We start from the raw sequence: 72,089 nt of genomic DNA, 5'->3' as shown, positions 1-72,089 counted from the left end.
CAGGCTGGAGAGGGGGACCTGGGGACAAGTCCGGGAGCTCCCAACGGGGGGCTCGGTCAACAAGGTTCCGGGGAGCAAGGCAGCACAGTCGATTCTCGAGAACCCAAGCCAGGGTGCTCTGGTGCAGCGGAGTTAGATTGGCTGGGCTGGTGCTTTGCAGGTCCTTGTGGTTGTCGGTCTCGCTGGTTGAGTATGCAAAAATGAGGACAGGTGACCCACTCTGGAAGTGGGTCTCTCCAATGCTGACGTCCCTTGATGGATACTCGGTCTCGGTGTTGCTGGAGTTCGGATTGGACTCAAACAGGCTTTGGCTGCTGCAAGGGGTCCAGTACCCTGGATATTGGTGCTGATAGGCTCCGGTTAGTCCTGGTGTCTTCTCACTTGGTGGAGGAGACAGAGCTGACACTCTGGAGCACAGTGACCTCTTCCTGGGTGGCTGCTGCTTCGGTATGACTGGAAGGGGAGTAGTTCCTCTACTCCTAGGAAGATTGCTGCCAATTTGTGAAGGGCTAACAAAGCAAAAACCAAATGAAATGATGGACGGAGTGTTGAACATTGCAAGCACTCACCCCCAGTCAACTGATCTGGGTTTAATCCACCACCGTTCTTTAGCCCACTCTGCCACCCCAGTTCAGACATGGCCATATGCAAATCAGTCTGACCCTATGCCGCATGGGAACAATCCAGCCCGAACTGCCAAGCCATGTCTTCCCTGGACCGGAAACAAGCTTCCTAGGACCGGTTTCTGGCATTTCAGCCGTCTTCAGCCAGGCTTGCTTGAATCCAGTGGCAAATTGAGCAAGGGACTCACATCTGAGCATACCCTGCCAACTTATGGCGAACAAAGCAAAAACCAAAGGAAATGATGGACGGAGTGTTGAACATTGCAAGCACTCACCCCCAGTCAACTGATCTGGGTATAATCCATCACCATTCTTTAGCCCACTCTGCCACCCCAGTTCAGACATGGCCATATGCAAATAAGTCTGACCCTGTGCCTCATGGGAACAGTCCAGCCCGAACTGCCAAGCCATGTCTTCCCTGGACCGGAAACAAGCTTCCTAGGACCGGTTTCTGGCATTTCAGCCGTCTTCAGCCAGGCTTGCTTGAATCCAGTGGCAAAGTGAGCAAGGGACTCACGTCTGAGCATACCCTGCCAACTTATGGCGAACAAAGCAAAAACCAAAGGAAATGATGGACGGAGTGTTGAACATTGCAAGCACTCACCCCCAGTCAACTGATCTGGGTTTAATCCATCACCGTTCTTTAGCCCACTCTGCCACCCCAGTTCAGACATGGCCATATGCAAATCAGTCTGACCCTGTGCCTCATGGGAATTGTCCAGCCCGAACTGCCAAGCCATATCTTCCCTGGACCGGAAACAAGCTTCCTGGGACCGGTTTCTGGCATTTCAGCGGTCTTCAATTTGTGAAGGGCTGACAGTTTACGAGGATTTGGCACTAAAAAGTCCACAGCTAGTCTTCAGTTCTCATTTCCGTGACTCTTCTTTGCCTTCTTTTTCTGAGTCCATCAAATCTGAGTTCCTGGCATCAGGAGTGCCCCCTAAATACTCAATGACAGGTGGTTGCCAATGGATTACTCACCTTTAGGGTGACTACACCCCCTATATGACCACTTCCTGTGGGAAGTGGGCATAACCCTGACTCAGTGACCCTAATTCCACCAAAAACCAAGTTGGTGGAATTCTAGTTTCCATGTCCAAATCAGGTACCTAACCTTAGGGGTGGAACTGGCATGATAGTGAACATGCCTCCTAATTAGCTATTTTTCCTGCCTAATGGGCCCGGGACAGGGGGTGGCATTTCCCCTGTCTGGGAGAATCCTGGGTCGTATATCAAATGCGGCAGTTGCCTTTGAAGCCTCCTGCTTTGATATGCTGATTAATAGCCATCCTGCTTGGAGGAGGTGACAAAGCCTCCGGCCGGAGCAGGCATTGTTTCTGCCCTAAGAGAGTGTGGGCTCTCACCTGCAGGGGGTCAGCAACATGTCTGTGGAGGCAGGCTGGTCTACACCAGTTAGCTAGTAGTCTAGAGTTTGGTAGGTTTTCAGATGTACCTCTAAGGTACACTCTGAATGCATGTATTAATAAATACATCACTGGAATCAGTGTTTGTTTATTGATACAAGGTGTTTGATACCAAACATCTTTGGTTTCCGTGTAGCCATCATGTAGCTGGGGAACTTGTACTCATCAGTGCCCAGTACATATACTCAAAATGGCTTCCCTGTTCACTGGCAATATCCAATAATCGACTTGGACATTACAGGGGCATATCTGCTCATGCAGATATGTCCTCACATGCAGTATAATGCATCCTGCCTTAGGGGTGTAAGGCCTGCTGTATGGGTGACTTACATGTGTTACATGCAGTGTCAGAAGGCATGGCATACAGGAGATGTGCCATGTTGTGTCTTTACTCTTGTCAACACTATATCATGCAGCCCGCAATTGCAGTTTGCATGAGTGTGGTGAGGGGTCCCTTAGGGTGGCACAATACAAGCTGCAGCCCTTAGGGACCCTCTTTTGCATCCATGCCCTAGGTACCAGGGGTACCATTGACAAGGGGCTTACAGGGGTGCTAAAGGTATTGCCAATTGGGGTAACAATTGTATAGTTAGGGGAAGAGATCTGGCACTGGGGTCCTGGATAGCAGGAACCGAGTGCACTTCTGTCAAAATTGCATAATTTACCAGGCAAGAAATGAGGGTGACCATGTCAAAAAGGTTCACTTTCCTGTAAGGTCAGACTGGCCTATAAGGCAATTGGGAAGTGCCCAACGGGCTGGTCGGAGAGGTCAGTGTGTGGGACAGTTTGTTGACTGCTTGTGTGCCTCTTTTATAGTATCTGAGATAGCTTTTACTGTTAATTTCACTGATTGTTAAGCAAACATTCCCAGTATCAAGTTCAAATTCATGCAGTCGTCCATACCTTGTAAAACACTTATACAGCATGTCTTTACATGTTCAAAACTGACTTGCAAACTATGGTGCTGGAAAAGTTTCCAGAGTGGGGGTGCTACCATTAAAGTTATATACCGAAAGTCATCGGGATTGTGGAAAATCCAAGTGTCCCACAAAAATAACAAGTGTAGCAAATGTGCCACGTCAATTCTGCTGGATAGTAGTAAGATGTGGTATATAGCTGGTGGTGCATTTTGGAGTAATGGTGTAGTAGTGCACAGTCATTTACAGATAGCATATTTTCAGTTGTAATGGCCACTACGTTGTTGTGTCTTGTGTTTGTATATATGAGGCCTCTAGTGGTCCTCGACTGACTCCTTACAAGTATGACGTAAATGGTTGGGTGTGACTGACTCCTTACAAGTATGACGTAAATGGTTGGGTGTGGCTGGGTGTGGTTAATAAAGGTGGTGACACAGTACGTTCAGTTAACATTTGCATGCTGAAGAATAAAGACATGCAAACCATAACTCTGTGTGTGGTGTGGTCTGTCAGCTGCTCTTGAGTTGGTGTGCACGCTACAACTGGCGATGAGATTCATAACCTCAAGTATACAAGACTGCTTTCCCTGAGAGATTTGCCATGGTCTAGCAAACTGCTCATGTGTGCCATGTGTGCCCCAAGAAGCGGTCTACAATCGTATGTGGAGTCAAAGCACAACTGCAGCTTTTGAGAGGCCCTAGAAGAAGGTGAAGGCCCTACAGAGGAGCACAGTCAGTAAGCCTGCCAGAAGTTGACTAGTAAGGCCGATGGAAGAGATACTGCTCCACAACATAACACAGAGACCACATCGATATGAAGGTCGTGAGAGCCAGGTATAATGCATTAAGTCGAGAGCGGAGTAGTGTACGTACAAGAAATGAAATCACTACTCACCATGAAGAAGGAAGATGGTGTTCGTCGACCTCAGCTCGGGAGCGACGACCCGAGCACCAGTGAGCAGGCCGAAGCTTGCAAAGGTGCCATCAAGCCACGAGAGGCTGAAGGCCAAATGCTGCCTGCACAGCATATACTCTCAATGTCATCAGGAAACAGCACAATATTCAATGCCACAGTGTTCGTGAAACCACCACCTCCATTAGATACTGCCAAACAGCACAATATTGGCACCTATGGACTACCCGGATCGAAACATTCGATGACTTAACAGATGCTATTGAAGAAGCAGATGACAAAAAGATTATCAAATACTTATTGAACCTGGCAGGTGAAGGAGTAAAAGAAGGGATAAAGAAAATATCACAAGCTAATGAAGTATCATACTGTCAAATCAAGAAGACGATGGAAGCCAAGTTTAATCCAATGCCAAATGTCGACTATGAGAGGTACACCTTTAACCAAGCAAGACAATAACCTGGTGAGATGATGGATGGATTTTCTGACAGACTTGATACGCTCATAAAGCACTGCAAGTTCAGTGAATTCAATGATGAAGAAGCTATGAGTCTAAAAGTCATCGATGGTTACCTCTCCAACTTGTTTGTCACTGCATGCTGCGAAACTCTCAGTTTGGAGAAAGTGCTTATGGCTGCAGGAGCAGAGGAATGTGCTGATCAACAGGCTGCTGATATGGAAGTTTGACCAACCCAAAATGAATCAGCATTGAGTATGAAAAGTAAGCAGAAACACAAGCTGGATGCTCACAGGGTGATGTCTCCAAAAAAAAAAGGAAACTGTGTTTCTGTTGTGGAAACTCTTATAAACATGAAGTTAAATGTCCAGACATCGGACAGCTATGCAAAGGCTGCGGGAAAGTAAACTATTTTATATTGGTTTGTAAAGCAAAAGAGAAAAAAAGTGTGTCACAGAGAGATGAGAAGATGGACGGCAGAAAGTTCCAGAAACACTCTATCACTCCCACAAGGCCAAACAGCAACATCGATTAAGGCAAGTGGAAACGAAACGAAGTTGATCGTCCTCAAAGTCATCTTCCAAAGGTCTACTAATGTCGTCATCGAATGACAGTGAGGAGGATCGATGTGCGATGATGGTGGCAGTCACAGACTGACGAGTAGGGTTGGCCACTTGCAAAGAAGAACACAAATATAAAAGGAATCGGAACAAGAATCAACAAAGGCCATTTGGACATTATCCTAAAATCATGCTCAAGGGGATGGTTGTCCTACGACTTTTATTAAAGAAAGCGGTGCGTCAATAGACATCATGCTGGCAGAAAAGTACAACGAACAGTCTCCGGCAACATGTCTCACACCATTGAGAACCAAGGTGTACACATGGGCAGCCTCTACACCTTTGCAGAGTCTAGGATCCTATGTAGTGACCATGCAGCACAAAAAAAACGACAGTGTAAGCGACAATTCATGTCCTCCAGGGTACGTCGTCAAGTGCATGTTTGCTAAGTTTCGATACTGCTGCTGACATGGAACTGATTTCTATTAATACAGCTTGAATACTCATTCTGAAAAAGTGAGTCCGTTCCCCACATTGTTTCATGGACTTGGGAAACTTAAGACAATGAAGGTGCAGCTTCACGTTAATAATGACATTTGCCCTGTTGCCCAGCGACACTGTAGAATTGCTTTTGACTTACAGGAAGCTGTTGAGAAAGAACTAGAGACACGGTTAAAGCATAACATCACTGAGCGCTCTAGTAGTCTGAGGTGGTGTGCTTCACCCATTGTGGTGGTGCCAAATGAGGACAGTGGAGGTTCAGTGCGCATTTGTGTTGATATGTGACAGGCCAACAAAGCAATAGAAACAGAAGGACATCTAGGTCCATACATTGCAGGCATGATTACGCAGCTGAATGGTGCCAAAGTTTTCTCCTGCCTTGATTTGAACAAAGGATACGATGAACTTGAACTGGAAAAAAACAGTCAGTACATTACTACTTTTTCAACACATGTTGGTTTGTTCAGATATAAAAGACTCCGTTTTGGTGTGTAATCAGCTGCAGAAATCTTTCAAGATGCAATTGATTTGAGAATTTAACCTGACACATGCTTTTAGCTACAGTGATATGTTGGTGTTTCGGGCTATACGAAAAGAGCATTACAGCCCCTAAAAGTGCCCTCAGGGATTGAGTGTGGTTCCTGCACCATAATGAACGAGTGTAAGAAAGTGCCCTCTTTATGCATGGTTGCCCCACTTTTTGCTAAACTGCTGATGTACTTTGACTGAGTGTGCCCTGGCTTCCTGCCAAACAGGTACCCAGGGCCTATGTTCTTTCCCTAAACTGCGTTAAAAACAAAACCCAAGTGGCACTCTTTGGCCAAAGGTCAGTTCCTTGTAAATGGTACCACAGGTACCAAGGGCACTGTGGCCAGGGAAGGCCTCTAAGAGCTGCAGCACTTATTGTGCTACCCTTGGGGGCCCTGTACCTTTACACACACACACACTGCCATTGCAGGCTGTGTGTTTTGGCGCAGAAAAAAGTGAAGAGTTGACATGGCACATGTGTGCCATGCCACAACTTGGCATAGATCAGCCACCCCTCTAGCTGGGTACACTTACTTGTGGTGAGGGTACAGGTGCAAGAGCCCTGTACCCCTACAGTGTTTAAGCCAATTTGTAGACATTGTAAGTGCAGTAATGCCATTAAGAGTATATGGTGCTGGGAGTTTGTCATTACGAGCTCCACAGAATCATAATGGCTTTACTGAAAACTGGGAAGTTTTGTATCAAACTTCTCAGCACATTAAACCCACACTGATGCCAGTGTGGGATCTAATGAAAAGTGCACTCGGAGGGCATCTAGACATGCCCCCTGAAAAACGACCTAACACTAGTGTCCAGGCTTAGTGACTCCTCACCAGCTGCCACCACCAACATGTTTCTGGACCCCTGTGTCGAGAGCCTGCTGCTCTCAGGGATCTGAAACAATGCACATCCTGGGACGAGGTGCCAAGCCTCCTTCCCCAGAATGGACAGGGTCTACGAAGGGGAAGCATCAAAGTTTTGCTGCCTTTGTGAGCTACCCCAGGCCTTTGCTCTTCCAGCAACTGGCCCCCACCAGTTCTGACCCCCACTTTGGGTGGGAGAATCGTCTGGAAAACCAAGTGAGGAAGGGAGGTGTGCCCACCTTTATCAACCCCACCCCTCAAGTGGGGGTGACGAGATGAAGCACAACTCTCTGTCCCCTCCATCTTGCAGATGGGGGACTTAGCCAACCAGAGTGAGGCAGATGCCCCCCTCCCACTGAAGGGTTGCATAATAGGGGGTGTACCCCCCCAGGAAGGGACCCATTGGTCCCAACATTTACTTATGTGTAACACCCCTAAATAAAGTGGCAGATTTATGTTGCACTTGCGCCACTTTTGCGCCGCCGTTGCGTCACTTTTGTGACGCAGCAGCGGCGCAAATCCTGCGCCATGGTGCAGGGTATTTACAACGTGACGCATCTGGGAGATGCGTCACGTTGTAAAGCCCTGCGCCACATGTAGGCGTTCCAGGGCAGGTGGGGGCGTTCCGGCGCAGGAACGCCTCCTAAAAGTGGCTGAGTGAAATCTACAAGATTTCACTCAGTCACTTTTAGGCCCATGCTGCGTCAAAACCCTGCGCCTGCTTGAAGCAGGCGTAAGGATTGACGCAGCATTGTAAAGATAGGGCCCCCCAGAACATTGCTGGAGCTGCGTCGCGCTTGCGACGCAACTCCAGCAATGCGCCACGTTTTTGCCCCATGGTGCGCCGCATTATAAATGCGGCGCATCCATGGTGGCGCAGCTGTGGCACATAATAATTGGCGCATCCCTGCTGATATGCAGGGATGCGCCAGTTAACATAAATCTGCCCCCTAGTCTTTAGGGGCAACCCTGAACCTTGCCTTGGTTAATTGATTGATGGTAGTTGTCGATGAGTACTCGTGTTTTCCTCTAGTGGAGGACTTGTCATCAACCACACTTGACAAAATCATTGAGAGGATGGATGACATTTTTGCAGCCTGGGGTGTTCCTTCCATTCTCAAATCTGACAATGGTCCACCTTTCAATAGCAGAGAGTTTAAGTACTTTCTTAATAGTTTGAATGTCAAACATACACAAAATAAACCTCTCTGCAACAGGCAAATTCATGAGTGCATTGAAAAGGGTGGTTCAGCATGCTGTGCTGGAAGGAATCGACCTCAAGTCAGCTTTACGTCCAGCCCGTCATGCCTACCATTCCACAACAGGAGAAAACCTTTCTACCTTGCTGTTCGGGAGAGCTCCTGGAATGAAGATACCACAATGGACCACCAGTCGGTCAGTAGACCCTGGCGAAATTCATGTCAGTGACACCTCTCACAAGTGCAAAATGAAGGCTTATGCCGATAAGCGCCGAGGTGCTTGAAACATGGTCTTCGAGGGAGACTGAGTTATTGTCAAGCAAAAGCAGACATGCAGGACTGACACTGGAATCAAGCTATCCTGGCTGAACAGGGTTGAAGCCTCGAAACCGGTCCTAGGATGCTTGTTTCCAGTCCAGGGAGGACCTGGCTTGGCAGTTCGGGCTGGACTGTACCCATGAGGCACAGAGTCATGACTGATTTGCATATGGCTGGGTTCAAACTGGAACAGCATGGTGAGCAACAAAAACGATGGATTTAGGCCCAGATCTCTGTACTGGGGTGAACATATGACATTGTTGTGCATTCTGTCCATCAACTGTTGTTTTTGCATTTGTCACTCCGAGTGGGAAGGGTATGCCCAGACTTGGGTCCGTGCTCTCCATGCCACTGGAATCAAGCTATCCTGGCTGAAGAGGGGTGAAGCCCCGAAACCGGTCCTAGGATGCTTGTTTCCAGTCCAGGGAGGACCTGGCTTGGCAGTTCGGACTGGACTGTACCCATGAGGCACAGGGTCAAGACTGATTTGCATATGGCTGGGTTCAAACTGGAACGGCATGGTGAGCAAAAAAACGATGGATTTAGGCCCAGATCTCTGTACTGGGGTGAATGTATGACATTGTTCTGAATTCTGTCCATCAACTGTTGTTTTTGCAATTGCCTACATTAGTAGCACTCTACACCGTGTGGGCAGAAGGATTTTGTTTTTCTTTCGATCCTGTGTGGGAAGTCTTTCCTTGTCATGCTGATTGTCATTGAGGTGCAGTTTTCCCGTTATGGGACAGAGCACTTAGAAGTGTGATGGATGAAGTAGTGTGAGAAACATGCACCATGCACAAAGTTTATGGTTTTTAGTAAGCTAGCAGTTTTTAGCAGCTGTACAGTTCCCTTGTGGTATATCTTATTTCCATAGTTCATACCGCTGTGGGGGGGGGGGGGGGGTGTCTTTGGAAGCTTTTTGTTTATTTTTTAGATTATCATCTCCCCTCACACACTACCTCTTGCTTCCTCCCTCCGACTCAACCCACCCTCCTCTGCCGCATCCCCACGATCTTTTATTCATTTATTTAGGAGAGCGTGGTAGCAATTGCCAACAGCTGCTCAACATTATTAAAAGCACTACAGGGAATTTCATTTCTTTTTATTGTCCATTTTATTTATTTACTTTTTTATTCCACCCGTTTATCTTTTCTGCCTTCTCACTTCGGACGATTGCTCAGTGGGTTAAATGCCCTTTGCGGAGTTTGGAACCTGGAATCCCCTAAAATTGTCATCCTTCCCATGTGGATGAAATAGCACCAGTAGAAAACGCTACTGCTTGCCTAGTACACATCCCTTAACGGTACCCGTACAGACAGCACTGCAGCCCAGAATAGTGCTCTCATGGGGTGCACCGGGATGGCGTCGCTGACCCTCGAAATACTTGGAGTGTATTGTAGCTCCCAGAAGCACTCTTTGTAGATGCAAATTTTGCTTGACGGTATGGCAATGTCTCCGGTCATAATGTGCACATCTTTGATGCCGCTAGTCCAGATCAAGACGAGAAGATACATTACAGTACATCTGCGAAAATGTGCAACTGATTCACAAAGGAAAATAGATTACTAATCTACTATTAACCTCTAATCTTGGGATCCGAAGTAGCTTGCTACCCATAACAAAGTGCTTCACCTCGTCAGGAGTAGTAAGCGCTATAAAAATACAATTTACAATATGTCAATTAAGCATATTTTTCTGTGGGATGAAAGGCAGCCCTCAGTCTTATTTACGTTTTCACATTTTTTACAACTGCTTTAGTGGTATCTGAAAGGCAATGTGGCTTTTAAGTTCATTTGATGCCACATAGCAACAATACACATAAATACACTCCACATCATACCATATAATTCTAATCCGCATAATTTTACTCAATGCCACACAGTTCCACGCAACACAATTCCACTCCAAACATTATCATTCCACTCCATTCCATAACACATGGGTAAAAAACGTTGTCATTTACAGCGCCAACAGCTCTAACTCTTGCAAATGTGAGACCCACTGGCATTGCCAATGTTTGTTTTTTCATTGCTGTTCTTTTTGACAGTTTTATATATTGTGAATTCAACCCAAGGCAAAGGCTATTTGAGTGCTATTCATGGGCACCAAGTACAGTACACAAGATCAGATTTTGTATTTAAGGGCCTGGGAGATTAAGTGATTTACCCAGAATAACAGGATGTTGAGAGCAGACGCAGAGACTCGAACCTGATCCCCATTCTCTGCATCTTTGACCTTCAGGCCACATATGCCTATGTACACGCAAGGCATGAAAGTGAGAGGATATTGTTCTTGGGAAGGACAATGGGGCCAAGGTAACAATGGCCTACAGCATGAACAATGGAACAGCAACAAGGCCCCTTCCCTTTCTAAATTACTCAAACTCTCTCCAGCCCTCCATTGCCTGAGCAACGGAGCTGCCAGGCCCCTTCATTACAAAATTACACAAGCCCTCCCCAGCCCTCTACTGCCTAAGGGCAATGGCCTTGCTGGGGAGGGGATTAAGCATAAAACACCTCTGCTGGGCCATCCTTAGGGGCGGGGGCTGAGTGAGGTGAAGATGGCCCAAGTCCACAACATTACCTGGTCCCCACAGTGAGGCCCCAACACAAACCCACTCTCCCCCGCCCCCCCCGTTTCCTGAATGAGAAGGCCCATGCGTGAGGTGTCAGATAAAAACACCTTTTCTAGGCTGCGTGGCCCCAGGGGGGCCGTGGTAAGAATGGCTCAATGGCCTGAGCAACACCTGGCTCCAGGGAGGCCGATTCTCACAGACAATCACCCGCTCCTCAGCTCACCATCAGGATGAAAGTTTGGCAAGGCAGGGGGTCAAAGAGAGACCACAACTAATCATCGCCCAACAGCCTATCACACGGCCCCTCAGCTAGGCTGCTTTACTTTCCCTGTCCAGTGCCCTCAGTGGGCTGGGAAAGAAGAACAAGCATTGACAAAGCCAATAGGTCTCGCCTTTGGGATCTTATAAGTGTTTAGCCAGAGCTATTGGCTTTGCTAATGTGTTTAAGCTATATTGTGGAGTATTGTGGCTTATGTTCAGCATGTTGCAAAGTTTTAATATAAAAAGCTGGAGGTGAGTGGCCCTGCAGAAAAAGTAATGTGAGAAGGATGCTGCTGCAGGAGAATGTGTATTATGTGGATTTTCTCATAGGATGATGTTCATTTAGGATAAATTGTCTTATGGGTGTTGTAGGCATAGAAGGACTGTTTGAGGGTGGTGTGATTCTAAGAGGGTCAATTCTATATGGAGCTTAGTTTTATAGGGCACGATGTTCTAACTGTAGTGTGCTTTTCAGTGAATGTTGGTGGAAGTGTTTTAAAAGGGGAATCTTTCCCATACGAAAAATAGTTCGAGGGTGGGGGGTTGGAGGAGATTGTTAATGTGAAGATAAATTTGAAGAGAGAAGCAGCAAAACATGAAATGTGAACTTTATTGGCTGCAATATCGGAAAACTTACCCTAAAAATGTAAGTTTGCATTCACAGTGAAGGGTGAATTAGGAGGGTTATTGGGCGCTGTACTGATGTTAATTTAGGGTGGAGTGGCTTGGTCGCTTGTTTACTAGCTCTGCCGCCAAAAAAGGAGGAGGCGGGAAGGAGCCGGGGGAGGAAAGGAAGGGGTAGGGGAGGTGTTTTCCAGCTTTAACAAGTCCGTGAAACTGAAAGCAACATTTGTAACATGACCCACGCAGATGGCACCCTGCGAGTCTGCAGTGGTACAATAAAAAGAAATGTCGCCCCCTGGTAAAGATCGTTATTATTGGTAGGAGCTGTAATGTGGCTTTCATAAAGTTGTACATATGGATGCTGTTTAAACAGCAAGCTGGCAAGTTTCTTACTGAGATGAGAATGTTGTTCGAAAGTTTCCATTCCGTTTGCGCTGTAACAGTTTCACTTAAAAAGTTAAACAAATGACTCTACCCAACACTGCTTATTTTTTCAGACCCACTCTTTAAACATCCATGCTGACATTTAGACAAAGTCCCTCGGCCAGTTGTGATAAAATAGGTGATATCAGCACCTTGTATTCTTTGGCGACGCTTAGAAGCAACCGCGTTAATTTAAAATATGAAACCGGGCGCAGTGGTGGGCTGCAATAACACAAAGAGAACAAGCAGGAAGTTGTATATGGGAGGGGTAGGGGAGAGAGGCACGCAGGCTGGCAAATGGTGAGCCCTTTCGCGGCCGCTTTGATGTTCTCAGTGGCCGCACGGCTCACTGTGAACATCAAAGCGGCCGCGAAATGATCACGCAGGCTGCCAAATGGTACGCGCGCCCGGTGCACATGCACTGTATTTGGAGGCCTGAAAGCACTAGTTTGCACTTCCAAATCCCCCGTTTACTAAAGCTCTTGCCAGAGCAGCGCTAAAGCGCTGGCTCAGGCGAGACCTAAAAAAATACGACCCATAGAGGGCACTGAAACACCGGCCCTTCGGCCAATGCCCAACTGCCCGCTATGTCAATCTGTCCCTGTCAGGCGACCCTCCAGCCACGCAGCCTGGGTGCCATTTTGCTAACAGGCCACGGTGCTGTCTTCACCGCCTTTAGCTCACAAACATCCGCCTCTAAACTCATGTCGCTTTTCACAAGCCGGACATGTGTTGTGTTCTTATTGATCTATATGGTGGCCTAAAAATACAGAATGTTTACTGATTATGGGTGAAATGCAGAAAAGTTGGGGCATGTCCTGTCCCACTCTATAGTATGCTGGGAGCATAGCATGTCTCACCATCGGATGTTGGTCACGCCACCACCAGGAAGTTATTAATTATTTTTTGTGTCTTGTATGTGGCTTTCGCGTAGCAGGGTTTCATATGCAACATGGTACTACACTTAGTACATTATTCATGTATTGGAGGATGGCAGGAAAGACACGGCATGTGCTTAAAAATATACAATTAATAAATAAATAAGTACACCTAATAAATAAAATTCAGGAAACTCAGGCCATCATTTATGGGGATTTGGGATAGGGCAGCGTAGCAAGTCAGCTTGCTGCGCCGCTGTCCTACCCCAAAGTGAAAGGGCAGGAATGCATCGTATTTATACAATAAGGTGCATGCCCGTCATTTCACCCTGAGCTGGCTCCATTTCAGTAGCCTAGCGCCAAAGTAAGCACCCTTTCACCATGGTGTTGTCGTCAGGATTGTTTTTGTGCAGGAAGGGGCACCTACCTGAATAGAAACATTCTTAAGAGGCTTTTTCCTCTCTCTATGCGGCATACATAGGAAGAGGTAAAAAACTAGGAAAAATAAAGTTATTGCACCTTGTTACGCCTCACCTTGGGAGGGATAACATTTTGAGCTTCCCCAGATTTACATGCCCTCGTAAATATCCGGAAGTGTCAAAATCCATGGGTGTTGTGGGAAAACCCGCTGCAGCCAATGGAACACCTCCCGAGGGCAGAGTACGGCAACTCAGCGATTTACGCTGCCTGGCCTTGCTCCATATCTATGAGGCCATTCAAAGCCACGCATAGCGGCTTTGCGTGGAAACATAGATATGATTTTGGGATTTGCGCCACTGGGGTGTCACAAAAAGTGAGGGGCTCATAAAGAGGCGCCTCAGTTGCAAATTTATTCTTTTTTGGTTTCATAAAAAAGCTTAAAAATTGGAGTAACATAAATCCACAGATCCTCGACGCACTTCGTGAAAGTAAAGAAAAAAAACTTTTCTCTAGCAAATTAAATTTGCTAGAGAAAAGTGATTTCTTTACTTTCCTGGCTACATTAACAGCGCAGCTCTGTGAGGGCCCTGTTCTTTTACTGCCCCAGATGCTATGTGTATATGCAGGAAAGCGCTTTGAATTGCTTGTCGTCATGGAAACCATCACACAAACATAACTTTTAGAATGCTTTACATGTTTGTATGTGCTTCGTGTTCTCGAAAATCATGTTATATTTTACAGTTTTTGCTACTGTTTGATGCGACCAATTTATGTCACTTGCAATGCCACGTGATATTAAGGAATTTGCTCCAATGCCATTCTAAGCATATTAGGTGAAATATTTGAGATACGGATTAATAATGATTCGGTTTCTAATACGGAAACTTTGTTACAATAAAAAGCAATGGCGCCTCCTTGTGGATTTCGGTATACTTGTATGTCCGGCTGTTTAAGTACAGGGCGGCGATTCTGCGTGCCCCCAACTGAATCACTTTAGATTCATGGGGAACTCACTGAATCATTATTCAAAACCTGTGTCTCCCGGAAGAAGCAATTTCTGTGATTATACTTCAAAACAAAAATACAAAAGCAATTATACATCAAACGAATGCTGAAATATTGGAATATTTTGTTTAATTCACAATCAAATATAGAAAACGTTTTAACATTTTCAATTTTGCCTATTTGTTTATACTTTAACATATATATCTTTAAACCATAACAGAATGATGAACATTAGTGACAACTATTAGTTGGGCCTCCCCCAGTTCCAAATTGTTCTGAAATCCATTCTCTCCTATGATCCACATGTGTGCCACTCCAAACTCTCTGTGATGTTCCAATTATACAGCGATGACCTAGTAACCATGTTAGAGTGGTAAATAAACTTTAGTTCTCAAATGCGATTAATTTTATTACTAGTATGGGATGACACCGAAAAAACTACTGCTGCTTATTTTACGTTGATTTACCCCTATGTCCCATGGAATTGATACACTCTTACAAAAGTGTAACAATTGTTATAAAAATATAATGGTTTCTCAAGGCAGAGAATTGTACATATTCAGTAGTTTCTATTCAAAATAAAATTCATCAGTAACTAATAATTAAGGGGCATATTAGCAAGGCTAAGTGAAAATTATCGCTAAGCGCGGTTAGCGCTGTATTTTGTATCGCCGGCTATCGCTGGTTTACATCGCAGAGATAACGCGTTATTATCAACGTTTATCTCCAAGGCAAAAATAAACCAGCGATAGCGGCGAATCTCCAGCAATAACTCCAGCGATGAATTTCCATCTCTAAGGAAAAGGTAGCTAATTGGCAGGGGAAGATTCTGCTGTAGAATCCACCTCCCATAGAAAACAATGGCTAAGTCAGGATTGTAGCAGGTGTTAAAATCCAGCGACAATCGCGGTTAGCGCGAGTATTTTTATCACTTCGTGGGCATTGCTAATAGGAAGAAGTTGTGTTAGCGACTTCTTCCTATTACTTTTAGTGAGGAATGCCTACTTTGCATGTCATTAGCGATAAATATCGCTGACATGCAAAGCGGTAAAAAGCGGCCGCTATCGCCATTAAGCTGTCGCTAACAGCTGTTAGCGACAGCTTGCTAATAGGGCGATAAAAATATTGCTGCTTTATCGGCAAAAAGTGCAGCTAAAGCGGCGATACTGCCCTTGGTAATATGCCTCTTTGTTTTATATGGAAGCACAGGGACTCAACTTCATTAACACTTTCCTTTCTTTGTCCTGCAGTAACATACAAGGTGGAAAACATACACAGCACTGCCGTTACCCGAAAACAAGCCTTTTAAGAGCCACCATTTTGTAATAAAAGGATGTGTTTCCTTTATTCAGCGCATTCAGATTATTTTCTAAAACATGCCTTCAGTTTCCTCTGTGTTCACAGTGTAGGGCCTTTGGAAGCACAACTGTCTATTGAAAATACCATTCTGCATAATATTATACTATATTTCATATTCATTATATATATGTATCACTAAAAAAAAGAGTTGCAACATGTTTGTGATTTTTCTTAAGTCTGAATAGCTTGCGTGCCCCTAATAAAATATCTGCTGCTTTGTGGTGTGAACACAAATTCTTGTGAAAAGTGTGAAAAAAATCCAGACAAGGAAGAATTTATTTCCATCATGTTTGAATTACATTTACATATGTAAGGATTCTAGTTCCTGTTAACAATAATAATAACACTCCCCCAGTCCATAAAATGAGGATTTGTACACTATCTGAGCAGCAGTGTAATGTCTTTAAATAGCTAAAAACAGCCATCAAAAGATGAAGGTGATCAATTAACATTTGCAGTGACCAAAGCACCCCTAAAGCACTTTGTTAAAATCTGCAAATCATACAAGGTATGATGTAATAAGTGATGAATGCAGCAAATACAAGTTTATGTACAAAACACAGTGGTCCTATGACCTGGAGCAGTACACCAGATGTGCCCTTATTGTATGATATTAAGCAGTGGTTGCAGCCTACAGTGGTTTGTAAATTTGTTTGACTAGACCCTCTTTCTCTGTGTCAGTGAGAGCTCATGTGTATGTGAGTGAGTTTCTGTGTGTGCTTGTGTAGCACATGTGTGGTTGTAAGACTTGTGTGTACGTGACCAAGAAGCGAAGGCTTCGAAACACGTCAGGATTTTTTCTTTTGCTGCTTGAAAAGAAAATAAACACGCTGATGTTAATTGCGCCCTGGCTGTCTTTTCATCTGGGATATGTATATATCACTTTCAATCCCTTCACATGACTTTCCCACCGGACGTATATATATATATATGTAACCTACTGGCGATCATCGGTAGGTAGTTATAGTTAGGACCTAGTTTACATAGGAAAAGTGTTTTCTGATTTGCCAATAACTTTGATGCCATTTAACGAATCTTCACAACATTTTCAAAACTAATGGGGCGGTCCCGTCAGCTGCTGTCTTGAAAATGTAGGTGTGATCCATCAAAGGGGGGGCTGAGAAAAAGGTCCCAAAATGCTTTTTTTCCATATTAATTTTCATAAGAAACTTTTGACACAGCTACAGCCGTGCTGGACGGAATTTGGCAAAAAAGCCACGTTTGGTTTAGAAAGCACTATTTTTATTAAATGGTGTAAATCCGTTCAGTAGTTCCTGAGAAATTTAAAGATTTCTCAGATATACAACTGTGGCCGCGGTAGATCCGCGAATCCTCCTGATCTCGTGCCTGACATCTGATTGGCTACCAACACTTCTTACCAGGAAGTGTTGGCAGCCGTCTTGTGACTCGGTTGAACCGAGTCACAAGAAAAAAGATTAAAAGAATTAAAGGGGGCAGGGTAGAAAACCCCTAACCCCCTAGGCCTATTCAGGGGGGCCCACAGGGCCCCAAAAAACATTTAAAAAACAAATTGACGGGATTCGCTGTGAATCCGCGAATCCAGCTGAAATGTTTTTAAAAAATGAAGTGCAGGCTCCCGCACTTCGTTTAATTTAGGCCCCCGGGTGGACCAGGTCTTGTGGGCAATAAAAAAATAATGATGGGGGGCCCTGCATGGCCCCGGGGACCGCCACCTCTCTGGGGCTAAATTGAACTAAAGAGTGCGGGGGGCTCCAGCTCTGCTGCGCAGCCCCAGGAACCGCCACCTTACAATGCAGGGGCACGCGACCCCCTCGCTGCCCCTGGGAAGGCCACCTCCCAGGGCTATCTTTAAATAGGATGCGTGGAGGGGCTCTGTCCCCCAGCACGCAGCCCCGGGGAGCGGTACCTCCCTGGGGCTGTATCAAATTATAATGCTTGGGGGGGCTCCAGCACCCCACACAGTCCGAGAGACTTCCACTTCCCTGGAGCTCTGCAGAAGAAGGGAGGGGGCCAAACTGCCCCCCATCCAGGAGCCCTGCATGGTCTTGGGGACCGTCACCCCCCGGCAGGCTCTGGCAATGATCCTGGGTGCCCCCGGGACATTCCAGTTTGCTAGAGTGTGTAGTAGAGAGAGTGAGAAGTAGAGAGAGTAAGAGAGATTCGTAGAGTAGTAGAGAGTGAGTAGTAGAGAGTAGTTGAGAGCGAGTAGTAGAGAGTGAGTAGAGGAGAGTGAGCAGTAGAGAGTAGTAGAGAGTGAGTAGTAGAGAGAGAGAGTAGAGAATAGTAGAGAGTGAGTAGTAGAGAGAGAGTAGTTGAGAGTGAGTAGTAGAGAGTGAGCAGTAGAGAGCAGTAAAGAGTGAGTAGTAGATAGTGAATAGTAGAGAGTAGTAGAGAGAGTAGTAGTGAGTGTGTAGTAGAGAGTGAGTAGTAGAGAGTAGTAGCGAGTGAGTAGTAGAGAGTGAGTAGTAGAGAGTGAGTAGTAGAGATGAGTAGTACAGAGAGAGTAGTAGAGAGTTGAGTAGTAGAGAGTGATTAGTAGAGAGAGTAGTAGAGAGTGAGTAGTAGAGAGAGAGTAGTAGAGAGTGTGTAGTAGAGAGTGTGTACTAGAGAGTGAGTAGTAGAGTAGTAGAGAGTGAGTGGTAGAGAGTAGTAGAGTGAATAGTAGAGAATAGCAGAGAGCGAGTAGTAGAGAGAGTATAAGAGAGTAGTAGAGAGTGAGTAGTAGAGCGTGAGTAGTCGAGAGTAGTAGAGAGTGAGTAGTGGAGAGTGAGTAGTAGAGAGCAAGTAGTAGAGAGAGAGTAGTAGAGAGTGAGTAGTAGAGAGTAGTAGAGAGTGAGTAGTGGAGAGTGAGTAGTAGAGAGCGAGTAGTAGAGAGAGAGTAGTAGAGAGTGAGTAGTAGAGAGTAGTAGAGTGAGTGGTAGAGAGTAGTAGAGTGAGTAGTAGAGAGTAGTAAAGAGTGAGTAGTAGAGAGTAGTAGTAGAGAGTGAGTAGTATAGAGTGAGTAGTAGAGAGTGAGTAGTAGAGAGTAGTAGAGAGTGAGTAGTAGAGAGTAGTAGCGAGTGAGTAGTAGAGAGTGAGTAGTAGAGAGTGAGTAGTAGAGAGTGAGTACTAGAGAGTAGTAGAGAGTGAGTAGTAGAGTGAGTACTAGAGAGTAGTAGAGAGCGAGTAGTAGACATTGTGTAGTAGAGAGTGTGTAGTAGAGCGTGTGTAGTAGAGAGTAGTAGAGAGAGTGAGAAGTAGAGAGAGTAAGAGATTCTTAGAGTAGTAGAGAGTGAGTAGTAGAGTGAGTAGTAGAGAGTAGTTGAGAGCGAGTAGTAGAGAGTGAGTAGTGGAGAGTGAGCAGTAGAGAATAGTAGAGAGTGAGTAGTAGAGAGTAGTAGAGAGTGAGTAGTAGAGAGAGAGTAGTAGAGAATAGTAGAGCGTGAGTAGTAGAGAGAGATTAGTAGAGAGTGAGTAGTAGAGAGTGAGTAGTAGAGAGCAGTAAAGAGTGAGTAGTAGAGAGTGAATAGTAGAGAGTAGTAGAGAGAGAGTAGTAGAGGGTAGTAGAGAGTGAGTAGTAGAGAGTAGTAGCGAGTGAGTAGTAGCGAGTGAGTAGTAGAGAGTAGTAGAGAGTGAGTAGTAGAGTAGTAGAGAGTGAGTGGTAGAGAATAGTAGAGAGTAGTAGAGTGAGCAGTAGATAGTAATAGAGAGTGAGTAGTAGAGAGTGAGTAGTAGAGATGAGTAGTACAGAGAGAGTAGTAGAGAGTAGTCAGTCAGTGCCAGTCAGTGTAAGTCAGTGTCAGTCAATCATTGTCAGTCAATGTCAGTCAATCAGTGTCAGTCAATCAGTCAGTCATTGTCAGTCAGTCAGTTTTGGTCAATCAGTGTCAGTGTCAGTCAGTGTCAGTCTCAGTCAGTGTCACTCAGTCAGTCAGTCAGTGTCAGTCAGTCTGTGTCAGCTAGAGCAGCTCTGCTGACCTGGTTCTCTGGCTCTAAAGCAGCTCTGCTTACCTGGTTCTCTCCCTCTAAAGCAGCACTGCTGACCTGGTTTCTCTGTTTCTACAGCAGGTCTGCTGACCTGGTTCTCTGGCTTTAGAGCAGCTCTGCTGACCTAGTTCTTAGGCTACAGAGCAGCTCTGCTGATCTGGTTCTCTGGCTCTAAAGCAGCTCTGCTGACCCGGTTCTATGGCTCTAATGCAGTTCTGCTGACATGGTTGTCTGGCTCTAGAGCGGCTTTGCTGACCTGGTTCTCTCCCTCTAGAGCAGCTCTGCTGACCTGGTTCTCTCCCTCTAAAGCAGCTCTAATAACCTGGTTTCTCTGGCTCTACAGCATCTCTGCTGACCTGGTTCTCTGGCTCTAAAGCAGCTCTGCTGACCTGGTTCTATGGCTCTAAAGCAGCTCTGCTGACTTGGTTCTCTGGCTCTAGAGCAGCTCTGCTGACCTGGTTCTCTGGCTCTAAAGCAGCTCTGCTGACCTGGTTCTCTGGCTCTAGAGCAGCTCTGCTGACCTGGTTCTCTGGCTCTAACGCAGTTCTGCTGACCTGGTTCTCTCCCTCTAAAGCAGCTCTGCTGACCTGGTTTCTCTGGCTCTACAGCAGCTCTGCTGACCTGGTTCTTGGCCTCTAGAGCAGCTCTGCTGACCTGGGTCTCTGGCTCTAGAGCAGCTCTGCTGACCTGGGTCTCTGGTTCTAGAGCAGCTCTGCTGACCTGCTTCTTAGGCTTTAGAGCAGCTCTGCTGACCTGGTTCTCTGGCTCTATAACGGCTCTGCTGACCTCGTTTCTCTGGCTCTACAGCAGCTCTGCTGACCTGGTTCTCTGCACTCACGATGCATGCACCCTACTTCGCGAAAATAGATTTAAAAATAATATACGTTTATTATAAGTACAAAAATATTATTTTTATGAATATCTTCGATAATCTCTTGCCCTAATATGTATATTAAAGACACATACATATAATTTTGGAACATACATTTTTTTTGCGGGAGTCGCGGACCCAGCGTGCTCCTGCAAGTATATGACGTCACGCGGGACCCGCCACCGCGCAAGCATCTGGTACTGTAATGTGCATGTGTCGCGAAGGCGCGGCAGCAGGAGTCGCGGACTGGTCGCATACCAATCGCGCACATCACGTAATATTAAATGTATATGATGTAACTGAAAAACACGCAGCCGTCGCACACCGTACTCTGATCCTTCATGACTTTTCTAAAAGTGCGGATAGAATCCGTGCACCCACCGTGATGTGTATGCTTTGAGTGCGCAACTCCGAAAAAAAATTGGAAATGTTTTAAAAAAATGAAAATATAAATATATTAAAATTAAAAATTAAAAAAAATCAATATTTCAGTTTGAATTTATTTTTACATTTTTGTTTGTAATTTTCTGAAAAATATATAATGTTATTTAATGAATAAAATATTTATAAATAAACAGTTAAACTGTAGAAAATCAGTACAAAAAAATAGGTATAACTACTATCACACTTAGAAATTTAGCATTTAAAAAACCTTTGAAATTCACTGAAAAAAACCATAGGTTTTAGAGATGTTATAGTTAGAAATTAGCATTTAAAAAGCTTTGAAATTCACTGAAAAAACCATAGGTTTCAGACACGTTATAGTTAGAAATTAGCATTTAAAAAACCTTAGAAATTCACAGAAAAAAACATAGGTTTCAGGGGTGTTATAGTTAGCTGGCCATTTCACTCATACAAAACCATAGAAATTCCTCCGTTATAGTTAGTTCTGCTAACTATAACTCGCGTGCCCGCAATGCACTGCTGATGATGTCACATATTGCATCATTCATGACATGGTCAGTGACATCACTGATGACATCATCCACGTGACAATCTGATACACCTCATCATACACTAGTATAACCTTTCATCACTCACTGTAAAATACAGACTACCATATTTGAATCCATTGATACACCAATACCAGTTACTACATACTCACTCACTGATTCCAAAGTCTACACACACAGCTACCCATTCAACAACATAGTCATTTATACATGCAGTCACTAATTAATAGAACACTATCAAATGCACTTATACACCTATATATACATTGACACATCAGCAGTCATCTTAGCCGGTTATGCAGTCATCCTACTCACTCATGAAAAAAACTTAATCACACTTACATTTACTCACACAATTATACACACAACACCTCATTTATTCAAACACATAGTAACTCATAGTTAATATGTTAAAAAATCACCATTACAATTATACACTCATTCATATAGTTACTCTCACAATCACTGACTCTTATATATACTTATTTACATACACCAACTCTCACATACAATGCCTTTTATTTTTTTACTTTGTTGAAGATGTAAAACTAAAATATATCTACGCTCACCAACACACAAATAAATACTCAGTCACCCAAATAACTGTTTCCACATGCACTCTTAAACCCATACACCTAGTCAATCAACCATTCACACATCTATGCATAGAGTTACACACACCCCATCCAACCACACACAAACTCAGTGTCCCATACAAATACTCACCCAACTAATCAATAACTAATATACACATTCATGTAGTTAGTGACCAACTGATGCAGCATGTTATACAACAACAGAGACAGTGATGCACACATTCACATAGTTTAGTTACTAATCCATGTATTAAGTGAGACACTTTTAATTACTCACTTAAACAGACAGTCAGACAGCTACTAAATCCTCCATCCAGACAGTTATATATCCACTCAATCTTCAATACAGATGTGTATATATATAATACATATTTACATTTCAAACTAAACCACATTCACTGGATGATGTCATCAGGGATGTCATCAGTGATGTCATTTGAGATGTCATCAGTGATGTCATCAGTGATGTCACTGACCATGTCATGAATGATGCAATATGTGACATCATCAGCAGTGCATTGCGGGCGCGCGAGTTATAGTTAGCAGAACTAACTATAACAGAGGAATTTCTATGGTTTTGTACGAGTGAAATGGCCAGCTAACTATAACGCCCCTGTATATATATATATATATATATATATTACCTACTGGCGAACGCCAGTAGGTAGTTATAGTTAGGACCACGTTTCCATAGGAAAACCTCAACATTCTATTTTGAATAACTTTGGCGCCGGTCGACGAATCCTCGCGAATTTCTCAAAATAGGTGGGGCGCTACGCTCCGCTCCTACCCTGAAAGTCTCGGGGGGATTCGTCAAGCGGGGGCTGAGATAAAAGGGGGGTCCCAAAACGCGTTTTTCCCATGCATTTTTCCATAGGACCTTTAGAACGAGCTACAGCCCGAACGGCTGAACAGAATTACTAGAAATTTGGCAGAGAGGTAGTCCCTAGGTCAAGGAAGTGCCTTTTGTAGGTTTGGTGTAAATCTGTTCAGTAGATTCTGAGAAAATAGCCTTTAAATCAATATATATATCTGAGCCCGCTTACGGTACGCTTACCGTACGCTTACCGTACGCTTACCGTAAGCTTACGGTGGCGTGCGCGAGCGCGATTCTGATTGGCTCTTAGATCTTAGTAAACATTCGAATCAGCCGAAACCAGGAAGCGGTGTCCGCCATTTTGTCTCTCGCACTGAGTGTTGTTTATCAAACATGATGGCCAAAAACATGTTACGGGGCTGTTTTGACAACTCCCTCCCACATAGTCATGTTGAGGGAGTCCCCAAACATCCCCCAAGAGCAAAAACGGTTTTATTTTTTTTTCGGCAATTTCGCGGGGTACGCTTACCGTACGCTTACCGTATGCTTACCGTAAGCTTACCGTACGCTTACGGTAAAAAAATAAAAATAAAAAAAACACTATCCACACTTACCCCACCCCCTGTGCTTTTGGTGGCCGCAGGCCACCAAATGTGCAGGGCTTATTAATAGAGAAAAAAAACGTAATTTTGGCAACATGAAATTATAAAATCGAAATAAAAAAAACACTATCCACATTGACCTCACCCCCTGTGCTTTTGGTGGCCGAAGGCCACCAAATGTACAGGGCTTATTAAAGTTGATAAAAACCGTGCACGGAACGAACTGCGTTAAGTGGGCGCGCACGCCACAAATGGCGTAAAGTAACTTAGCATTTAAAAAACCGTACAAATTCACTGAAAAAACCATAGGTTTCACACACGTTATAGTTAGGAAATAGCATTTAAAAAACCTTGCTAATTCACTGAAAAAACCATAGGTTTCACACATGTTATAGTTAGCTGGACATTTTACTGATAAAAAACCAATGAAATTCCCCCGTTATAGTTACTGTAGGCAACTATAACTCACGCGACCGTAATCCTCTGCTGATGACATATGTGTCTTTATGAAAAAAAAATATTTGTAATATATGTATAGCTAAAATTTAATGGAAGAAGATATGGGCAAATAAGTGTCTAAATACAGTATTAGCATCAGCAGAGGATTGCGGTCGCGTGAGTTATAGTTGCCTAAAGTAACTATAACGGGGGAATTTCATTGGTTTTTTATCAGTAAAATGTCCAGCTAACTATAACATGTGTGAAACCTATGGTTTTTTCAGTGAATATATATATATATATATATATCCAAAGCACTCCTTCGCCTATGCCTTGGAAAGCGCCTGTGTGTCAACAGAAAGGAGCACGGACCACAATTCGGTGCATACGATAGTTGGTTTATTCACTCAAGGTATGCCAGCCATGACACGTTTCGACTCCGTGGAGCCTTGATCACATGACACGCCATGAAGTCACCTGATTGTATAAATACATTTTTTTCACTTTGCTTTTTTTCACCTTTCGGTCTAAGTTAAAGTGACAGTGCTCACAGTGTCTAATTACATGTTTCGTTGGGGGTTTGTTTTGTGTAGTTACATCTCGGTAAAATACCGCGGCCACAAATTAGGGATCATAAATACAACGCAGTATATATATACATGCAGAAATTGATTACATGTTTGTTGAGCATCTCAATGTTGATAGATATTGATCTCACATTTGATAAATCCTAATAAATATATAGATACATAAATAAATAAATAAGTATGTATAAATAACATTTATCACACATGTAAATACTTATAAAAACTATAATTCCAGTTGTGGTAAAAATAGATAGATAAAAGTAGATAAAAACTTCAAGACTTTGTTTGAAAAATTGTTTTCCAGTCCAAATATTGCTGAACTCACAATTCTGATTTAAATATCATGTCTATGACATTTTATCCCTACATGTATTGGTTTGATGATAATAAGTAGTGCCCATGTGTTGTAACTTTGTGACTTAATATAGAACCCCTAGTAAACAATAGTTGTGATTAATAAACAGTGCAAAACTTATGTGCAAATAAGTGCAAATCATCCGAATTATTGAAAAAAGCCTTTGACAATAATTTTATGATTTTAAAAGACACCTAAAAAAAGACCATAAAAATTGTGTGTGTATAATAAAAAAGATTGTTGGGTTAAAATCCTTACTGTAAGGAGACTTCTTAAGACAGTGAGGCTTGTCATTGCTACCTTGTCTTGGTTAAATTCTTCCATCATGGTATCTATGTATGGCAAGACTAAGATAGACGAAAAATCCAACAGGAGGTATCTGTTGTGAGCCAATAATAATTTGTCATAGGAAGGTTTCTGAAAGGCTGTAAAGTCGTGTGTTATTAGGGTACTAAAAAATAATTTTGATTAATTGCAACTGATTTACAAATAAGTATACATGTCTTCAGTTGCGTTTAGGCCATTGGGGCTTTTAGAATCTAGTTCTAAAATAAAGCGGGTCTCCAATTGTCTTAAAATCCTCTCTCTGTTGCCACCACGTTTATTAAATGGCACACAATCAATTATATAATATTTGAGAAGTTTAGAATCTGATTGGTGATGTTCAGCAAAATGGCGAGCCACCGGATACGTAGGGTCTTTAATTGATATTGCTCGAATGTGTTGTAGTATCCTTTTGTGCCCCTGCAGCTTGGTACTTCCCACGTATCTGAGCTTTTAAGGGCACTCGAGAATATACACTACAAATTCTGTTTTGCAGGAAAGGGCTTTGTTGATAATTTGATCTTGGTCACTAAATGCAGTCTTATATATGTCAATGTGTTGATACCGCATTGGCAGGCTTTACAACTACTGCATTTGAAAAAGCCTTTTCGCTGGCTAAGCCAGTTTCCTTTAGGTTTTGCAATCGGATTGTTCTGTACTAGTTTGTCACGCATATTGGGCGCCCTTCTATTGGTTATGGACAATTTTACAGGTAGAGTGGGGCCTAAGATAGGGTCGTTTCTTATCAAAGGCCAACTTCTCTGTACAATCCTGTTTATTTCAAGGCTTTGCTTGCTGAAACCCAATACCATCCGGAATTCATCTTTTTGGGGACTAGGTGTTATGTTGGGTATTTAGCTAGGCGATTCTTTGATATGTGTTTTTAGAAGAGTGTCTCTATCTATCATGGCACACTTTGAGATAGCTGCTTCCATGCATTTTTTGGAATACCCACGTTGGAGGAATCTTGTCCGGCTATTATGTTGGGCTTTTAGTAGTTCCTCCTTTGTACTACAAATTCTCTTTAGCCGGATCATTTCCCCGTATGGGATGCTCTGTACCAAATGTTTGGGATGTAGACTAGTTGCGTGCAGTACTGAGTTAACTGCCGTGGGTTTTTGGTGGACTTTGGTTTCAATACTCTCATTGTATATATAAATTTCAACATCTAAAAAAGTGACTTTTGAAGCACTGATTTCGTATGTGAAATTCAAATTGATGTCGTTTATATTGAAGTTGTCAATAAATGTTTTAGCCTCCAACTCAGTGCCATCCCATATTAAAAACAAGTCGTCTATATAACGCCACCAACATTTTACTTTGTTGTCTAGAGTGTCCGAAAAATTTCTGTGCAGGACCAGTTCCTCCCACCACCCCATATGGAGGCAGGCGTAACTTGGTGAAAAACTTGCGCCCATCGCCACACCTCGTAGTTGTTGATAGACAATGTTCTGAAATAAAAATAAATTGTTATGAAGACAAAAGTCAATCATGTCAACGAGCATCTTGTTGTGGGCTTGGTGGATAACTGCCCTTTTGCCGAAATAATATTGTACTGCTTTAAGACCATCAATGTGATTGATGCTCGTGTACAATGCTGTGATGTCCACAGTTATTAGTAGGTATCCTTTTTTCCACTCAAAGTTATGAATTTTGGTTAAAAAATCACCAGTGTCTCTTAAATATGAAGGAAGTGCCTGTACAAACTCCTGAAGGAAATAGTCAATGTATTGAGACGTATTTTCAGTCAAACTATTTCTCGCCGAAATAATAGGGCGCCCAGGTGGTTTGATAGGGTTTTTATGCAGTTTTGGTATGAAATAGATGTCCGGGGTTGTAGGTGTGTTGTTTCGCAGGAAACCATATTCATCTTTGTTTAAAAGCCCCAAACTTCTCCATGCCATGAGTTTGCTGTAGTAGCTGTCAAATGTCGATTTTAATCTTAAAGAGTCACTTCTCCGGTAACATTGTATATCCGTGAGTTGGCTAAGGGCTTCTGCATTGTAATCTTCCTTTGACCAGATTACTAGATTCCCGCCCTTCTCGGCATTTCTTATAACAATATCTTGATTGCTTGACAACTTCTTCATAAGCTGATGATATTTGATATTGTGTTTTTTCATATTAGTTTTGCGGGTCTCTTTATTTGGTTTGTTAATCTTTAGATTCAGATTTTTTAATCCCATGATTATTTGTTCGTGGTATAACATCTATGGCATCTCTTGGCATAATAGGTACAAAGACTGAACGTGGTTTGAACTTTGATGTTGACCTTGAATGTTCAGTAGCCGATGTCATTGATGTCGCTGCTTCATCTTGGGCATTTGTGGATAATGCCAATGATTGTAAGTCTTTTAATAGTGGCATATCCTCATTTGTTAGGCCATAAATTAAGGGGGACCCACTGAGAGGAGGTGATAATGCTACTGTGTCTTTGGGATTTGTCCCTTTCATTAAATGATATTTACGAAGTTTTAATTTTCGAATGGTTTTGTATACATCGACCCTAGTTGCAGCATAATTAAATGAACTTTCTGGGCAGAAAGATAGTCCTAGTGACAACAGTTGTAATTCAGCAGTATTGAGGGCCAAGGATGTTAAGTTGGTCACCGTGATGTTATCGCTATTTGTTTGTACATCATCTATTTTCGGTTCCACCGGCGAGTCTGATACCGCCTGGTTGAATCTCATTTGTTGTGCCCTTCTCCTTTCTCTTCGTGTGACTGTTTTTTTGTTGTTGCGATTTTTTTGGTCGAAGTATTTGTTTTCTCTCTTCGACTAAAAAATCAAGTTCTTCTGCGAGAGATATTGCCACTGGAACTCTTTTGTCTCGGATGTCTGCCTCTGTTTCGCTTTCGATTGCTGAACTCAGGTCTGAGGTGGATGAGTTTGCTTGTCGTGATCCCTTGTTGTTTATGGGTCTTATTTGGGAACTTGCGCTTAATTTGGATATTTTCATATTTTCATATTTCTTTGCGAAAGTAAAGATGCGGCCGCATTCATAAACCGCTTTGTCACGGTGATATTTGTATGTTTTGCGTTCTCTAATTTTGTCCTCCTCTTTTTTTAGACGTAGTCGCATTTCCTCTTTTAGTTTTTTTGATTCCTCTTTTTGATCCATACCTTCTATTTCAACATTCATGATGTCTATTTGTCATTGTAACTTGAGGCGGTCTGACTCTGCATATTTGACTAGCAACATCACCAATCTTTTTGAAGATTCCAAATTGGTTTCTGCCCACTCTTTAAGCATCTGTGGATCTGGTGTCTCATAGCTGGGGGCAATTAATATGCGTAGCCCCCGGGGGATTCTACCAACATCCAGATATCGCTGAAGGGAGCGGCCCTCCCACCACTTGCTTTGTTCGCCTTTCATTAACTTCTCTATATATATATATATTCAAGCTCCCAAAGACGCAAAGCACTCACGGGACACGTTCAAAAGATTTATTTCAGCAAATGCATCTCGGCATTCAAGCCTTCCTCAGTGCCTAACAACTTGGCAATTGGCTATTTGCAGATTTAAATGTACATCTCCCCGATCCCATTGGAGGAGCACAGAGTCATGGGCAGCAACGAAGGACTAACTTCAATGAGGTCATAATACCCCTCTCCTTGGCGGCCATGACAGCATGTCTCTGATGGCTTGCAACCCGATGGTACACATATCATTGTTAGTCTTTATGAAAGTTCTTCATGTCACATACATAATTTTCAATGAAATGTAATTGTCGCCCATATGCCGTCTGTCCATCCGGTCCTCCGAAGCTACATTCCACTCTTGTGCCTTCGGTTGCCAACGCCTTAGTCGTTAATTTCGGTCCCTCGCCTGCCCAGATGGCAAATTACACCATCCCACAGGCTTCAGTATGAATTACTTCGACCCCCAATTCATGATTGGCAGCAACGGCTGCTAGGATGGCTACCTTTGATCCTTGGCGGTTCAAACAGCATTAGTTAATGTTCGCTCCAGATTTCACCCAAAAGCTGTTGAACTCTCGGCGGGTGCAACAAATCGCTAACGTGTGGGCAAAAACACGTTTCAAAATTCAAGCTCCCAAAGACGCGAAGCACTCACGGGACACGTTCCAAAGACTTATTTCAGCAAATGCATTTCGGCATTCAAGCCTTCCTCAGTGCCTAACAACTTGGCAATTGGCAATTTGCAGATTTAAATGTACATCACCCCGATCCCATTGGAGGAGCACAGAGTCATGGGCAGCAACGAAGGACTAACTTCAATGAGGTCATAATACCCCTCACCTTGGCGGCCATGACAGCATGTCTCTGATGGCTTGCATCCCGATGGTACACATATCATAGTTAGTATTTATGAAAGTTCTTCATGTCACATACATAATTTTCAATGAAATGTAATTGTCGCCCACATGCCGTCTGTCCATCCAGTCCCCCGAAGCTACATTCCACTCTTGTGCCTTTCGGTTGCCAACGCCTTAGTCGTTAATTTCGGTCCCTCGCCTGCCCAGATTTCAAATTACACCATCCCACAGGCTTCAGTATGAATTACTTAGACCCCCAATTCATGATTGGCAGCAACGGCTGCTAGGATGGCTACCTTTGATCCTTGGCGTTCAAACAGCCGTTAGTTAATGTTCGCTCCAGATTTCACCCAAAAGCTGTTGAACTCTCGGCGGGTGCAACAAATCGCTAACGAGTGGGCAAAAACACGTTTCAAAATTCAAGCTCCCAAAGACGCGAAGCACTCACGGGACACGTTCCAAAGATTTATTTCAGCAAATGCATTTCGGCATTCAAGCCTTCCTCAATGCCTAACAACTTGGCAATTTGCAGATTTAAATGTACATCACCCCGATCCCATTGGAGGAGCACAGAGTCATGGGCAGCAACGAAGGACTAACTTCAATGAGGTCATAATACCCCTCACCTTGGCGGCCATGACAGCATGTCTCTGATGGCTTGCATCCCGATGGTACACATATCATTGTTAGTATTTATGAAAGTTCTTCATGTCACATACATAATTTTCAATGAAATGTAATTGTCGCCCACATGCCGTCTGTCCATCCAGTGCCCCGAAGCTACATTCCACTCTTGTGCCTTCGGTTGCCAACGCCTTAGTCGTTAATTTCGGTCCCTCGCCTGCCCAGATTTCAAATTACACCATCCCACAGGCTTCAGTATGAATTACTTAGACCCCCAAATCATGATTGGCAGCAACGGCTGCTCGGATGGCTACCTTTGATCTTTGGCGTTCAAACAGCCGTTAGTTAATGTTCGCTCCAGATTTCACCCAAAAGCTGTTGAACTCTCGGCGGGTGCAACAAATCGCTAACGAGTGGGCAAAAACACGTTTCAAAATTCAAGCTCCCAAAGACGCGAAGCACTCACGGGACACGTTCCAAAGATTTATTTCAGCAAATGCATTTCGGCATTCAAGCCTTCCTCAGTGCCTAACAACTTGGCAATATGCAGATTTAAATGTACATCACCCCGATCCCATTGGAGGAGCACAGAGTAATGGGCAGCAACGAAGGACTAACTTCAATGAGGTCATAATACCCCTCTCCTTGGCGGCCATGACAGCATGTCTCTGATGGCTTGCAACCCGACGGTACACATATCATTGTTAGTCTTTATGAAAGTTCTTCATGTCACATACATAATTTTCAATGAAATGTAATTGTCGCCCACATGCCGTCTGTCCATCCGGTCCCCCGAAGCTACATTCCACTCTTGTGCCTTCGGTTGCCAACGCCTTAGTCGTTAATTTCGGTCCCTCGCCTGCCCAGATTTCAAATTACACCATCCCACAGGCTTCAGTATGAATTACTTAGACCCCCAATTCATGATTGGCAGCAACGGCTGCTAGGATGGCTACCTTTGATCCTTGGCGGTTCAAACAGCGTTAGTTAATGTTCGCTCCAGATTTCACCCAAAAGCGTTGAACTCTTGGTGGGTGCAACAAATCGCTAACGTGTGGGCAAAAACACGTTTCAAAATTCAAGCTCCCAAAGACGCGAAGCACTCACGGGACACGTTCCAAAGATTTATTTCAGCAAATGCATTTCGGCATTCAAGCCTTCCTCAGTGCCTAACAACTTGGCAATTGGCAATTTGCAGATTTAAATGTACATCACCCCGATCCCATTGGAGGAGCACAGAGTCATGGGCAGCAACGAAGGACTAACTTCAATGAGGTCATAATACCCCTCTCCTTGGCGGCCATGACAGCATGTCTCTGATGGCTTGCAACCCGATGGTACACATATCATTGTTAGTCTTTATGAAAGTTCTTTATGTCACATACATAATTTTCAATGAAATGTAATTGTCGCCCACATGCCGTCTGTCCATCCGGTCCCCCGAAGCCACATTCCACTCTTGTGCCTTCGGTTGCCAACGCCTTAGTCGTTAATTTCGGTCCCTCGCCTGCCCAGATTTCAAATTACACCATCCCACAGGCTTCAGTATGAATTACTTAGACCCCCAATTCATGGTTGGCAGCAACGGCTGCTAGGATGGCTACCTTTGATCCTTGGCGGTTCAAACAGCATTAGTTAATGTTCGCTCCAGATTTTACGCAAAAGCTGTTGAAATCTCGGCGGGTGCAACAAATCGCTAACGTGTGGGCAAAAACACGTTTCAAAATTCAAGCTCCCAAAGACGCGAAGCACTCACAGGACACGTTCCAAAGATTTATTTCCGCAAATGCATTTCGGCATTCAAGCATTCCTCAGTGCCTAACATATATATATATATATATATATATTACCTACTGGCGGTCGCCAGTAGGTAGTTATAGTTAAGACCTAGTTTCCATAGGAAAAGCTTTCTTTCTTTTCCCAATAACTTTGGCGCCGGTTGATGAATCTTCACGAAATTTAAAAAAAAAAGTGGCCCACTCCGGTCAGCTTCTGTCTTGAAAGTTTCGGGGTGATTCGTTTTCCCCTCATGTTAATTTCCATAGGAAACTTTAGACAAAGCTACAGCCCGAACTGCTGAACGGAATTACACCAAATTTGGCAAAAGGGTAGGTCTTGGTTCAGAAAGAGCCTTTATTAAAATGGTGTAAATCCATTTCAGTAGTTCCTGAGAAATTAGAAAAAAAAAGGTTCGATATCTGTCCTCCATAGGAAACTTTAGACAAAGCTACAACCCGAACTGCTGAACGGAATTACACCAAATTTGCCAAAAATGTAGATCTTGATTCAGAAAGACACCTTTCTGTTAAATGGTGTAAATCCGTTCAGTAGTTGCTGAGAAATTAGATAAAGAAAGTTTCGACATCTGAGCACCGAGGAGGGTTTACGAACCCTCCCGGGCATGAGCTTCCCTCTGATTGGCTGCCAACACTCCATACCAGGAAGTGTTGGCAGCCATCTTGTGACTCGGCAGAACCGAGTCACAAGAAAACAGTAAAATAAAGGTTCAAAAACAAGAAAAGGGGGCAGGGTAGAAACACCCTGACCCCCTAGGCCTGCTCAAGGCCAAAAAAAGCATTTATTTTTTTGTAATTTCAGCGGAATTTGTGTTGGGGTCGCGAATCCAGCCGAAATGACGAAAATGAAATGTGGGCCCTGCAGGCCCAGGGTCCGCCACTGCCCCGGGGCTATGCAGATTATTTGGGGGGGACCGTGGCCTCCCTGCAGCCCCGAGGACTGCCACCTCCCTGGGGCATTGTTAACTGGATGCAGCTGGCACATGGCCCCCCCACGCGCCCGGGGACCACCACCTCCCCGGGGCACATACTTATTTTAATTCAGGGGTCCGTAGCGGACCCCAAGCCCCGGGGACCACCACCTCCCCGGGGCTATTTTGACAAAGGGAGGGGGGCTGCACGGCCCCCCTCCATGAGCCTTTGATGGCCCTGGGGACCGCCACCTCCCAAGGCCGGCTGCTGCAGTGTCCCGGGGTGCCCACCCCCAGGACACTGCTGTTTGCTATGACAGGGCGGGAGCATGGCTCCCACCCTGCCATACTAAACTCTGCTTTGCTTCATTGAAGCGAGAGCAGGAAAACCTGCTCTCGCTTCATATGCTGTAAGTAGGCCAACAACAGTTGCAGGAACTTTTTAAACTTAGAAATTCATTAAAAATAAAGGTTACAGGGACGGTATAGTTAGGAAATAAAATATTACATTTTTTAGAAATTCACTGGAAAAAGAACCCAAAGGTTACAGGGATGTTATAGTTAAGTTCAGATTTCACACACAGAAAACCATGGAAATTCAGCAGTTCCAGTTATCTCAAGTAACTAGTATTGGTGCCCTAAGGTAATTATAACTCGTACCCCCACTATGCACAGTTTTCTCATCAATAATTTCAATGCAAATGTTGCAATGATATTACCAATGATGTCATAGAAGATGTTTTGAGTGATGTAATATATGAGGATGGGATTCTCGGGTCTGCGTTGGGTGACCACACGCTCCCTCTCCCTTTTCTATTTATATCAGGGGGTGTTGTAGTAGCACAGGAGTCCATGTTTTTTTTCTTTTTAATTGCTGCAGATTTGTATATATTCTTCTAATTCATAGCAAAATAAAAAATAAAAAAAGAATGTGCATAAACATCCTTACTAAATAGAATTTGTTTAAGCACTGTATTACAACTGTTTATAATAGGCACTTGCCCAGAGATGCGCTGTTAGGTTAAATGTTGTCAATGTGTTTGGCCCCAAGTGGGGTCCCTCTGTGACCCACTACTCACCAGGCATAGAGGGTCAGTGTATCCCTACCCTGACTCCCATTGTGTCTTTTATTTTTTTTAACCATTTTTTTAGGACTCGAAGTTGTGTCCTGAGTCCTAAGATGGCTGCCGCCATGTCCTTGTTGATGTGGTGGTAGTCAATTTAAAAATCTAGAAGCTAAGTAAACAGCTCTAAACTTGATGAGTATAATGAAGCAAAATGTTATTGATGTGGTTCCTATAGCTACATGGCTTCCTACAAAAATTGCTCCACAATTGGAAGAGAGTGCTGCAAGTGTAGAATTACAATGTAGAATTAGATCATTTTGCCAAAGTTTGCAGCACATGTAGCCATTCCAAAAATGTCTTTGCAAAAAAGGATGACGATAGAGAGGAAACTGATATAGAGGTACACTTGGAAGAGCCGATCCTATTGGTGGCGATCCTGGACAAATGCAATGCTATAGATCAACTCAAGTGCACCATTCAATTGAACCAACATGACGTCACAATCTTAGTGTCACCGGTTCCAGCATCACTATAATATCCAAGGAAGACTATGATTGTCTTCTGACAAGATTGTGTTGTGTCCCAGTAGTACTACACCAGGTGCCTGTGGCAGGCACGGAATTACATTGGTGCGCATGTTTAAGGCTAATATGAATTTTGAAGTAAGGTGTAGTGCTGCTAAAATATATGTAGTTAACAAGGGTGTCAACGTATTGGGTTGGTCTGAGCTAGAGACTTTATACATTAATAAATCCATGTTAGGCATCTTACATTTTCATTATCACCGCTAATGACCTCAACAAAGTTTTAGATGAATACAAGGCAGTTTTCACTGTTACCTTAGGTCTACTGAAGGGCTTCCAGCATTTGATTAGACTTAAGGATCATGCTGTACCAATAAAACAGAAGGTATGCAGCATACCATTATCTGTGAGTTTTCATGATTACCACAGAGTTGCTTAGCAATGTACGCAGTAGTACTGTGATCTCTATGCTAAGGTATTTAGAACCTGGATTTCACCAGAAACTTGTAGACTTCATATGCAGGAAAGAATGTACCAATTGCATGCATGTCCTTAAGGAGGAGGTACAAAGGGCACTGTCTCTGAAATTCTTGGACAAACCTTTACCTTCAGTTTTGACTCTTAATGCTAGTCAAGAGGGTCTGGGAGCCATACTAAGTCCATCAGCACAAAATAGTGATTGCCTAATTGCCTTTGTCTCTCACAAACTGAAAGGTCCAAAAACGAAGTGCTCAGTATTAGAATGAAAACTATTGGCATGTGACTTGACTGTAGCCAAGTTTTAGAGCTTTTTATGGGTTAATCCGTTTTTTATCCAAATTGATCACATACCTTTAGAAAAGTATACTCTCTCAGGTTGTGTCTTACAAGGTTTCGCTGGAAAGTTCAAAGATTCGTGGATTATTTGTCTTGCTTACTATGTGGGATAATTGTTGCTGAAGATCTGGAGACTGATGACGATTACGATGTACTCTTGCATAGTTATTAGACAAGCCTTTTTGCAGACCACCCTTTGAGTAAATCTGAGTGGGTGCAGATGACTCAGAGTACTCAAAGGTATCTGAAATGATTGTATGCGGCTGGCCCAAAGAGAAAGGACGGAGGTAACTCTTTGACATTATGGGAAGGTGAAATATAAATTATTCATGGAAAGCAATGTTGTAATGAGGAAAGATATGTTTGTTGCACCCATTCATTTAAGATCACACTGCATATTTTTAGCTCATGAAGAGCACCTCATTATGACTGGTACCTAAAAAAAGCTAAGAATGAATAGCTGGTGGCCAGCCATGAACTGAGATGTCGAAGTGTTTGTTTAAGAGTGCCAATTATGCAAGGAGGCAGGCAAAACCCTTAAATTAATCATTAATAACCTGTCTCCTATTCCACTTCCTGGGGTCATGGGGTTCCCTGTTAAAAGTTGGGGATGAACTTGATTAGGCCAATGTATAAACTTCCACCCTCAATGAGTTATGATATAGTCACAACTGACTATTTCAGTAAATGGATTGATATGGAATTCCTTGAATCTACCACCTTGAGTAATGTACATGAATTCTCCAAGCAAGTGTTTTCAAGGGAAGGACTTCCCTTAGAAATTGTGAATGACAATGGAACTCAATGTCCTTGTGTCACAGTGTCTGAATTTCTAAGTACATATAGGATTATTCAACACAAAACATACTTATACCATCCCCAGGGCAATGACCAGGTTGAAAGAGCCAACCACATCATTACAGAAACTAAACATTTGGGGCCAGATGTAGAAAGATGTAACGCAGCAAGACAAGTTGCTGCACTGTGTCACATGGAGAAGGCAGGAATACGCCATATCTACTAACATATGGTACATTCCAACTCTCTCCCTGTGCTGGAGCACACAGTGCAGCCCAGTGCCAATGCAGTTACCCTTGCACCAAGGTCCGCCATAATACTTCGTACCAGATGTTGGTGGAATATATCCCATGCTGTGTGGGGTCCACCTCATCACGCAACTACCCTAGAGACTACTGAACCACTATTTGTTTTCCCTCAAGCAGTGGTCATGGGGAAAACCCTAAGCATACCACTTCAGGTACAAGAACTCCACCACCTCGTGACACACCAGGGTTTCAGAACAGTTTGAGCACTCCTGCCAAAACCGCTGTGCAGTCCTTGTGGGCCCCTGATGTATTGCTCAAGTTCAATGTGAGTATGCCTGTCAAATGTAGAGGTTATTTGTTTGGCTAATTTCTTCCAAGAGAGGGAAAATATGAAGTATCTATATGATTTGACTGTATTGTTGACTTTGTACTTATATTGCTGTTATTTATTCATTTGTTGCTATGTAGATATTTTTATGTTCTTAATTCCTATTCCACTCTTCTTTACTTCCCCCTCTTGTGTTGTGCATGTGAGTCCCCTTCTCTGTAGTTCAGAATTTTGAGAATCGCCCTAGGCAGTTGGGATTTGATGGCTGGCATTCAGGTGTTGTGCTCATTACGATGAAGTCAATAAAGCATTGTGCTACCTTTTTTGCCCTTCTGTCATCTTTACATAGTTCCTGAAGCCTTTAGGGACTGATAATTAGATAAAAACATATCACAAATACCCACAGCTATGGGGTGACGCCACCAATGTCATGATCATAAGAGGTTAGACGGTAGAGCAATCCTGCAGGTGCAAACTGATGAACATTGGGGACTTTTTACACATGCCTACAGGGATGGGGACCATCACTGTGGACACAGACGTCCTCTCTAACAGTGGCTTCTACCTTATTACACAGATCTGTATCTTTTGGTGCAACTGTGTATATTTTCACACTCTGCGCAACACAATATGCCTAAGCTCAGTGGGGTAATGCGGTACCTTACTTCAAGCATAGCCGGTCCTTGCCTGGGGTGTGCTCTGGGTGGAAAGAAATATGCCGCCCTCTCTGCTGCTGGTAAATAAAATGAGGCAGCAGGGGGCCTATTTTCACAGGTAAGTCCCTGGCTATCAACATCAAAAAAATTAAATACATAGCATGGCGGCAGCTACTGCCCTCGCTGCTGCTGGTGACTGGCCTCTGAACACAAACATTGTGCACATCCACCAGCTCACCTTAATCACCTACAACTTGGCTCCGTCAGGGTGGTTGTTTGTTGTGCTGGGAGAGGGGGTAGTGGCAAGGGGTGAAAGGTAGATGAGAGGGCACGAAGAGGCTAAAAGAGTGTTAAAGACAGTGATTGCAATACATTAAAAATGAGTAGGACAACTTTATACTACCTCACTGGAGCCAAGATACAGGGAAATTGCTGTGTGCCCAGGGCCTTACAACAGAGAGCCCCATGAGCCCCTCTAAAGTGCCCTGTACCTGGGCCCAGCTCACCAATGCCAAAAGCCAGCCCCATTTTTAAGCATGCCTTTGAACCTCAAACATCTTAGGGGCATATTCACAAGGTTCTATCACTGAGTTAGCGGCACTTTTTCGCAGCCAAAGTGGTGATAAATTCATCGCACCATTCACAAGCTGGTGCTAACAGCTGATATCACCAATTTACCTGCGATAGCAGCTGCAAAAAACAACGCCACGGATGACACCGGCAACTAATGCTAATGAGATGCAGAGTAGGCATTCCCCTGCAAAAATATGCGAAAAAACCACAACACCACTTTCACAACGAACTGCCAGATCCGCGATGCGAATCAAAACCACATGATTAGCCGCGGTAGCCACAGGTATTTAACACCTGCCTCAGGCGGTTGTAAAGAAGGATGACTCGCTGCAGTAGGCAATGGAGCCCCGCACACAGCCACACCTGAAGAACAAACGATGCCATGGAGTTACTCATCATGCAGCTCGGTGCCCCAACAGGGCCACAACACCCACCGCCACCCTCCAGGACCTCCACCACCCCCTGGACCCGGAACCGCCCCCTCCCGGGTCACCACAGAGGCAGTGCAGAGTAAGACAGTGGACCTACTGAAAACGCACCACTCTCACAGACCTAACGCCTGCAGAAGTCATTGCCCACTACAGGCTCAAAAGGGCAACTATCCTCCGCATCTTGACCCACATTGCCCACAGGCTGACGGTACCAACACAGCGGACAACCAACATCCCTCCGCAGACAAAGCTACTGGCTGTGCTGCATCTGTTGGCCTCTGGTACCTTCCAACCAACAACTGTCAGAGTCAGAGGGGTCTCACAGCCAGCCCTATCAAAGTTCATCACACCTGTTCTGGATTCCATCCTCAGCTTCATACCCCAATACCTCCACTTCCCCAACACTGCGCAGGAACAGCTGGAGACAAAGCAAGGCTTCTACGCCATAGCCGGATTCCCAGCCGTGTTGGGGGCAATCAACTGCACACATGTCCCACTTGTGCCCCCTGCGGATACTGCACACCACTACCGCAACAGAAAGCATCAGCATTCCATCAATGTGCAGGCAATAGTGGACCACCGGGGACTCTTCACCAATGTCGTCGCCAACTACCCAGGCAGTGTGCATGATTTCTTCATCTTCCGACAGTCCATCATCCTAAGGCAATGGATCGACGACTGCGCCAACACTCTCGCCCCGACGAAGAAACCCTCTAACAGACGCACCGACAGAAAAGCCATCTGGTTCACCGCCGACCTCCAGTCATCCAAGCAGGCCTGCCGTAGGCTCGAGAAGAAGTGGCACCACAAACAGACACCGGACAGCAACACAGCCTACAAGAGTGCCATCCGCAGCCACCACCATCTCGTTCGAACTGCCAAAAGGACCTCCTTCAAAGAGCGCATCGACAACAACACACACTACAGCAAAGAGCTCTTCAACATCATGAAGGAACTCTCCAACCCCAGCTCCAACTCCAACTCCAACGACATCCTGCCATCACAAGACCTCTGCGACTCCCTAGTCGCCTTCTTCCACCGCAAGATCGCAGACATCCACAACAGCTTCAACAACCAGGCCCCCCCTGTTTTACTGGACCCAGGTCAACGACGACGACACAATCAAAATCATGAAGACCATCCATTCCGGCTCACCATCTGACCCCTGCCCGCACCACATCTACAACAAAGGAAGCTCCACCATCGCACCCCACCTCCGCAAGATTATCAACAGCTCCTTCGAGACCGCCACCTTCCCAGAGAGCTGGAAGCATGCTGAGATCAACGCCTTACTCAAAAAACCCAAAGGCAGACCCCAAGGACCTCAAGAACTTCCGGCCCATCTCCCTACTCCTGTTCCCGGTGAAAGTCATCGAGAAGATTGTGAACAGGCAACTGACCTCCTTCCTCAAAGAGAACAATATCCTGGACCCGTCCCAATCTGGATTCCGCAGCAACCACAGCACCGAAACAGCCCTCATTGCTGCCACTGATGACATCAGGGCCATGCTGGACAACGGAGAAACCGCAGCCCTCATCCTCCTGCCACCACACCCTCCGCACACGCCATCAAAATGCAGGGATCGGTGACAAAGCCCTGGACTGGACCACCTCCTTCCTCACCGGCAGAACCCAGAGTGTCCGCCTCCCCCATTCCATTCTAAAGACACCAAGATCATTTGCGGCGTACCCCAAGGATCGTCCCTCAGCCCGACACTCACTCGTCATGGCACCGTTTGCCAACATCGTCCGATCGCACAACCTCAACATCATCTTATACGCCGACGACAACCAGCTGATCCTCTCCCTCACCAAGGCCCCCACCACCGCCAAATCCAACCTCCACGAAGGATTGAAGGCCATTGCCGAATGGAGGATGAACAGCCGCCTGAAACTGAACTTGGACAAGATGGAGGTCCTCATCATCGGATCCACCCCCACCGCCTGGGATGACTCATGGTGGTCGCCCGCACTGGGAGCAGCTCCGACCCCCACTGACCACGCACACAACCTGGGGGTCATCCTGGACTCAGCGTTGGCAATGACCCAGCAAGTAAACGCCATCTCCTCCTCTTGCTTCAACACCCTTCGCATGCTCCGCAAGATCTACAGATTGATCCCCACCTGAACCAGAAGGACGGTCACCCAGGCCCTTGTCAGCAGCAGGCTGGACTACGGCAACGCTCTCTACGCAGAAACCTCAGCCAAACTCCAGAAATGACTACAACGCATACAGAACGCATCTGCACGCCTCATCCTCGACATCTCCCGCCACAGCCACATCACAGCCCACCTGAAAGACCTGCACTGGCTCCCCGTCAACAAGAGCATCACCTTCAAGCTCCTCACCCACGCTCACAAAGCACTCCACAACACCGGACCAGCGTACCTCAACGAAACGACTCACCTTCTACATCCCGGACCGCCAGCTTCGCTCTGCTGACCTCGCCCTCGCCACCGTCCCCCACATCCGGCGAGCTACTGCCAGCGGCAGATCATTCTCCCACCTCGGCTCAAAAACCTGGAACACCCTCCCCATCCGCCTGCGACAGACACAGGACCTGCTGGCCTTCAGGAGTCTCCTCAAGACCTGGCTGTTCGAGCAGTAGCAGCACCCCTGCTCCCCCCCCAGCGCCTTGAGACCCTCACGGGTGAGTAGTGCGCTCTACAAATGGATTGATTGATTGATCAACCAGCGCTTCCAGGATGGCACATATGGAACGGGACTGCTCGTTGGTAAGTGCCAAATCAACACATCACACACCCCAAAGCCACCAACACACAACGCACAACTGTGGGAATGCACACATGACCAAACCACATACAACATGTCAAACTACACGACCACCTACCAGACACGACAGCACCACTCCATGGTCATCCTGGGCTACCCCTGCACCCAATATAGACATTACATGGCACCACAGCCACACAACAGCTGAACGTGTGGAGATGCGGAATGCAGCCATGTGCGAAGATGCATGTGACCCGTAAATGGGAATGTGACCCGTAAATGGGAATGTACACAACGAGAAGTAAGGCGTGGATGGGCAGGACAGACATGGCTATGCAAACCACAGACATGTCCATGCAGACCACAACTGCTGGTGACTGGAGAGTAGTGAGCAGTGGAAGCAACAATGTCACCCCAGGCCGTGGAACAGATAGCGGAAGTGTCGCACGCTGCGTCTCCCCCTCTGTGCGTGAGAGTAGTTGGTTGGCCCTGAGTACACCAGGGCTGCGCAGGGGTGTGGTGACAAACCCTGTTGCGCAGGGTGTGGTCCACTCCCGGGAAGGCCAAGGTCACTGACAGTGCGGTGCCGCACGGCCTGCAAAGAGGCCGACGCCGTGAGCAGCAGTGCCTGCAACCCTGTGCGCCTGCTGCACCCCAGGACGCTGAGGCACAGACCAGGCCTGCCGGCCCCAGCGCCCCAAGGCTGCACAGCTCACCTGCCGACACCGTTGTGTGTTGAAGAGGGCCCAAGACTTGCCGGTGCAAGCTCCAGGCCCCAGTCACGCGTGCTCAGCAGACTCCGCAGACCCTTGCTGGCCGCCCCCCCCGACCCTGGCCCACATCACTCCTTAATTATTGACATGCTCCACCGGCGTCCTCTTCGGACCAGTAGTTCCCACATGTGGAACAGTGTTCTGAGTCCTGAATGGCAGTCACCCCAAGTCCGTGGCAGTGGCCACAGCACAAGACTCCCTTCGATCAGTGTGGCAGATTTGCATTAAGCAGGCCTGCGACATGTAATGCCACTAACCCTGTGCGCCATGAGTGACCGTCATCGGCCAGCAGAACATTGTTGGTGCCTGAGCCTGTGGCATGGGGGTTTTCATAAGCAACGGGCAGGTACGGACCCGGTGTCAGGCTTGGGTCTGTGGCATTCGTATGCGCCATGTTGGCAGACACAGCTGGCATGTGCACTCTGCATCATGCCCTGAGGGTAGGCCCACTATTCTCCCCCGTGACACTCCACGGAAGGCACATATGACACATACGAGACCCTGCTATGCCCTCATCACCCTACCCCAGTCTCCTGCAGTTCAGCGTCCCGTGTCGGCCGCTGTGCATCTGGGGCCACTAGCACTGTGCGACTCGAGCCATTCCCCCTTGTTGTTCTGATATTGCATTTCTGAGTGCCTGATGACTGTTGGAGTTGTTGGGAGCACCAGCTACTCCCTGAGGGCTGGCTTACACTCACCCCACACACAGCCAGGACAGGCGTCACTGTATTGGTGGGCCTGCCATCACATACTGCTGAACCAAGTATGGACTCTTTTCTCCCTCCACTGTCACAGGTGATCAAGGATATGCACTCTGCCCTTGGATAATGACACCCCTCCGAGACCCGAACACACCCGCCCAGAGGCAGTACAATGCGGGCCACATACGCACCAGGGGCATCGTTGAACGCACATTTGGCGTGTTGAAGTCACGTTTTGGGTGCCTGGAAGGCACAGGTGGAAAGCTCCTGTACAGCCCGGACATTGTGTGCAAGATGATCGTTGCATGTTGTGTGTTGCACAACATCCGTGGTCGCACCAATGCCCCATGGATCCCAGTACCGGACGATGATGGTGACGATGGGGCAGGTGGCCCACATCCCACTGCGGCTGGAATGGCCTGTAGGATCACCATCATTGACACTTACTTCTCATGAGCACGTCACATTGTGGTCATCCATGGCAATCGTGGGATAATTGAGGCTGTCCAATATTAATGCATGTGTGATTAAAACATATGTGCCAGTAACAGTTTGTACATGTACATTGTCATGTTAAATGTCCCTGCGGTTTCAGGTGTGATTTGCGATGGTGTGCACATTTGCGGAACCTGAAGTGTCCTGCGTTCTGTTGTGAAGGGGTTGCTGTTTGTACCTGGATATTCTCAATGTTGAGGTGCACTTCTGCTTATGTGCTTATGCTGCACGGTGGGCGAGTCGCTCCTGCGGCTCTGTGTCTTTCATGCGGTGTGCCGGTCGGTTCTGTTCTACCACGGTGCTTGGATGTTGTGGTGTACATTTTGTCCTCTGCAGTCGGTCAGGGTGTATCTGTGGTACTCAGCTGTTGATGCTTTTTTTCTGTGGCATTTTCCGTATGCTGTTCTTGTGCTTTTTCCTGCATTACGCATGTGTTTAGCTGCCCTTGCGCTGGTTGTCACCGTTTTCTTTTCGCGCTTTGGCCCATCGCAGGTTTTTTGGTGTTGTGGTTTGTGTTTTTATCTCCGTCGACGTGGTTGTATCGCGGTCATTGTCCGCGGTTTCGGCAAACTATCGCATGGTACCGCCTTGTTGTGAATTTCACGTTGACACAGGGTTATTTTCCTGTGATGGGCTACGATGTTGAGAGTTGCGTTAAGCTACTCTTGCAGTAGTTAACACACGTTCTTGTGAATATGCCCCATAGTTTTCCCACTGCACACCTCCAAAATGGGGCCCATGAATCAATGAAAATCGAAGCACTTCACAGCCCTTGTCAGAGATATGAAGCGCTATACAAATGCTGCCATACAATGCAATGTGGAAAAGGATTCTATACATATTTTAGTATGCTGAATTGAGATGTTTTCATGATATTGTTGATCGTTTCCATGTGTTTTTTAAAACAAGAAAAGCATGTTATATTAGAGAAATTACTGGTTTTATATAGAGGAACGTTAAGCCATGTACAGCGTCTTCGCACTTGTTTGCTTCAGTTACATTCTTTACATATCACATTATTTGTATTGAAGTACTTAATTTGTACTGGTTGAATGTATACTTTGCGGGCACCGTGCTTCAATTTTAGGTAATGAGGCTTATTTATTTTTCTCCATGGGGTGAACTCAAAGCAAGAGAGAGACAGTGGCGTGGGAAGGGAGGTGCGGTGGGTGCGGGCTGCCCCGGGTGTCATCACTGAGGGTGGGGTTACAAAATGGCAAAACAATATGTGTTTTAAACACATATTTTTGCCATTTTGTCATGCCGGGGGTGACAAGAAATCACTTAGGTGGGTGATAAAAAGGCAAAAATATGTGTTTTAAACATATTTTGCCATTATGTCAAGCTGTGGGTGACAAGAAATGTTCTGCATCGGGTACCACCTGACCTTGCTAATCCACTGGAGAGAGAAAGACAGATATGAAAGAAATAAAGACAGATAGGAAAACAGTGTCTCAAAGAGAAAGAAAGGATGGAAAATTACCCCAAAAATGCGAGAAAGAGTCAGGGAATGTGAGGTAGTGGAGGTAAGAGGCATGAGTTTAAATTAAAGCTAGAAAGAATTGGTGTTAAGCAACCCGATATTCAGCAGCAAAAACATATTATTATTAAGCATGTGTGTGTTTTACTGCATTCCTGAACTAAAGATGCTCAACAATTCAATTCAAACAGGAGGCACTCAGGGCTGTCCTCTTTTGAAATTAAAAAGTGCCCATGGCTGTATATAAAGCAAATGGGGCTCTAGGCCATAGTAAGTGGCGGGTGTACACACCACAGGCCGGGACCATGAGCCCTAGTAAAAAACTGGCACATGCATCAACAATGCCATTTGCGATTCCTTAATAGCGAAAAATAAGGATTCCCTAATAAGGAATAGCAAAAGGCTATGCATGTAGAAATCGCTTACAAAATAGCGATTTCTAAACATTCCTTAATTGCTACTCGCAAATTGCGAGTCGCAATTAAGGAATACCTCCCCATTGATTCCTATGGGCCTAGAGGCCCATTGGAATGAATGGGAAGACTTTCTCAATTTGCTAATCTCAATTAGAGAATCGCAAATTGCTCATGCTATTTCAAGGGTGCCAGGGCGTCAAAAAGACACCCTGTTGCACCCCTGAAATCTGCATATGAATACATCTTGCACACACACATGCCCCAAGGGCATCTGTGTGTGCAAAATGGAACTTTGAAAAATGCACTTTAGTGCATTTTTCAAAGTTTTTGCAAATTACCATGAAGTTCAACTTCATGGTAATTTGCTCCCCCTATTAGCAAAATCGCTAATTTTTAAACTTTCATGCATTGCATTTAAGGAATCTCAATTTGGGATTCCTTAAATGCAATAGCAATTTAAGGAATCGCAATTTAGAGATTCCTTAAATTGCAATTTTTGCATTTGGGATGATGCATCCCAAATGCAAAAATCCCAGTCGCAAAGGGGCAGATTCTGAGAATCTGCCCGTTTGCGACTGGCTTTTGCTTTGATGCATGTGGGCCATAAAGAGTACTATCACCCGTGCATACCCTGAATTAAACACCTAGGCCCAGATATATGATGAAATCACGCAACACAGAGCAGCAATTAAGGTTACTGCCATACGTTGCGTGAAGGGGAGAGAACAGAACAGCGCCATATTTACTAAGATGTGGTGCTACTCTGCTCTCTTCCTGCTTTGGTGCATTTTAAGAGCCTTCCTGCTGCGCTGCCCTATGTCAAAAGCAAAGGGCAGGAATGTGCTGTATCTATCAGATACAGAGCATTCCAGTCCTTTCCCCTCGTGCTGGTGCACAAATGACTGCCATGCATCAATGCAGGCACCCTTGCGCCATGGGACATGGGTGTCTGCGTTTCAGGGGTGATTGTTTCTGTACAGGAAGGGTTACCTTTATTTCAGAGGCCATAGGTGTGCAATCTTTAGTGATAATGATTCAGGCATAAGCTAGTGATGGAGTGTAATTTGTCTTTTGCGAAATTAAAAACATTAATTAAGTGCAATTTACAACGTTAAATAACATGTGCCTATGTATCTTATAATTTGTAGTAGATAATGCACTCTTAGCTTTTATAACCAAACACTTGAGTTAACATGCTGTTATGAATTAAGGTAGTGAATATTAATATCATTTTGAATGTCCACTTTAGATGTACAAGGCTAAGAGGCCTGCGCACATATTTTCGCAGTTGCTTTGCACTAGAGCTTTTCCTTATTTTTTCTCGTCCCACTGCAGATGCTGTCATTTTCCAGAAACCGTCTATTAGTTATTGAATAGGCATTTGTTATATATTAGTTGACTGATAGTGAGGTTCTCACCGGGAGGAGGAGAAGATGCTAGGAACTGAGACTTCGGGAAGAGCTGTCTGTACAAGATGTTCTGCACAGTGCAGCAACTAAAGTATGAAGCCATGTATGAACCATTGTAAGAACATGGGAATTAAGTGGGGTTACCTGATCCCAGTTTTGGGAGAAGAAGGATTGGTTCCTGGTAGTGGGCCAAGCTGAAATGTTGCACTAAAGTGTGTTGGATTGTAATTATATGTGTTACTTAGACTAGTTAGGAGTGGAGAAGCAGACCCCAGAGATGCTTGCAGGCTTCAAACAGAGAAGATTCTTCTCAACTCTGCCAATTTCCACTGCTTTAATGCAAAGGCTTCATGCCTGAGCATTCCAATTCTTCAATCAGAAACCTTATTTTTGGTTTTCTGAAGCTGACACCTTACCTTATTGCTTCAAAGGCCTTTTCAACGTATTCTTCTTTAATTTAAATTAGGGGATTTCTTTATGGAACACACTTGTATATTCTGCTTTGTGTTTGTAATTCTCACACATTTTTTTATTTACCTTATTTTGAAAATGTAAATCTAATGACTAAAAAGTCAACAATTTATGAACTAATGATTTTGGATCAAATTGATTTGGTAATAAATCCCTTTTTAACTTATTCCACTTCTTTTTTTTCATTCCCTGTGAAGTCTCAATTGGAATTCACTGTGTATGGAAATTAACGTAAATAATAACTCCTTAACCACTCTCCTCATTGTCTAACAAAGGTCCATACGACTAATGCCGGGGTTTGTATGATGATTATACCCGACATTTCAGATTCACAAATCTCTCCTGCACCAGCAACTAGGTACACTTAAATACTAGGCTTGTTGGCCCTTAAGCTATCAGTTAAGTCGCCATCCCTGTCTTCCGGTCTACAGAGATACTACATATATAACACAACAACCCCAACCACACCAGCTATTGTACGTATACGTATTCCTCATTTTTCCTGTACACACTGCTTTTTACCCAGGAGGCTTCACTGTGAAACTCTTGGGTTGCTACACATGCCCCTCCTTTTCCTTTTCCTCTTTCGTCATCTGCAATGTTGTGAAACGTACTGGGCGCTAGGACCAGCACATGAGGTGGGAGGAGAACCACGACGGAAGAGGAGGAGTAAAGGCGGGGGAAGTTAGTTAGAGTAGGAACAGGAAAGGAGAAGGAACGAGAATAAAGACCACCAAAGATAAATAAGAGTCAGTGTCGTGTTTTCCTGTACAACAACACTACAACTGGCGACGAGGATGGGATCGTGGACCTTGCCTGCCTTACCTGTGTCCTGTGTGCGCTCCGCTGCCTCGGAGCTGTGCTGTGCCGTGGACCGGGAGCCGACACCCGGTCGCATTGTGACCCTGCTTAGTTGGTCGTCGGCTCTGCTGTCTCAGAGCTGTGGAGTACTGCTGCGCCCTGGGGAGTCCGCCCCAGCAGTGTTTCACTCCTGCGGTGCTTTATTCATTATCGCGATCTGGGAGCCCACCCCGGTCGCATGCGTGTCGCCGAAGGTGCACTCTGCAGGTCGCGACCCAGGAGCCCACCCCGGTCGCGTGGTCTGGGCAGTGAGTGCCCGTGTTGCTGCTGCCATCGGAAGACGAGCGCAGAGTTGTGTGAGGTGCCCGGTGGCTGAATTTGTCAGCGCTGAGGTACCGGTGCCTGTCAGTGTCCACGATGCTGCTGCCACTGAGTGAGTCAGGCCTGGGATTCTTGCGAGGAGCGAGATTTCACCGGTGGCCATCTTTAAGTCAGGCACCTACACCAATCCGCTGCGAGGAGTGCCCGGCGGCCATTTTGAAGTCAGGCAATGGCTGAAAATTGCATCAAGCATTGGCAAATGCTTATATGAGGAGCTATCACATACTTTAACTTACGTTACAGGGCCACATTAACGTACTTAGTGGACTGCACCTTTCCTAGGCTTCCTGCTGGTGTGTCTACACCATACCCAAGTGTGGATTAGCGTCACCTACATTGATTTGAGCCAAGTGACAGGCGCTGTGCAGGCTCCTGAATTAGACTGTTCACTAAAAAGTAGTTGCTCAACCGTCTTTTGCACAGTTATATATTATGTCTGGATCACTCACATCAAGACAGAGTCATGCCTCTGCCAGTGCCAGCATCAGGCCGGAGTCACCTACGTCCACAGCGCAAATGTGTGGACACAGACTTTGCATGCTCGGAGTCCAGTTTCTACGCCCGCCGGAACCCCTAGTCCTCATATCGGGGGGAGGCGTGGGCCTTCGCTGGTAAGAATGGCTAGAGGACTTTGAAGATTTTATGAAAGGGTCACATGTGACTGAAGAGGAGCAGCAACTGATTGCACTACGCAATTTAATCTGGAAAGACATTGGTCAGATCATAAAGGAACTTCCGGCCGACGCTGCTTCGTCATATGCCAATGTGCCTGACGCACTAAACAGAAATTTCTTCACAAACGGAACATTGATTATGAAAGGTACACATTCAACCTGGCATCTCAAGAAAGAGATGAGCCCATGAGTACTTTCATTACGCGACTTCGATGCTTGGCTCGCTACTGTGAATTTGACTCCTTCACGACGGAAGACGCCCTTCGCCTGCGAATCATAGAAGGATACCAGTCTGAATCATTCTCATGGGACATATCAATCCCGTCGACCTCAATCTTGTGAGTCAAGGTAGCTGTCACCAATATCGCAAGACAGTGATGAGAATGTCTGCATGGTCGCGGATCTGGACCGGCTGAAGAAATACCCATCGATTAGATCTTAAAATGGACACACACTTAGCCAAGTTTGTTCTGGACAGTGGAGCATATCTCAACTATATTTCAGTTGCAGAATACAAGAAAATGAATCCGCCACCACACTTGCATAAAGCTGCCGTGTGGGTGTACACATGGATGTCAAAGGAACCTCTCCCGTGTTTGGGACAATTTCCAACTAATCTCACATACAAAGACAGGACTAATCCGGCCCGCATTCATGTCATTGATGGTCGTGAAGCAGATTGTCTTCTCATCTTGCCCACGGCGGAACGACTTCGAGTAGTTGATGATGAACCTGACATAGTGCACAAGTTTCCAAAGTTATTCACCGGACTTGGAAAGATGGCTCATTGTCAGGTTCGACTGCATAGAAATGAACGTGTGACTCCCAACATCACAGAAAAAATCAATTTCACCTTCAGCAGTCTGTAGAGGAGGAACTGTAGGATCTTCTCCAAGCTGACATCATTTAGAGGACATCAGGATCAACTCCCTGGGTCTCTCCAGTGGTTGTAGTGCCCAAGAAGGGCTCACCTGGCAAAGTGTGCTTCTGCGTAGATATGAGAGCACCCAACACCGCCATTGAAAGAGAACGGCACCCAGGGCCTCACATTAGTGACATGATTGCGTCACTCAATGGTGCGCAGATATTCTCCAAACTAGACCTTAACAAGGGCTATCACCAGCTGGAACTCCACGATAAATCGAGATACATCACCACCTTCTCGACTCATCAAGGCCTGTTCAGATACAAAAAACTCAGCTTTGGAGTTTCATCTGCCGCTGAGATTTTTCAGGAGGCCATCAGGAAGGTAATTCATCACATTCCCCACACTCTAAACTACAGTGATGACATCCTCGTCTATGGCGCGACACTGCAAGAACATGACATGGCGCTGGACCGAGTCTGTCATGCTCTGTTGGATGCCAATCTCACTTTAAACAAAGACAAATGTGAATTTCACAAATCCACAATAAAATTCTTCAGACACATCTTCTCAGGAGCTGGAATGAAACCTGATCCAGAAAAGATTGCTGCTTTGAATGATACACCCAGGCCGCGAGACGCTGGAGATGTGCGTTCATTTTTAGGCATGGCAAGCTACTGTGCACGGTATATCAAGGATTATGCCACAATCAGTTACCCTCTGAGAAAGCTGACCAAACAAAGACACCCTTTTCAATGTACCACGAGATGTGATCAAGCCTTTCACGCAATCAAAGCTGCGGTTGAATTTGCCAATAACCTTGCATATTTCAATCCCAGAAGGGAAACTGAAATCACCGTGGATGCGAGTCCCGTAGGACTTGGAGCTATTCTAGCTCAATATGACAGAGAAAGTGATCAGCGGTATATTGTAGCATATGCCAGTCGGAGTCTCACAGACACAGAGAGAGCATACTCTCAGCCTAAAAAGGAAAGCCTGGCGGTAGTCTGGGCCTGCGAACATTTTCACATCTTTATTTACGGAAAGCATTTCACACTTATCACGGACCACCAGGCCCTGATAACCATCTTCGGAAATCCCCGAGCCCAGATGCCATCCAGAATAGAGTGGTGGGGTATCCGCCTTCAACAGTATACTTACACCATCAACCACAAACCTTTGAAAAGCTGCAAATCCAGCTGACTATATGTCCAGACATCCCAAGGCAACGCCCACATCCAATCCCTTAGTAGCTGAGGAATACATCCATTTTGTGGTGGCTCAAGCCAGACCACCTGCAGTCCCTTTGGAGGCCATCCTTGACGCTACCAATGAAGATGCCACACTACGAAATAGAAAACGTCTCATCCAGACAAACAGCTGGAGACATCTGGAGGAATCCGGACAGAGTGAGCATATCAACAGTCATGAGCTGTCATCTTTCAGACATTTAAAAGGATGAACTGTCCATCACCTCAGATGGTCTTATACTAAGGGACAAACTACTCATTATTCTGAAACAGCTGCACCAAGGAGTCATCAACCTAGCGCATGAAGGGCACAAAGGTATTGTTACCACGAAGAGGGCGCTGCGGGAGCGAATCTGGTTCCCGACACTTGATCAGATGGTTGAACTTACACTGAAAGACTGCCCACAGTGTCAGCTAGTGAGTCGAGAGGATCCACCTGCGCCTCTCCAAATGTATGAACTGCCGGATGGTGTGTGGCATCATGTCGCAGTGGACTTCTTTGGCCCTTTACAATCTGGCAAGTATATCCTGGTCATGATGGACAAATACTCACGTTTCCCAATTAGCAATCTCATAGCGTCAACCAAAGCTGCCTCCACTATACCTGTACTGGATGAGGTTTTCGCAGCATGGGGCATACCGAAGATAGTGAAAACAGATAATGGCCCACCATTCAATGGGCAAGTATTTGCTGCGTTTGCCAATCACCTAAACTTTAGACACCGGAAGATTACTCCCTTATGGCCACAGGCCAATGAAATGGTGGAAAGATTCCTGGCCACTCTAAAGAAGACCATTCAACAGGCAGAACTGTCCAAATGTGATGTGCAAGTGGCTTTAAATGAGGTATTACGAGCATATCGAACCACACAGCATACTACCACAGGCAGATGTCCAGCAACACTAATGCTGGGTTGCACCGTGCGCACAAGAATATCAGTTTGAGAAGACGCAGACAGTGGCATGTCTCAAGACTCTGAGCACGAAGAATTAGCAGCAAGAGACAGACTGAAAAAGAAGAAGATGAAGGAATACGCAGACAGACGAAGAAAAGCTGCACAGCCATCAATCCAGGAAGGGGACTGGGTATTGGTGCGACAAAAACAACAGAGAAAAGCAGACTGTCGATATCATACATGCCCCCTAGTGGTGACGAAACAAAAAGGGACCATGATCACAGCTGAATTGGAGGACAAGAGAATCACAAGGAATGTGACGCATTTTCAGAAGTGCACGCCCCATGTCAGAGAAGCGTTAACTGCACCCCGCAGTGTGGTCCAAGGAGATGCACCTGAGTCAGTTAGTGACCATCGACCCTTCACGTCTCCTGACGAAGGGGACCGGGCGGCTCAAGAGGTACCTCTCCGGCCGCAGCGGACTCATTGAAGACCTGTTCGCCTGATCGAAGAACTATAACTGTGTTGTGTTCTATTATTGTGTACTCTGACATGCATGGACACACTTGAGGTATTTCAAATTGTTTAAGAAGGGGGAAGATGTAATGTTGTGAAACGTGCTGGGCGCTAGGACCAGCACATGAGGTGGGAGGAGAACCACGACAGAAGAGGAGGAGTGAAGGCGGGGGAAGTTAGTTAGAGTAGAAGCAGGAAAGGAGAAGGAACGAGAATAAAGTCCACCAAAGATAAATAAGAGTCATTGTCGTGTTTTATTGTACAACAACACTACAGTCATCCTGGTTGGACTTTAATATACCAGGATGCACTCTAGCTTTGCCATGTGTATATATCTGACCTTAGACCGACACATGCTTTTTCCTGTGGGGTTAAAGACCCTAGAGCAGGTTCCTCAAACAACTTAGGCCCCTTATTTCATCCTACCCCCTCCTTTGAATACATGGCTGACATCACTCACAGACTGATGAATATTGTATCTCTAAGTCTTAACGTTAACAGCCTCACATATTTCATCAAACGCAAGTGGACGCTCACTTATCTATGTCGACAGCGGCTTTCATAGAGCTCATACAAGAGACACTTGAACACTGAAGACTGTGACAAAGAGATTGGGAGGGTTTGGTTTATTCATGCCAGAGGCTACGCTACAGATGACACCACCAGCAATTCAAAGGGTATGACATGGTAAAAAGATATAGCAGTGCTTTTTTTATAAATTGCTTTCCTATAAAATCCTTCAGACCAGTACGAATCCAGATAGTCATGTTCATAAAACTTAAAGTCTGGAACACACTTATTATATTAGGGTCAGTCTATGGCCCAACTAGGCAGAAGCCGGACTTCTTCATATCATCACTAGACTTCTCACTTCATTTGACAGAACAGGAGTCTTCATGGTGGAGGACGGATCTGGAACGTCACAGTAGATCCTATACTAGATGGATCAGACCATCAAGATCCACAACACACCAGAAATAGACATCTCCTGCTGGATTTCAGAGAGGATAATTGATGATTGAACCATGGTACCTTCTTCACCGTTGAAAATGAGACTATACATTCGCTTCCTGCCCACACGATGTCCGCACTAGAATAGATTATTTCTGAATGGCTTCCACTGTGGCGCGACACCTGGTGGAGGCCACTATGGTACAAAGTGGAATTTCAGACCACTATCTTTTTTGCCATCTTTTCTGGCCAGAAAATAAATCAGACAAAATATGAAGCTCTGCCTTTCACTCCCTCCACTACACAGGCTTCCATGAGTGTGTTACCTTTTAGGTGGCAGTCAAATAGATTGAAATACCTGGGGATCCACAGCAACCCAGGCCTTGCAAACATGATCAATGATAAAATTCCCCACTGATCAAGAGAATGAAACTGGTCCAACACAAATGGTCATGTCTGAACCTTTCCCTATTGGCCAAAGTCCGAATAGTAAAAATGAGCATAGTCCCTATGATTAATAACCCATTTGGTATGCTCCCCGTGCATGTCCGAAATCCATCCTGGACTCTGCCTTCCCCACATAGAATCCTACTGGTTAGCACACCAACTAGCTCACTCTATTTATAAACTACAGACACACACAGCTACTCCTTCATGTAACCATTGAATTGAATAACAAGCCTTACATGCAAAGGAGGATCTAGTGCCTTATTGTATGACATACTCCAATAGAAGGGAACCCTCCAACCCAATTATACTTACCTCTATATATGTGTGAAATAGGAGGCCCATACATTGCTGGAAGTACATGAGCAAATACACTTAAAGTCTCCCTTATGGTGCAACGCTGCCATTAGGGTTGGAAGGGTGAGATTAGCTGGTCTCAATGGAAATGCTGTTAAATACTAAATGTAAGAGGATATGATTAAGCTCAACACTTGGAAAATCTTTAACAGCCTTAGACAGGAACATGACATTCCACCCACGCAGAGATGGTGTAATGTACAACTAGCACATGCACTTATTACTTATCTGGGTATCTCTCCCACACAACTTCTCAGATCACCCATAGGAACAGCCTCTATAATTGGAAAACTTTAGAGGGACAATAGCTGGCCTCTACACCACTTTTGTCGACTCGCTCTTCTCATTAAACCCTTCGATCGCCCTTCAGCAATGGTGAGCCGATAGACTGCAGACTCAATTCCAAGATGGAGAATGGGAGTTCATTCTGGGAGACTATAGCAAAGGGTTAAGGGAATCCCATATGAAGTACAGTTATTTCAAGCTCCTCCACTGTTGCATCGATCACCAGAAAAACTCTGCAAAGAAAAACTTAGAACACATTCTAAATTTTGGCAGTGTGGGGAACTGCATTGTGATATTGTACATATCCACTAGGAATGCACAAAGTTACACTGATATTTGTTTCAATACTGGAACTCTGTGAAGCCAACACCAAACATGCATTGGAGGTTATCAGCACGATTGATGATCCTGCATGACACATCTGACCTTCCCGCCATTTCACGTCCCTGGTCCAGTGGCTCTCCCCAGCAAAGGGTATAGCTAAGATAACTATTTTACATCTATTGAAAACCGATAAAAGCCTGTAATTTAAATCCTAGATAGAGGAGATTCATGATGTAGCCTCACATGAGAAGTTAATCTACAAACTGAATGCTAGATTGGCACATTTCACAGAGATATGGGGGACTTTTCTTGAATGGAGCTCATTTTATACCTCAGGTGCTGAAGAAACATCATATTGTTCCAGGTGGGCCAGTGTTTGGAACTGGCTGTATAATTCCCTCCCACATCCCCCCACCTCTGCATATTTACACTCATTCTACCTTCATCCTTGGGCCCTTCCCCTGCAGCTTACTAAACATGGATCTTGTATTGGAGTTCGGTCTCTCAATAAATCTCTCCCAGGTGAGCAGGTACGCTGGAACTCCCCGACCAACACATGCACCCCACTTTCCCTCGTGCTCATAGATGACGCAATTCCGTGATGGCCGCAGCTTTTATTTAAATATTGCCATACTGAACATGTAGTCTATTTCAAATCAGTCACGCCCTTCTCGCCTCCTTGCTGAGAGTTCAAGTTCAATCTTTAAAGCTTAACAGCACAGCCCTTGTGACAGCGCCCTGAGTGAATGCCCCTTCTCAGCAGGTATAGCCCTTCTCTTGTGGCCTCTAGGCTACACCTTGCTGCCAAATGTTGTGGGCGGCCCTCCTGCCTGACCAGGGCTGCAAGTGCTATGTCCGCCCACTGCTAACCCCATGCTGACCCGTAACCTGCTCCCTGTACCCCTGCCATAAGTAATCACAAGGGAACAGGTTTGAGCGGCTCCCCTTCGGCAATCGCGTTCCATCTGCTGTCTCTTTGTGCTGCCCCTGCCTTGCCTGAGCCCTTCCACTGCCTGCGGCTGTGACACCTGCATTACAGGTGTGGTGGGTGGGTCAACGGAAAAGACACATGTTCTGGGGGGCCCCCACACCCTTAAATCCTGGTGCACCCGCCCTGAGCAAATGTCCCTTCTCAGCAGGTCTAGCACTTCTCTTGTGGCCTCTAGGTAACACCTTGCTGTCAAATGTTGTATGTCGCCCTCATCGCACTCATGCCTAACCCAGGCTGCAAGTGTCATGTACGCCCTCTGCTGACCCGTAGCCTGCTTACTTTGCCCCTGCATTAAGGCATCCCAAGGGCGCAGGTTTTAGCAGCTCCTCTTTGGCTATTGCTCTCCATCTGCTGTCCCTCTGTGCTGTCCCCGCTTTGCCTAAGCCCTTCTGCTACCTGCAGCCGCGACGCCTACAGATGTGGGTTCAACAGCGAAGGCACATGTTCCGGGGAGCCATCATGCCCTTAAATCGTGGTGCACACCCAGGGGAGCCCTCACCTATTGGGCAATTTGAAACACGCTGCTCAATTGGCGCCCGGCAAATTCCCCGGTATGACTGCTACCCGCATATCATCCCACCCCTGGTAGGGGTTTGTCGTGGGTTTCTCAGCGGTCTGGCTTTGCCTCTCCAGTCCAGTCCACGTGCTAACCCCTCCCAGTTGGGCGAGTACCCTTGAGCTCTCCTGCCAACACATGCACCCCACTTTCTCTTGTGCTCAAAGATGACGTAATTTAGTGAAGGTGCAAAAAGGCTGCAGTTTTTATTTACATATTGTCATACAGAACACGTAGTCTATTTTAAACCTATCACGTCATTCTCGCCTCCTTGCTTGGGGTTCAGGTCCAGTCCTTAAACCTTAACAGCACAGCCCTTGTGGCAGTGCCCTGAGTGAATGCCCCTTCTCAGCAGGTCTAGCCCTTCTCTTGTGGCCTCCATGCAACACCTTGCTGTCAAATGTTGTGGACGGCCCTCATGCCTGACCTGGGCTGCAAGTGCCATGTCCGCCCTCTGCTGACCCCATCCTGACGGTACACTGTTCCCTTTGCCCCTGCCATAAGGCAACCCAAGGGCACAGGTTTGAGAGGCTCCCCTTTGGCTGTTGCACTGCATCAGCTGTCCCTCTGTGCTGTCCCTGCCACCCTGCCTGTGGTTTCTCGACCTCAGGCAGCTCCCCTACCTGCTCCTTCTTGACTCCTTTTATTTGAAACCTAGTGCCTCTGACGTCCCTTCTATGTTGAGGAGGAACAGCTCCAAGCCCACTTCCGACGAGTGTACACCATCAGGTTGATGGTACCCTTGCGCTTTAAGGCTAATTAAGCCATGCCTCACAAAATCCCACCCATTCGTCTTGTTTGCACATTCTGGACATGGTGCTGTTCAACTTCCTCCTAGACCGTTATACCACTGCATTGTTCATGACAGAAGACCAGCCTAACCCCTTAGACTGTGTGCCTCAGGTACTCTTGCATGCAGCTAACTGGGCAGCATTCACTGTCTGACAGGCAATGCAGGCATGTGTGCTTGCCTATGCCCTCTTGGCCAGTCTTTGACCTTCGCAGGTGTACTGTCATGACGCCACCTTCAATCTGTAGGTCACCCCACCTTAAGCAGGCTGGCTCGCATCAAATCTAGCTGGAGCTACTATCACGCTAACCCTGTATGCCCCAAAGAACACTAAAGAGAATGCCGCTCTTTGTGTGCCGAAGTTGCACAGCTCTTGGAGTACATTCTGCAAGGTGCTGAATCCTATGGGATGTCTCCTGTCTGGTCTTCTAGGCTGCAGGCGCCCCCAACCCTTCATGGGTGCCCTGCAGTAAAACGTGTTTGCTGGGTCACTTAAGCCTGCCAACTTTGTATAATAGGAAACTGCACTAATGTTATTTTGCGCCCACAATCTACTCTAGTTGCCTGAAAGGCCCACTGTACGACTTCCTCCACCTCTCTACTGGACACTTGCCCAATCTCCTGGGTGCCGGTTAAAGTCTTAAAGTTCTCCCAGTTCTTAGGGTACTTGGTCGCTGTCTTGGGGGCTAACGCATAGTCCACCAGCTTGCTCGGATTAGGTCTATCAGGTTCGACAGCTCTTGTGGTATTGCCTTACCGTCCCAGTCCACGTGTGGCACCAAGTCCCTGAATCTTTGCCATTGAAAATGAGACACCACATCAGCTGCCGCATTCTCAGCCCCCACAATTTGCTGCGCCCTGACTGCAATTTTAGCCATCAGCCTGTTGCCTGTCAGGTGTCTGAGCAAGGGCACAACTTTTGGGCAATGTGCCATCCTCAGATTCAGGGCCTGGACTACTGAGTGATTGTCAACCCATAATATGAGTTGCTTGTTTGGCAAAGCATTTTTCCCATATGGAAAATGCAACTATGATTGGGAAGAGCTCTAGCACAGCCAGCTTCTTAGTGATCCCTTTCTCGTGCCAACATGCTGGCCAGCAGGCTGCCACCCATGAGGTGCCATGGCCCTGAAGCCCTTGTCCCCTGCTGCATCAGTGAAAAGAAAAGTTCCAATTGGTCTGCTGTCACCCGTGGCTCCCTCCAAATCAGTGTCCCATTAAAGTCGACCAGGAATGTGGTCCATTGCCGCAAATCTTTCTTCACCCTTTGTGTCATTCTGACCCTGTGAAGCCTCCTTGTCAACCCTCTTCTCAGCCATGCCTGTCGCCTAGCGAAAGGCCTCCCTGCATCACTCGGGTGGTGAAATTCAGTTTGCCCACAAGCTGCTGGATTTCCCCCAACATAATTTTCTTCTGCCCTAGCATCCCTGCTATTGTGTATCTCAGGTCCTCCACCTTTGCTTGCTGCTGGCAGTCTACACTGTCCCGGCACTGTATATAATTCAATGTCTAGGAAGGACGGCTGTGTGGTGGGGTCCTCTGCCTTTTCGTGGGCAAGAGTTATTCCCATCTCTCCTGCCAGTGCTATGAACTGTTTTAACAGGTCTGCACACTCAGCGGTTCCTGGTTTGCCTATAAGCAAAAAATCATCCAGGTAGTGCACCCGTCCCCCAGCCGGGTGACGTGTCCCCAACGCGCATTCCAGGAAGCTGCTAAAGGCTTCAAAAATACGCACAAGAGATGGCACAGCCCATTGGTAGACACTTATCGTAGTAGTACCCTTCCCCCAGCTTCAAGCCTAGTAGGGGGTAACTTTCTGGGGGGACTGGCAGCAGTCGAAACGCTGACTCAGTGCCGGCCTTAACTAGCACAGACCCTTTCCTGCTTGCCCTGATTTGGACTATGGCATCATCCATGGTTGCACAGGACACCGAACAGCTGTCCTACTCCAGCCAGTCGTTAACCGACTCCCCAGCTGGATATCTATGACAGATGGTGAATCAGTCTAAACTACCCAGGCTCCTTCTTGGACACGAACCTTAACAGTGATACCACAAGACTGTCGCATGGGGCCGCCAACTCTCCCTAGGTGGACCTCTTTGTCTACCTTCTCCCTGTCCACTTCAGGTTGTCCCTGACTGACTTCAAGTTCTGGCTAAGCGGAGGGGTCAAGGGGCCGAGATACGGTATCCTAAAACCTCTCGAGAAGCCCACCGCTAGTAAATGCTTCTCTCCCATCTTAGGATAGCTGTTCAACAATTTTACCAATGCCACAGTCTTGATGGGTGTGGGTAGCTGCATAGGGAACTCCTCGGCCGCTACCAGAGTCTGTGCACAACAACTCCTACTTTTTGTTACCAGCATTTTTGCCATCTCCTTGCCCCTTGGGTTTCCTGCAGTCAATGACTGGATATGTCCCCCCGCAATTGCTGCAGGCATGCCTTAACTTGCATGACTGCCCCCTTGCATTCATTCTTGACATACCTCCAGCAAGCAGTGTTGCAGTTTTTTACTGCCCTACCACCTGTGTATGCCTCTGTTTGTCATAGTGGGGAATCCCTTCCGGCCTTGCTTTTTGCCCACTTCCCCAGAAAGTAGGCTCCATGCTACCGACTCCTTCCCTGGCCGCTACCATATGTGTAGTGTACCCCTTTACATCTCGATGATCCCAGTTAATGCATTGTCACATTTACATCTTTAGCCTGAGCTCCTCATTATAACAGAGCCAGGCGTCCCCTTGGTTTTTCAGTTGTGCCTCGTGCACTTTCTGCTCGTGCAGAAAATGCAGCGCTCTGTGGGAAGTTTTCTACAAATACACTAGCTAATGTTCTGAATGCCCAGATCTAGTTCTTGATACTGCGCTCCACCCTCTGGGCCCTTTTTCCTCTTTTATCCTCCTCTTTTTTATCTTGCACTGTAAGGTCTAACCCTGACTAGCATACTTCTAGTAGTGAAGAAATGTCTATGTATTCTTTGCACCAGATCCTCTCCTTCACAATTAGTGGGTTGAGGCTGACCAACCCTGTTTGTCTGGCTATAGCCGGTGGATTTCCTGGTGAGGTTCTCAAGTATTCACTAGCTGGTTTCCCTTCATCCCCTGCCACTGCACCCACTCCAATCTAGGCTTTAGTGGGATCGGTGACTTCCTGCGCCACAGGCTCTGTGGTTGTTGTGCCACCAGCTTGCTTGTTAGCCTCCCCTACTGGTATAGGCGAGCCCAGTTGCCCCTCTCTAGCTACCTCTTGTGCGGCCGGCTGTGACCTGCCTCTTGCCACTAGTTATATGGTCAAAGGCCCCTTGTGCTGCCGTGTTTTGTACCTCTGCTTGCAGGCCATAGCTAACTACCCCACCAGTGGTAACCCCAGCGGTATCTGCTGCGCTCCCTTCACTAAGGGGTCCCTCTGCCCCATCCACGCTGAGCGCCGTTTGGGCACCTTTCTGTCCCTTGGCTTGTTGTGCTGTGGACTTTGAGAATAGTGCCGTGCTGCCTACAGGCGCCTCTCCGGCAACCTGGTCCATCTCCTCCTCGCTGTCAGATGTTCTGTCTGGGGAGGGTAACTGTGTTACTGGGTGTAGGAGAGTAGGATCTGCTTCACACGGTTACCCCCACTTTTTGCTGGTGTTTCACTGTTTTTCGACTTTAGTCTGGCTGGGACCCTGCTATTCAGGGCCCCAGCCTAGCTGCTTCCTCTCTAAATTGATTCCATGTACACTAGGATTCTGAGATGCCCTTATAAGTCCCTAGTATATGGTATACTATGTACTTAGGGCATAGGCACCCCAGAGGCATACCAGGGGCTTAAGCATGTATTATGCTCCTTGTCACCCTTCCCTGCACCCACTGTGTCTTTGGAGGCCGTGCCCCGGTCACGGCCGCTCCGGCTGCAAGCCTCCCATTGTGCTTACCTTGTCGCTGTGGCCCTTTGGCCCTCCTGCTGCTTGCATCAGCCTGGTCCCCTGCCTTAGCACCTCCAACCCCTGCTTGTTGACCCAGTCCTTTCATCGGCTCACCACCGAGGTTCTCGCTCTCCCCAGCATCTCACGTAGGTCCGCATCCAGCTCCGGTCCTTAAAAGCACTCTACGTTACTGCTCCTGCGTTTTGCTGGCCATGTTCCTCAGTCGCCATTCTTGTCCTCGATCCTGCACCTGACCGGCTTGCACCGTTCTCTACCAACACCCTAGTGCGGGTACCGGCCCGTATGCTGTGTCATTACCACTTGGGGCTAATACGGAAGGCTTTTATGATGTACGTATTCGTATAGTACACAGGCGCGCAACACCCATTGGACTCAAAGGGCTTCATCCCCTCCCCAGCCCCCCCCTTCCCCCGTCGTGTGTGGCAGCCCGGGATGAGACAGCTTCCCGGCGCGCACACAGCACTTCACAGGTCTTTAAAAGACCATTTGCATGTTAATGAGGCCTCGCTGTTGTTTCACCCTTTCTAAGAGCGCCTGCAGCTCCACTCTGCCTATTGCTTAAAGATTCAGCCCCCCCCCCCCCCGAAATCAGCTCCACTCTGCCTATTGCTTAAAGATTCAGCCCCCCCCCCCCGAAATGTTTTCTTAGCCCCCCCCCCCCCCCCCCCGAAATTTGGCTCTAGTTGCGCCTCTGATAGTACATTTGCTGGTTACTGGAGCTGACGTTCATCGACTACTGTTTACTGTTTTTATGAGGTTAGACGAGATGTACTGTTTTGTCTGAAACAATATCTGTTACGCCGGTGGACCCGGCAGTTTCTGTACATTGCTTGAAGTGGAAATTTTATAGAGAACTGCTAAAAAAAAAGAAGAGTACATGACAGGTGATATTGGCCAGAATGCAGAGCAGCTTGCTCTACATCCAGTTCAGGTACTCACCAGAGGAGTCTCCATCAAAATGATCCTCGCTACATGATGTGGATTCCTGCACCTGCCTACTGTCCAAGTTACCAAAGCATTTAATTTGTGAGTAGTCGTGTCTGAGGAGCAAGCCTATTTATTCGCACAACGTCAAGCCTTGTCTTGTATAGCAAGACGTATCTGCACTATACAGGTCTCATCACACTTCTTCATCATTGACTTGTATTGCATTGGTATTTACATAGCACTTTTCATGCTATTGTGGGGCCTAATGGGCTTTCATCATTGGGATATATGCAAATCATCCCCCTTTCTTTGTATTCACGTCTCACACGGAGGAGGGGACACATGAATGCCTGATCCCATACAAGGGATTAACAACACATGCGCCTTGAAGCACAGTGTTGATGCAAAACTCTGCTGTTAGAAATCGATTGTCATTGTTTACCACTCTTGGATATACAGGCTCACTTTGGAGTAGGTCCTGTCGCACAGGGAACCTTCCCAGCATCCCTTGCAAACTTCAAAGGTGCTGTTTTTGTAGCCTATGCAACAGGGTTGCCATTCACCAAGGCTACCTAGTCTTTCACCTCATGCCTGTTTCTTCCTCCACGATGCACTTGCTGTCTCTTCATTCCACCCTTGCAGGTTCTTTTTCATCCCTTTTTCATTGTTTTCACACCTGCTTCTTTCATTCTCTATGTTCTGCCTTACTCTCTCTTGCTTTGTGTAAAACGAATTTGCTAAATGTTCCGGTCCCTAAAAATGACTGCGTATATCCCCTACCTACAACCACAAGCACAAATGAAGCACTGGCGAATACACTGCACCCTGCAGGCTACTGTCCTCATCCACCTCCACACCCCCCGAAAAACCCAACCCCGCAGGGGATGAGGTCTGGCTAGACACCCCTGAGACCCCCGCCCTCTTGGTTGCGCCCATACTTTGAACCCAACGCTTCCTGCTCAGATTAACACATTGTTCACTTGCCAAATAAATGCCTCGAGGCCATTGTGGATAAAGTAACAATTTCCCAACATAAGACTTTGGCAGCTGTTTTTTGCTTCAGTTAGTCGACGGCGGTGGAATTTCCTCAGGTGAAGAGCAGTTCAGGAAACCGAACACGCCGCTACACCCACGCCATTACCAAGCTCTTAATAGAGCAGTCATGATTGGTGGAAATAGGATTCGAAAAGAATGTTCATAGAATACATCTTTCATCTGAATCATGATTGAATTATGATACATGAGAACGGCCAAAAGTGGAAGGGAAAGTTTTGGAACAGCAACCGAGTCTGCTGATCAGCACTATTACTTTCTCCAGCCCATATCAACGGGTGGGAATGCATTTCTTTGAATATTTGGCTAATTTCCTCTTTATACCCACTACTGAGCCATAAACATAACGAGACGGTGTTTTTTCAATTTCAATCACTTTATTTTTTGGAAATAACGAATCATGTATGAAATGATAGCGCAAGCCTGCCCCAAAAGAATAGGAAAACGGTGCATGTTCAATGTGCATAAACACATAGGGGCAGATTTACAAGCCCCTTGCGTCACTTTTAGGCTGGCATTGCATCACTTTTGTGACGCATCGGCGGTGTAAAAAATGCAGCAAATTTACAACGTGACGCATCTAGGGAGATGCGTCACGTTGTGAAGCCCTGCGTGACATTATACCTGTGTCAGGTACAATGGGCAGATTTACAATAACTGGCGCATCCCTGCATATTAGCAGGGATGCGCCAGTTATTTTGCGTGACTCAAGTAACCCCTTGCGCCACCATGGATGCGCTGCATTTACAATGCGGCGCACCGTGGTGCAAGGATAGACAGATGCGTGACGCATCTGTCATCGTAAGGGTGACGCAGTGCTGGAGTTGAGTCGCAAGCGCAACGCAACTCCAGCACTGCTTAGGGGTGCCCTATACCTAATATGCTGCGTCACTCCTTAGGCGTAAGGATTTGACGCAGCAGGGACGTAAAAGTGACTTAGTGAAATCTTGTGGATTTCACCGCGTCAATTTTACGGAACTCCCACCCTGCATACATTATACCTGACGCAGGTATAATGTAGCGCAGGGCTTTACAACGTGACGCATCTCACTAGATGCGTCACGTTGTAAATATGTCGCATGGTGGTGCATTGTTTACGCCGCCGCTGCGTCACAAAAGCGACGCAACGGCAGCATAAAAGTGTCGCACGGGGCTTGTAAATCTGCCCCAATGTGTGCAGGGTAGGAGTTCTTACGCCGGAAAGCCTCGTAAAAGTGATGCAGTGAAATCTACAAGATTTCACTGCATGACTTTTAGGACGCCACTGCGTCAAAACCTTACGCCTGCTTGAAGCAGGCATAAGGAGTGACGCAGTGTATTGGAAATAGGCCGCAACAGGCACTGCTGGAGTTGCGTCATGCTTGCAGCACGACTCCAGCAATGCATGACTTTTCCACCAATAGATGCGTCAGAATTTCTGGCGCATCCATCAATCCTTGCGCCATAGTGCGACGTATTGTGGCGCAAGGGTTTTTCACTCAGGCACAGGGAAACTGACGCATCTATACAGATTCGTCAATTTCTTGTAAATCTGGTCCATAATTTCCTTGTGTGAATTAAAAATGTTGTGAGATGATGATGATGATAATGAGATGGCGACTTTTACCGCGCACAGCTACTCCGAGGAGTGTCCCAGTGCCAAGCACTGGTCAAAGGTGAAAGTAAATCTGGCCGTTCTAATCCTAGACAAAGCCAGCTTTTCAGTTTTTCTTTCTAAACATTGTCAAGCCCGTAGCTTTATATAATTGCTAAGAGACACAACTAATTAACAACATTTTAATCGCCATGGTGACTTCTGTGCATGATCCCAGCTTAAGAAAAGGAGCAGATAACATTTTATTTACTCATGAATATGTTGGCGCCACAAACCCTTGGCGTTTGATTATTTGAGTTCCCAGCGCCAAGTCGGGTGAAAAGCATTGATATATGTGGAATAGGTAGAGCGCGCCACCTTCAGGCCTTAATCCGAACAATACAGCTTTTAAATATTTGTGGCTGACAAAAATGCCACCTATAAATGCGGGTGACTTTAATAAAAAATGTGCTGTAGGACTGTAATCTAAATCAACGGTGGTAACTGAAAAGTATTGTATGATGACATTATATCAGAAACCCTATAGAATAGATTTCAGTACGCAGGAAAAAAGCAAGATTAAATTAGCAAGAAAGCTAAGCGTTGTCGAAGTTAATCATGTGAATTGGGCGTCGCGTGAAAATCAACAATTTTAAATAGGATTTCTACCTATAATTGTGGCATGCCGCTCCGTCGAATTGCTGAGGGCATTAATTCTGCCAGGAGAACAATATCCAAGCAGGAATGCCTACAAAGCATGGGGGATTTGTGTCTCTTAACCTTCTCTCCTAGCTTCGCCAAGAGAGTGTAATAGAAGACAATCTACATTTAACCACTTATTTACCCCATTTCACGTGGGTCACTTTCACCTTTATCTTTCAGCCAACTGGACTTTGCATGCTGAGTTTTTTTTAGTCCACACTTACAAGCTTAAAGGCAACACTGCAACCCCAGAATGCATCGTGGTGCTGTCAGAATGCCAGGAGTGGCACGCGTCGTCACTCACCCCATGGGGCCACTGAACAGCTATTTTTTCATATTTTGTATTTTTCTTTTTTGCAAAAAACTATTTTATTAAGTTGCATCCAATCTGTATAGTATGGGGATCTATTCATTATTTCGAGATCATGCCAGCATGGTCAACAATATTCATTGGATATATAACTCGTGGGCCTAGATGTATTAAATATTTCATGTAATATAGCGCGGCATCCAAATTTGCTGGGCTGCGTTGCACAGGGGTGGAAACATGGAGCCTAGCGGTACCCCCTAAGATTGGCCTGCTGCTGTTGAATGGTGCTGCTGCTGCTGCTGCTGTTGAATGGTGCTAAAAAGTCTCTGTTACACAACACAGAGCCTCCCATCATGGTGCAAAAATGAGGGTGTACTGTCTTGCATGGAGTTTGTACCGGAGGAACACCCTTCCAGCAAACATTCCTAAGCATAGACAAACTGAGATGGACCCCACACATTGGATGTGTGCTGTGCACTGCAGCAATAATGTAATGTATTATATGTTGTTGAGAAATGAGCACAGTTCTCACACCTGCTTCAAGGAGGTGGTAATTTTGTACTGATCTGCCCCACTAATGCTCACTTGATGCATAGCAGCACAAATATGGTTTTATGCTGAGTACCTTTTCAGCACAAAATACCCTTTGTGTTGGACAGAGCACAGCTTGTGCTGGTTGCCATCACTTTGTGTAACTTTGAAACGGAACAAAGCATTAATGAATCTGGGCCATGACGTCTTGTTGGATTCCCCATATCTATCATCATTCTTGATCCGGGCAGCAGAGTCACTGCCAGGGACTCATACTCATTACCCCATCTGATCCACTCGCCTAATCTGGAGTAGTGTCAGTCTCAGAGCCCAACTACTGATGCTTTCAATACAAAACAAAAAATATTTGTTTGAAATGTGCTTACTTTCTACCCTTCTTGGAAATGAGCGCAAGAGTCAACGCGCTTCCAGGTGTAACGCAGTGCTCAACAGGGATACCTGCTTTCCTGTTTGTTGGCAGACTCCCGACAGACACCTCTCATGGATCTTTTGAGGAGCTGGGGGTGTCATCTCACCCTTGCATGGGCAGAATTGAGATTTATTTGTCGGTCAGTTAATGCCTGGATGATCCTTCTGGATTGGAGAGTGGGTAAGCTCAGTGGATTGAAGGCCGTAGTGTTATTATTTGGCCTTTGCCATCTTATTAATTCCACATAAAGCACATCTGTTCCACCTATACTCCTCATAATGCAGACTTTCAACATATTCAGGGATAGCCATGAACACACACACCAATCTTGGGAGATTTTGTTGATTTTTCAAGTAAGGCACTGGGTGGTTGTGTGGAAGGCAGTAAAGTGAAGTTTATGATGAGCCCTATCATGGAATTATGAAGGAGCATATCTTGAGTAATTGCTTTACCGAGTTACAGCTGCACCTGATAGATTCCAAGCTCATTGTGCCCAGAAACCTCGGGAAAGAAGCTGACCCCCAAGCTCATCACCAGAGTGTCCAGGAAGATCCCTGAAAGTGACCCTAAGAAGGGTGGTCCAGGGGCCACTCTAGGTGGTCCAAAGGCCACTCTGCAGAGGGTGGGGAAGGCGAGGATATTACAGAAAATGTCTCCAAAGGGCCTCAAAGAGTTTCAAGGGGAAGGATTCCCAGACCACTTCTGAACAGAAGATGGGGAATTTGGGTGAGGAGACCCACATGGTGCCTTAACACCAGACCCAATGCTATAACAGTCTACAGACAGGTCATGAAAAGAGGGACCATCTTTGAATCAGGAAGCCACCCACCGTTGGCTCCACAAGGGTGGCTAATGTAGTGCTAGAGGGAGCTTATTCCCAGGATGAGAGGGGAAAGCATGCCCTTGTATTCCTTATCTGGGAGGTGGACCCAGAAGGTAAGCTGCTGGTCCCAGGGGTAGTTGACCTCCCTTTCAGGAGGTCACAGGGAATGGGTTCCTTGTCACTGCTCTCTGGGATACTTGCGCCAGTCAGACCATGGTGGTAGAAAGGTGGTTTTCACCGAACAGTATCTGCAAGGACCGGTATGAAGGCTAACATAGGCTCATGGGCAAGAAGCTGCCCACTCTGTGGCTGTGGTATACTTAGAATGGCAACAGGTAGTTGCCCACAGGAGGGTAATTGTCAGTCCCTGGATACCCATTTGACTGTATGTTCGGCAACAAACTTCCTCCGTTAAGAAAAAACTGTAATGGACGGTCGCCCAGGATGCCCCAAACACACAGATTCATAGTGGTACTACCCCTAAGCGGAGGGTACTGAGACTTAGACAAAGAGTAATGGGCAAGCAGTGGACATCATCCACTTTGGGGTGACCAAAGGGTCAGGGGTGTCTGCTCTGAGAGGAGAGTCTCTAAGACTGACCCTGGTGAGGTCACTTCTCACTTGGAGGTAGTTCCTGCACTGTCACAGAGACAAATGACAGGAGACCTGTACCAGGCAGACCCCCACAAAGCGCCAACAGAGTGTGTGTCCCCTTGATGGGACTGTGTGTCCACCCTTGAAGTCCTGGATTGCTAAGCACATGTCACAGGGTACAGACCATGAACTGAAGGGCCAGTCTCAAGGTGTCACCCCTGAGATGGCAGACGAAAGAAAGGAAGAAGGGTGCCTGTCACCTGAGGGTGCATCCACACCCTCTGAGAAACTTTGGAGGCCATAGAGACCCAAGGAGCAGGAAGGAAGGCCTACCTAAGGCCCCAGATTGGAGTGTCAACTGTCCCTTCAGTGACTATGCCCAAGGCTAGGCTGGTCATACCGGGCATCTGGCATTCCTCCTGGAGGCTAGAGGGCTGGGGCATTGGTTTTGTTACTGGGGGCTGGTTTTGCAGCAGTGAGTGCTGCAATATCAGTCTGCAGTAACAAAATAGGCAGGCCTGTCCAGCATAATCACCCACTCTCACTGCAGAGTTCCTGGTAAATCCAGCAGTTTTCAGCCAACAATAAGAGTGTCAATAGTGATATCTTTGGTAATTAATCTTCCTGCTGGAGAGAAACTGGAGGTGTGTCTATTGGCAGTATTGACTATTCTAAAGCAGCATAGATGGTTAATATGCCTGATGCAAAGAACGTGTACCATGCAGATCACTGAACCAGAGGGTTACTGCTTTTGACACACATATCCTTTTGTTACTTGCAGTTCATAACTTAATAATCTAGCACGGTGAGCTATGAACTGCTATCAAAAGCTGCATGCAAGCTGCATGGTACAGGTTCGAAAGTTATGTTTTCCCCCAAGTCTTACATTATCCTAATGTTGCTAAAATGGTTTTGTTTGCATAGAAATCCATTCCTATTAGTAAATCCAACCCCAACCACTGTCTTACGTTTTGAATCCTGAGTTTGTGCATCTCCTTACCAAGCGCTCCTAAGAAATTGCCACCAGTATGGATGACAATGATATAGAAATTGTGAGTTTAGTATGTTATAACCGTAGATAGCCCCATAGAGCTGTAGTCCGCCCATATAAAAGACATATAGGTCTAGTGGGAACTTTTGTGTGTGGATGACATGTGAATCCAATACCTAGTATTCCCTTTTCTCTTACTTAACATTTTCTATTCCCTGATTTACAGAAGTATGATTCATTGTCTCTGTATATGTGTGATTTAAAGTGCTCAGACATCATTCACTGATATGAGAGGCACTATAAAACAAATGAAATACATATGAGAGAGGCTATGAAGAGACGAGTTGGCCCTGTTGGAGGGTGATAGTGAGGGAATCATTGAAGGGCCCCAACAAAGCTTGTTGTATCTTGGTGCACTGTAAGATCATCATTTACTTTGCTTTAAAAGCTAATACTGTTGAATATATAATGTAAAATGAGTTGTAGAGTGCATCATTTTTGCCATTTTCCCCAAATGTTCTTGGGGGGAGAACACCCCCAAACCTCTCTTATAGTGGTCAGGCTTGCTTGCTGTGCTCATCTGCTACGCACAGCCCAGGGACTGGTCTGACAGAATTTGCCATGGCTGCTTTAGGTTACCAATCCTGCCCTAACAAGGCCCCAAAAGCTATTTTGACTATCAGAATAACTGCTCTATGTAGAAAACAATGAGTACAGATCGAACTACTAATACTGCTAACTTGGGAATGGGACCAGCAAGAAAATAATTAAATCACTATTTTTAACAGTTATTACAAATACAATTCAATGGTGAGGTTGGATTGTTTTGTAAATATTAAGTAAAAGTAACTTTTAGAAAGGTACCTTCTACCTGCCTGATCTTTCAAAAGGCTAATCAGCATTAGCATCCCAGATCCCAGCCTGACCTCAGCCCTGAGTGAGATGTGAACAAGGTGTGAGATTCCTATTAGAAGCTAACCAATAGGTTGACCTGAATGGGCAGGGATGACTCCTCTAAGCCCAGGAGAATATTCAGGGTGGGGGCTGAGTGCAATGTTTTGACACAACAGTGCCAAATCCCACCTGACAAGTCTATGTGAGCCACACATAACACTTTGGAGCACTTGAAAGGGAGAAAGCAGGATGCCTGGAAAATTCTTGTATACCCCCTGCCTGGAGGCTGAATGACCCAGCCTTTGTTCTACCAGACTTCTGTCTACTAGTTTGTTGCTGGTAAAGGGTCTGGTTCAAACTGGATCTTAGTGTTAGGTTTGGGGGGGACACTAGAGATTACCATAGTGCACTCCACTACAAACCCACAACCCTCAGAGACTAAGTTTAGTGTGGATGAAGAACTAGACCTGCTCCCTCTTGTATCCAGGAAAAATGAAGTAGACTTCAGGGGGCAGTTGGCTGAACTCCTGTGTGGCATGAGGAACAAAACAAGCTTTAAGAGGCCTTTTTCTTATATTGACCAGCTAACCATTGGCTCTCTCTGATATCCTGAGAATCTCTAACTGCGCTGAGGTCCTGTGGGCCCTAGAAATATACTCCTGTGGTTGTGAGAGCACCAGAAATAAGTTTGGGAACCTACCACAAAAAACATCCGACTGGCAGTACCAGGGTTTCAGCTTTGTCTTTGGTGGAGATCGCCACACCTCTGAAAAAATAACGAAGTCCATTTCTACGTTGGTCTTAGAAGATTTATAGACCAAAAACTGATAAGCTTCAGAGGATTAGTGGGACTAACTTGCTTTCAGTATCTGACCTGTACTTCCATGGCGGCAGCTACAGTTTAAGCTTTAACCCGTGCAGAGAGGATTTTCAACTTAAAAATGTGGCAAAGTCCTTTTTTTAATTAGGACAAGACATTTTTCCAAACTTGGACTTCCATACTGTTCAGCGAAACTAATCAAATGGTATTATCCAACCAGGGCTTCCTTGTGGTTGGCCTCAAATCGCACATGACTTCCGGTCCACTACGACTATTGACTAAGATAGGCACTTTGTGCTTTTTTGTGCTATTTCTACTCTCAAAATTCATATATCTGGTTCCTATTATTGGATTCTTGTCATTTTGATGTCAGATTGTTAATTAAACTGTACTCTATTTGTATAATTTGGTTTTGGATTTTTATTGTTTGGCAATATGAATTTATTACTGTTTTGTTATGGCATTAATAGTTTACACACTGCTCAAAGTTAAGGCTATCTTCTCTGTGACTTAACTACCAGGGGACGGGGGGAGGGGGGTAGAAGTCAGGTTAATTTAGGGACTTTGGAACTTCACCCTGACAAGAGTTTGGATTGTTTCTTGAGGTAGGCTGACACCTCCCTCCATTCCTTTTTATCACGGGAAATATTCTTCATGCTTCTAGCTATGCTTATAGATTTATCCAAGGAAAGATCCTTCAAGCCCAACAGTTCCTCTTTAATCTATAAGTTGCTCCTCTTGTTGATCAGATGATCTTGTATCATTTCCCCCTGTAGGTCCTTATGTTTTGCATGTGGATGGCGATGTCCAGAGAGCTGAGAAATACTTTTTAATAGATTCTCCCGGTAACTATGCATGAGAGAAAAATTTGTGCCTTTCACAACAGTATTTATTTCCCCCAGTTTTCTTCCACTGCTTTCATTGCTCCCTCATTTTCGCCTTTAGTCATGAGATCCCTCCGCCATATCTAATGCACTTTCATTCGCTCTGGCTTCCTTCACTGGTTTAGGTATGTTTTTCGAAATTATCCTGCTCTCAGCTCCTACATTTTGCTTCAGCCAAGCTAGTTTCATTTTTTCCACAAGCACAGTCCCTCCAAAGGTCTCAAAAGCTTCAAAGGCTTCATGCCTGCCCTCCCCACCATTGCTGTTACAGGAGGACTTTGCGAAAAGTTAGGAGTCACTGCCGCTATTCCACCATTTCTATAGCCATTCTGACTCAGTGTATATAAGTTCACATTTAGAAGTTTTGTAATGAACTTAAACATAGGTTTGTGACAAGGCTAATAAGTTGAATTGTTCCTTGGAGTTGTGTACCAGGAGTGAACTCCATCACTAATACAAAATAAATAATTAAAATAAGTAAAGTTGGCTCTGCCATCATGAAATTCCTCACAGTAAAAAAAAATAAATAATTAAAGTAGTCACAGATGTCTTGGACTTTCTGTTTTTTTTAAAAAAAAAATTTAAAATGACTTAACTAAAAAAAGCGGTCACCATGATCTTAAGAAAGTAATCCAAAATAGTTGTTGTGGTGCATTTCCACACCGGTTAGGTTAAACAGGATTAGA

This window comes from Triturus cristatus, chromosome 10 (assembly GCF_964204655.1).
Source record: "Triturus cristatus chromosome 10, aTriCri1.1, whole genome shotgun sequence".
Lineage (NCBI taxonomy): Eukaryota > Metazoa > Chordata > Amphibia > Caudata > Salamandridae > Triturus > Triturus cristatus.
This window is presented reverse-complemented; position numbering follows the sequence as displayed.